The sequence below is a fragment of the Ammodytes marinus genome (assembly GCF_949987685.1).
Source record: "Ammodytes marinus genome assembly, chromosome: 5".
NCBI lineage: Eukaryota > Metazoa > Chordata > Actinopteri > Uranoscopiformes > Ammodytidae > Ammodytes > Ammodytes marinus.
In genome coordinates this window covers 25,564,451-25,636,539 of record NC_137234.1, presented here as the reverse complement: position 1 = coordinate 25,636,539, position 72,089 = coordinate 25,564,451, and the positions used below count along the sequence as shown (strand labels likewise).

Sequence of the window (72,089 nt, the reverse complement as noted above, 5' to 3'; positions counted from 1 at the left end):
TTTGATGGGCAGCTGCTTGACCCTTCTGACAAACACATGTCAACACTGTGCTCTCTGTCCTCGTCTCTTCTCTCGCTCCTCTCCTTTCTTCCAGTCCATGTCTCAGAAGCTGAGTGTCTGACTGATGCCGACAGCTAACAATTAATTACAGGTAATCATCTAAATGGACAGTAATTACTTACAAGGAAGGAGAGGCTGCAGTTTGTCTTTGCAATGTTTTGAGTGGGAGCCTAGCCATTGACTTGCTTTTGTAAGTCTTTAACCCAGCATTAGGGCACATACCTACACATGCACACACATACAAGAACGCACGCCGCTAACACACACTCTCTCATACACACGCACACACACACACACACACACACACACACACACACACTTTATTATCATCAGTCTTTGTCATCATTAAATATTGGAGACACCATGGTCGCTTTTACACATGGATCCTCAGTCAATCTGCTCCTGGAGAATGTAAGTGGGAGTGTGTCTTTGTTCCCACAGCCTGATGGTACCACTTTTCTAGGAAGTAATAGAGATTATTATGTCTGTGTGTGTATTTGTGTGTGTGTGTGTGTGTGTGTGTGTGTGTGTGTGTGTGTGTGTGTGTGTCACTCCTATTCCAACTTCTCCCTGTCCCCTTACCCTAACCACCCAGCTGCGATTCCTGAACCTAATCGCCGTTAACAGGAACATCAGGCTGCGGGACCAATGGGCTGTGGGAACATAGGGATGACCCAATGAAAGGCATGTTGATTGGAATTATGTGTACAGTTCTTACCATCCAGATTATTCTTTAATTGCTTTCATGAATAAACAGGTGCATCTACTGTAATACAATTTGAATATCATGGAAACGTTTTTTTTTTCTTAATTTGATTCAAAAAGTGAATGTTTCGGGAGAGCTTATGGTGTAGTGGTTAGAGCACCCCCTCCCCCCGCCCCCATAGAGGCTCAGTCCTCAGAAGCAGCAGAACACGGGTTCCAATCTGGGCCTGATTAAAATAATCTTTCATATATTCTAAAGTCATTAGCTACTAGGGATGTAGCGATGCATCGTGAGGCATCCAAAATGTTGGTAAAGATCAGGCGACACTAGGTAGGATTTTTTGTTCCTGGGTGAGTGTGCCCATGACGAAGATTTTAAGAAAAACTAGTGCAGACCACCAGCTCTGACCACCAGCTCTGCGTTTTTTCAATCTATCCTACTTATCTTTTAGGGACATCTTTAGTTCATTCCCCCGATTCTTTGTGATCAATTTGGTGTTGATTACGTACAATCTGAGAAAGATGCTGTGAAAAACCTGTTTTGAAGTTCATGCAAATTGGCAAAATATATTTCTAGGCGGACTTGTATGGTTCCAGAGGCTTTTTTGTAGAGCACCCTCACATATACCTGTGTTAGAAATTTGTAGACAATCGGATTTACAGGGTGATGGGCGTTGCCTCTCAAACTTTTTTCATTTGGGGCTTGATAACAGCGCCACCATTAAAACAGCATGAAGACGCACCCCGCTCGCAAATACACACACTTTAACAGCAATTCAGCAACATACTAAACACATTAAACAACAGCATTGTGTGCTCAGCGGCAAAAATAAAGGCAGACATCAGCCTACCTGAAAGTGAAAGTGCGCAGGGTCTGGCGGAGGAAAACACCTTGTCTGGCAATCTCAACGCTGATTGGCTGTGGAGGCGTGTCGCCGCGGGAAAAGATCAATATTTTCATCTTCTGCGTTCGCCGCGCTGCAAATGACGCGCCTATGATGACGCGCCTTCGATGACGCGCGTCTACGCAATGTGGTGAGCCCCGAGGTTGTCTTTTCATAGCTTTCCCTGGCTCCCTGCCCAGACCTCTGATGAATAAATTTCCATTGTCCACAGAAACAGATATTAGTTATAACATATGAGTTACCTGGGCATTACAAAGACAAAAAAAAAAAAATCTACAACAGTAAATGAAAGCCTGTGAACTTGATAGCATGTGAAACACATGGACGCAATTGCCTACACACCATCCCCCTCTCAGTCACTACAGACACATTTAATAGCTTCTAAGAAATCACATTTGGTAAATTGCATTGTGGCATTAACCTTTACACTAGTAATTAAATGAGTACGTATAGTAGAAGGCCTGCCTTAATTAAGTCAGCAATTTACTATTGCACAGACACACACAAGCACACACACGCACGCACACACCTACCAACAGAGTTGCTGGGGAGGATCAGCTTATCAAGTTCTTAAAAACATATTATTTTCATTTCTTGATAATGAAATCGGCTTGTTGTTTGATATTCTGAATGTTTTCTCTACCATTGAGTTGATCAAGTCTATGATGAGCTGGGTAAGAGCGGACACATTAACATTTGCTAATTTTCAGGTTCATATTTGTATTGAACCAACAGATAGCTGAGTTTGCGATCCAACATATTAACTCTATTAGCCTCTGCAGTCCCCAAACAAATGTTAGCCACTTTAGTGTGACTACAAATGCACATAAGCAGAATAACCACTAAACCAAAAACATAGTAGCTGCAATGAAATGATCAACATTACCATCAAGACTACAGGTTTTCCATAGGGTTTGCCTTAGGTAAATGTCATTCATGGCCGCGATACATCATGTTAAATGAGTATTTCTGTATAAACTCCTAAAAAAGGAATTTGTAGAGCATAGTATACCCCATCCAACCCCCAACCACCCCTGTGTGGTTCTCTACTTTCTGTTATTTATATTATAAATATGCCACGTGTCTCATATCGCACACTTCTGTGAGTGCATTTACTTCCGCGTACTGTATGTACTCACTTCAGTGCACTAATTTCCCCAGGGTACAGGGGAATGACAGGAAATGACAATCGTAATTGACAATCGTAAGTGACAGCTATTCTTCTTCTGTTTATTTTTCACTAGCCATTGGGCTGGTTTTGTCACACAGACCTGGCAACCCGGGAAATAATCATTCATATTACTTTTAAATAATTAAATGTAGTTGGTCCTGGATAGAACATCACACATCTATCTGCATGACATGTGCTCGAAAATAAAAAAGCTGTTGGCCGATTGAGAGCGTTGGTGTGTTGTCACACTCTAGCTCTCTGTGTTGTCCTGTCTCCCCTGTCAGGGTCAGTGGGCCTCCATCTGTGTTACTGTGTGTGCTTTCTGTGGGGAATGGAGCGCATGGCTCACTGGATGTGAACCAGCTCAGCACCTTACAGTCTGTAGTCGGCAGTGACAACACACTGGCCCTCATCTACTTATAAGTACGTGGAAACGTTCTGACTTGCCTCAAAAAAAATATTGAGTAGGCAATATCACCGTCTGATTTATGAATGATTTGTGTGTTTTGATCATCACAGAGACCTGGCTACATTAGCTGATGTACAACTTCACTACAACTAGTGGGACACACTATCCACCGCTAAGACAGAAACAAGGACTCAGGTAAGAGTAGAGGAGGGGGACTTTGTGTTTATGTTCACAATGGTTGGTGCACAAACAGTAAGATCACAGACACTCACTGCTCTCCTGATATAGAAGCAATGCCAGTTGTTTACAGACCCTTCTATCTGCCCAGAGAGCTGACAGTGGTGATCATTACTGCTGTTTATATTCCACCAGATGCTAATGTTAGCATAGCTCTTAACCTACCAAACTACCTGATGCTGTCAATAAACAGTACCTAGCTCATCCGAAAGGGGTACACATCATCGCTGGGGACTTGAATCAAGCATGCCCCAAAGACAGTCCTTCCCAGATTTGTATGTACAGTGCTCCAGCAGAGGGATTGAGACACTGAACCATGTCTATTCCAACCTGAAGCATGCTTACAGAGCAGTCCTTCTCCCACATCTGGGCCTGTCTGACCATCTTTCGCTGCTCGTGCTGGTGACCTTTTACCGCTCCACCATTGAGAGTGTGCTGGCATTCTCCATCACTGTGTGGTATGCTTACTGCACAGTGGCCCTCTGGTAGGAGGCACAGGAGCATGAAGTTCAGAACTAACAGAATGAAAAACAGCTTCTTTCCTTGGGCAATCAGGAGGACACTCTACACTCATGAGACATTGCATTACAGACACACACATACCTCAATGCCTACTTCCTTTTACATTCATTGATCTATTTATGACATCACCCGTCCTAGTCTTGTCCCAAATGTTTTCCTTGTAATGTCTTGTTTTAATTTCACTTGTTTTTTATGTATAATGCATCTACAGTTGGCACTCCCACATTTGTTGTAAAGGTGACTGTACAATGACAACAAAGGCTATCTTCATCAGCAATAACTTGAGTGGGGAGACATTGTTTAAGCACTAAATGAAAAGTAATGGATACAAAATGTATCAGGTTTCATATTGGGGGGAAAAGGGGAGAGGCATATGGATTTAGATGGATACATTTCTAATTGTTTCATTTAAATTGACACTTATTTTATGTACAAGCCTTAACTTTGATATCACCCACCCTATAATTAAACATATATGTAAATAAAAGGCCTATTTATTTCTTCCTATATTTATGATTTATGAATGTGTTGGATTATAAGCATAAGTTTCCAGTTTAGTGACTGAGCTTGAACTACTGTATGTTGAGTTTGCTTTATGGAACTGAATTACCTGGCTGAAAATAAGACCCCTATTGGGACCACATTAGTTCTAAAACCCTGGCAAAAGCCTGGGAACTTAGAAAATACATTTTGCACCTTTTTTAGACCCAAACTCCAGTCTGCTTTAAGCTTCTTTGGCTGAGAAAGCTACAGAAACGACAACCGCATCAGTCCCTTCATCATTCCATTCTCTGGCCCATCTTTAAAGCAGATCTTCAATATTGCGCACTAATTAAATATATTACATTTTCTGTAAATGTATCACCCTATCTTTCCTCAGAAAATGAGTCTGTTTCTAAAAGACCTTTCCATTAACCTAATTCCATTTAGTTCAAAAATTTAAAATCGAATTGAGAAACATTTGTTATAGCTCTGCCTTTGCATATGTGTGTGTGAGTGAGTGTGCGTGCGTGTATGTCCAGTGAATTAAAAAAAGCTTTAATTGCATTGTTCTTTGATCAATGCATGTTTATTAGTGGGTGAAAGTCACATTAACCTTTCCATCGGCCCTGACATTTCATCTTCTCCTAAATGGAGAATTAAAGACCATTGGAAAGTCATTAGTTAAATGTACTGCTTCTGTTGGCTGGTCAGCCATTAGAAAGGATGCAGGACCACAGAACACTGTTCACAATCTTCCTCTCCACGGTGAAGTGTAGACGGGCTGAAATGTTGAGAGTGCTGTGGAGTGATTTGGGTTTGAAAGAACGGTAGCAGAATATGAATAGGAAAGTTATTGTTCAAAGTGATGGACGGAACGATAAGGCAGACTTCACTGTGTTTACACCTACACAGAGCAGGTTAGCGGTGTGCAAACATTTGAATATCATTAGCCTAATAGCATAATTGCCTAAGTCATATTTTAAGGGTCATAGGGTAAAGTAGATGTAGAGTAGAGTAAATGTAGAATAGAGTAGATGTAGAGTAAAGTAGAGTAGAGTAAATATGATTTAGGCAATTATACTATGAGGCTAACGAAATGGAAAAGAAAACAGTGTCAGGAGAGAAAACATGCAATCAGAAAGGCCAGACAATAAAATATGATAAAGGTTTAAATTACAATGATAAAATGATTATTCTTGTTTACATGTCATTCAGCATATTCTGAATATTCTGTCTATAAAATCCTGTGGTAGAAGTGTCATGGCGTCTGACGTCAGCGCATATTTTTCCGGTAACAATTCCCGTCCCGGCCAAGGAAATTGAACATTCCCTGTGTTCTAATCCCCATACTTCCCTTTTATTTAGTATGCCAGAAAAAGATTTAGGATGTCCTAATACATGCATTTTTAGTATGCCAAAATACCCAAATGCCCTACTAACTCCAATAGCATTTTGGAGTATTCCTCTTTATTCATGACTTTTCTCGACATAATGAAAAAAAAATTCTTTATCTGATTTTCTTTTCTCTCCTGTGGCCTCGCAGGGATTATTTATGTCATTGTCGTTGCCTGCTTGCATTGTGCTGTAAGCCAATAATTGCACAGTTTCTTTAAAGGAGCCTTGTAACGAGCGTGCGAGAGGCAGCATTTAGTGTGAACAAGGCGTAAGTGATTAGATTAGAAAAGGAGAGGAGGCCAGCGCAGTCTGGCTCTACAATCCAGGTTTTACAAATACTGTATGTTGGACATGTTGACTCTTTTAAATAAATCTGAACATTATCCTTCTCATTTTTCATAATAAATTGTATTTTGCACCAGTTTTTAATGTGTAAAACATTAAAACTATTGAATTGTTTGTACATTTAAAATAATAAATTGTTTTTCTAAACATTTTCAAAACTCTTACGTTTCTCTCACTCATTCACTGAAACACCACACACACACACAGATAGGTAAAATAGGCTTGGTTAAGGTTAGTAAAATAATGTAGTCTTGGTAAATGTTATGAACTACACTGCCCGGCCCAACAAAAAAGTCACCACCTGGATTTATATGCAAATAGGCAAGAGCCCTCCATCGGTCAAACACTGCAGTGATTAATATGTTTCAGTTGGTAACAAGTTATTTAACCCTAACTGATGCAGTGAATAGCTTCTTATTTCTTAAACCATGTCAGAAGACATATGCTGTGGTTTTGGAAAATATGTAACTCTGTTTCAGAGGGGGGAAATTATTGGCCTGCATAAAACAAAGAAAACTACTTAGGAGAAGATAAAACAACTAAAATCAGGTTAAGATCTGTCCAACGCATTATTAAAACCTGGATAGATAGTGGTGAACCCTCATCTTTGAGGAAGAAATGTGGTTGGAAATAAATCTTTAATCATCATGATGGGAGATCACTTAAAACCTTTGGTGGAATCAAAATGTAAAAAAACTACATAGAAAACACAGCTATGTTTAATAGTGAAAGTATGAGCATTTCGACACGAACAATGCGAAGAGAATATAAGGGATATTGACTATGCAGATGTGTAGCCTTAAGAAAACAACTTATTAGTGGGGCTTTTCAGGAAAAAAATACTTGAATTTGCTACTTGAGCATACAGACTGAACTCTGGAGCATTTGGAAAATGTTGTGACCAGATTGACTGACCCTGTTCCAGAGTTGTGGGTGCATCAGGGTAAGAAGAGAGGTGGATGAAGTGATGCTCCCATCATGCCTAGTGCCTACTGTACAAGCCTGTGTGGCAGTAGTAGGATCTGGGGTTGCTTCAGTTGGGCAGTTCTAGGTTCTAAGCAACCTCATGTGCCAAATAAAGCTTATCAAAATGTGTTAATCGAAGTTAATGATGGTTTAATAAGATATTTGAGTGTGTGACTTTTCTTTTTGGCCTGGCAGTATGAGTATAAAACTCTGTTTGCAGTTTGAGGTGACGCTTGTACTGGGGATCAGGGGGTGTTACTATGCTGACGCTCTGGCACCCTCTAGTGTCCCTCCTTCTACACACATCTTTCAGCAGTCATCCTGTCCTGAGGCCTGTTGCACAAAACCAAGATAAGGTATTAACCTAGGATATTTCGGTTATCCTGGCTTGCCTTAGCCATGATCCGGTTGCACAAAAGCGGAGGGACATAAGTTACCATGGAGATTTATAAACGTATTTATCCTTGCGTGTTCTTTAATAAAAAAATAAATAAAAAAAATTGACAAAGTGGTGTACAAGATTATGTTTGATTATATAAGCAGTGTGAGGGTTAGGGTTAGAGAAAAAAAAAGAAGAACATAATGATAATAATAGTACCAGTTACTATAGGTGTATTCAATATTGACTACATAAATGTCAATGGGATAGTTCAGTTGTTTCACAAGTGGGGTTGTATGAGGTACTTAGGTATAGTTAATATGTTACCTTATTGAGATGGCTGTCATCGCAGTCCCTATAAGAAGTTTGGGGGAGAAGTCGTGGTATCAGAAGTTAGCATTGTACTGTTGCAAAAGCTTAAGTTGGCGTAGTAGAACAATGACCGAACTACGCCTGAAAGAAAAAACTTAAACGGCTGCCTGGGGACATACTCATAAACACATACACGTGCATGTACACAATAATAATAATAATAATGCATTTTAATAATGGCCATCTTATAGGCCACTCAGGGACACCTTACATGTACAACTAATAAACAATAATAATGATAACAGAGAAGCAAGCATAAATACAAAGCAATAAAAGCAAAAACAGACTAATGAATAATGATTAAATACAGAAATGACACAGAGTATGTCAGTTTAAAGAAGGTGGGCTTTAAGACAGGATGTGAATGTGGGGAGAAAATGTGTGTCTTTATAATCAGTTTAAATACATTTTTGTCTGATTATTTGGAACACTGATCCTTCAATTTAACTGTCTACATTTTATTTTTTAATTTAACCTTTATTTTACCAGGCAAAATTGCTTGAGGTCAAATTAACTCTTTTCCGAGCAAGGCCTGGGCAAAATGGCAGTAGTTAGAATGAACGAAATATAAGACAAACATAAAAAGAAAGCACAGGCATGAGAAAACAGAGACACATACATACATACATATTCCAGTGGGTGAAGAAGAAGAAGAACCACTTTGAGACAATGATAAAATACTATTCAGTGAAACAAAACTTGACAAACTCCAAAATTTGCCATTAGAAAAAATGTGAGTCGAGTTTTAATATCATTCATAGTGATGAGTTCCTGCAATTTGAGTGTTTTTTTTTAATAGTGTTCCAGGCAGAGGGAGCAGAGTACATGAAAGCCCTCTTCCCAAACTCAGTACAAGTTCTGGGGACTGAGATGGATAGAAAGTCCAGAGAGCGTAAACTGTATGATGAATTTGATTTAAAAGGTATGTGCAGAGATATGAAGAGAGTAGTCCAGTAATTGCTTTGTAAATGAAGGTGTACCAGTGAAGAAGCCTGCGAGCTGACAAGGACAGCCAGCCTACTTTAGAGTACAGGGTGCAATGATGGGTGAGTGATTTACAGACGGTAATGCATCTTAAAGCACAATGATAGCATCCAGCATATGCAGTGAAGTAGAGCAGGCATTCATGTACAGTATAATACATATAAGACTAGCTTTTCTGACATGAGAGTTAAAGGTCCTTATTTCATACAACTAAACCCACAGTTACCCAGTGCACTAGGCATTGATACCTTTGGGAATTGCTTGACAAAATTTGGCACAACGATTATATATGCTTGAACTATTTAGTCCCTCGATGTGTGCCAATTAGCAGTATGGAGGGCTTGGTACCATGTGAGGTGAATTTACACTTTTGTCTTTGCATGTATCATAAATTAACCGTTGCAGTGTTGGAAATACTCATAGTCATGGGTGTGTTTATAATACATACATTTTGATGATTACATAGTTATTCCAACCTTTTATTTATTTAGTTAATTGTAAAAGAAAAAAGAAATACAATGGCCTATAATGAATTTGGGCCCCTGCCCCTATAATATCCTCTACATGTCCTTGGGCATGAAGATTACTACAACTATAAGCAAACATACAGGCTGCAGTTTGTCCTGGAATCACTATCACAAATATACAGACCAAGTTAACGTGTTAAAGTGTCATACACATTTGCTTACAGAAACAGGCCAGTAACACTAATTCTAGTATTCTAGTATATTTGGAAATATTTTTCAAATCTTATATAAAAAACATGTTATTTATGAAATCAGTTCTTACTTACTGTTTAAATAGTTTCAGGAGAAAAACTGCAGCAATACTGCTCCACCAATGTATTTTTTTTATCTTAAAGCTTAATAGTTCTTAAAGGCACACTATGCAACATTTTAATGACACAATACATTATTGAGTCCCACAAAGCGCACCCGAGTAGGCACCTCCGACAATTTGGGGAAAATCGCTGGAGGGAGGACTCTTTCCAGTTAGACATACAGTGCATATCGGTGTGTTAGCCACAGAGCTAACCAAAGCTAACCCCAGTCAAGGAAGTGGAGAGAGAGCTGAAAGCTGCTGCTCTGTGCTAGCACCTGCAGCGCTGTCGTGTTGTTATTGGTTGAGGGTTCAACACTCGCCACGTGCACTGTTCAATTGATTGAGGCCTAGAAAAATCCAGACGGAGCAAAGGAAACCAAAACAAAGCAAATGCAGCCAGGGGACAGGGGGTCGGGGGGACTGTGCAGGTAAACACACGACCACACATTCTAGTGAGGCAGAAATGATAATTACCTTGGATTACTTTTGTGTGACTGTTTACATTTTTAATGAAACCTTTGAGGTTTCAAAGTTAGCAATGCAACCGAGCATGGCAGTCCATGATGAAATGGAAAGAGAATATGTAGTTAAGCCTGATTCTAATGGTTAGAGCAATATCAACAATAAATATAATTATAAGGTATGGCAGGAGTGTAGCTAAAGTCATGTGTCAAAACATAGACAAATGAGAGGCATACCTGATGGAACTAAAGGATTCTCAGTTTTTCCAGCTCTTGAAAATAAATAAGTATGATAGACAGACAGACATATCATTTAGATAGATAGATAGATAGATAGATAGATAGATAGATAGATAGATAGATAGATAGATAGATAGATAGATAGATAGATAGATAGATAGATAGATAGATAGATAGATAGATAGATAGATAGATAGACTGAGTAAATATACATTTGTTTTTTTCAAAGTAAAAGTCGTTAAAATTGAGCTTCTATGCCACCACACCGGTGATAGCCGATGCCAAGGCCAGTTTTAGTTTGACCTCAAGTATGTGAGCACACAATTTAAGATTTTTTTAGCACAAACTTACATTTGAACTCGGGAATGAACTGATTAGATTCTGGAGGTCGTAGATTGCTACACCCTAAATATCGTGATGTCACATGACCTTTCACCATTTGTAAATTGTCTGCCTTCGCGGAGGTATATAACCACCAGGCACTGGTCAAAGTGCATATATTGAAGATTGTATTTTACATTGTGTGTACAGAGTGTAATCTTATACATTTAGGGATTTGTGCACACTTAATATGGACATATGGATAGAGATACAGTTTCCCAACTCCCCACACACATAGCGACATAGTCCAATACATTTAACTTTACTTTGCTCACACCTTATCAGCCAGCTGCTCCCTCTTAATTGTTGGAATGTTCTAAACAAAGGGCAAAAACATAGACTTTAAGTTGGCCAGAGAAGGCAGGCTGCTAACACACTTGGGGCCTATCCGAAAACTTTATTTTGCATAGGAAATTTCCTTTCCTATCGAGATGAACCGGAAGTACTCGGCGGATAGGTGATCCGAATTCTCCAAATGCTTAGGAAAGGCATAGGAAAGGAGCCTCGATTCATCCTTTAACCCTCCTTTAGCATAGGTTACTCCTGACCAACCTATGCTAAAGGAAAGGAGATAGTGGTATCCCATAATCCTTTACGGCGGTAAGATTTAAAGCAACAGGCCACCGCCGGAGTTTACCGACTCTACACGAATATGAACGAGAGGTAAAACAGAAGAGAGGAGAGGAGAAGAGAGGAAGATTTAACTCGGCTGAAACAAAATACCCCCCCCCCCCACACACACACACACACAGGCTAAAGATAATAAAGAACTCATAAAAGACCAACATCATAATAGTTATTTTCGTAGCACATAATTTACACCATAAGAAAATAAAATACCAACTTCACATTTAATGAAGTTACTGGGGGCAGTTCATTTCAACATCAACACAAGTGTAGCCTCTTTTTATTCCACATGTGAATTGGGATATATGGGAGTGATTCTCACTCTGTTGGCGACAACCTGATTAAAATCAATATGAAAAGAACGCATGGATCAAACGAGCGCTTGTTGTGGTCAATTTTCGGAGACTCACGTCAGCAATACTCGCCGTCGCGCAATGACGTCGGTTAGGAAAAGTGGAGTCGAATTCATTTGAAACAGCGATGTCCTTTCCTATGTTCGATAGGAAGCACCTTTCATCTCTCCTTAACCCCGATGACGTTTAGGGGTTAAGGCATAGGAAAGGAGGCTTATAGGTTAGGAGATTGGACTTTTCGGATAGGCCCCGGGTAATTTAGACTGAACTAAGAATTAATTGTTACTAGCATTAGAGGCTTTAGAGCTGTTGGTGTGCAGTCCCGAGCGTGGTTGAGCCATTGTGCTGTTGTTGTTGTTGCGTCTGTTACACTTCTCCTTGCCCCCTGTAGGGACCCTGCTCTCAAGGATTTGGGTCTTGCCTTGCTCTTCTTTCATGAAGAGGTCCACCAATAGAATCTTCTCTTTGTAGATCTGGACACTGATATCTTTAGGGATGTCTGGAATGAGCCAGTCCACAATGTCACTCATCAGCATCACAATATTCTGGTAAAGGTAAATGGAAAGAAATCATGTGATTTTTTTTTAAACAATTAAAAGAAATAGCCACGTTGAATGAACAAGAAGCATAATTTGGAATCAAGAGCTTCCATACCTATTCATATGAATACAGGTATAAAAATGTGTTTTTAATGTTGAGACTGACACCGGCTTCTCAACCCTCTGCCCTTCAACACATGCACCTTGTCTATGTGGGGGAGGCATATAGCTATGTGTGTAATACCACAGTGCAGCTGCATTCAGACCATTTAGTAGGCACAAAAGTGCACCAAATTGAGTTGTTTCATATTGTTGCTTTTAATACATTGGTAGTTGAGACCTATTGTTAACACGTAAGGAACTCTGCGATATGCGTATAATACAACAAGTAATTTTAGATTTGTTTTTCCTTATAGATGTTTTTTCAAAATTGTTTTGACCAATTCCTTAATCAGCCTTGATATGTTGGCCCTGCTCCTTTAATAATATTGAACATTGAAAAATATGTATTTTTTCTAGGGCTGTCAAATGAACGCATTCATTTCGATTAATTAATCACAGAAAAATGAACGCGATTAAAAAAATTAACGCAGATTAATCGCACTTCTATAGTGCCCTTTGACCCGGTGCAAAAGGGGTGAGACGATAGCGCAGCTGCACCTGTAGTTTGCGGACACGGCCCGCACGGGATTAAAGAGTACAGAAAGAAGCATAGAGAGGGCTCTATGGACGTTTTATGGGAAGCTTTGGGCAAATAAGCATGAAGGTAGGAAGTTATCTTGTGTTATTCTCCGCAGTGTCTGTGCATTATTGATTTAGTGGGTGCCTAATTAACAGTGTAGGTTCAAAACTCTCAGTACCTCTCAATCTTCCGTCTCACTTTTGTTTGCTAGCTGCCTCGTCTCCCGCATAAATGGACCCCCCCCCTGTCACTCTTCCTAGCATATGCAGCCTGCCTTTTTCCTCTTTTGTGTGTGTGTGTGTGTGTGTGTGTGTGTGTGTGTGTATATCAATATTTTTGGCTATGAGTAGGACGATGGTGAATGAGTCGGCATAGGCTATGCGCACCTGTGGCAGTGCAGCGCTGTCTGTTGTGGGAGATAGACAGTCTTCATTTAGCCTGCTTGTTTTGTTCCTAATTTTATTTAATGTAGAAACCTTGCTGAGGGGAGGAGACAAAAGTTACGAGAGAGAGAGAGAGAGAGAGAGAGAGAGAGAGAGAGAGAGAGAGAGAGAGAGAGAGAGAGAGAGAGAGAGAGAGAGAGAGAGAGAGAGAGAGAGACTGTAGGCCAGTGGTTCTCAATTATTTTCTGTCATGCCCCCCCTAAGGGACAGACATTTTTTCGTGACCCCCCTAAATTGAAATGCTACTGAGAACCTGCTAATATTTATTTATTTATCTGTACAAAACCACTGTATGAGTTTCTGGCACGAGCATTCTGCATACAATCACCTTATTATCAAATTAGATAACAAAAATTAGCTGAGATAACTTCTGCAGCAAAAACATTCAAAGTTCAGTTTATTAGCTCAATTTGTAACATTTAAAAAAGACTGCTCAGTCTGTGTGAATCTCAGAGCAAATGATTAACTGAGGTTCATTCTAAAAATGTTTTTAACTGTAAACATAGTTATGGTGGTGTTTTTGTATTATTATAGGCCAATAGGCCTTCTGTGATGCGATAACCTATAATTCATTAATGTTATCATTAGTCTACTTGCTTGATTTCTTTTTAAATAGCCTACAGAGACACTTGGAGACACGTGGACATTTATTTACTGCAAATCGCGGCCTTTCGCGCGGATATGACCATACACAAGCACACATCGCGGTTGCTAGCACTTAAAAAAAAAAAAAAAAAAATTTTTTTTGGTCAGTTGGAAATCAAGGTAGCCCGCGCCATTTTTTTAATCGCTTGACAGCCCTATTTTTTTCTTTATTCAGTTTATTTTAGAAGGGGATGCATGATCATGGGTAAAAAAATTCCAGAATTAGCCAAAAGGCTACTTTTCATCTGTAGTCCCCCTGCCTCGATGTTAAAATGGCTTTTAAGAAATACAAATAAACAAGAAGATACAGAGAAAAGAACAACAACACAATCAAGACGGACTTTGACAGCACACAACAGGACACATCACAGAACAAAACAGAACAGATAACGAGGTAAAACAACAGGAAAAGACAAAACTGTTGAGAGCAATGAAAGCAGTAGTGAAATTAAAAAAATAATACATAAAGACACAATCGGTACAGGTTCTTCTATAGATGTAGGCAGCAAGTGGTGGTGGAGCTAGATTGTGCTTGACTTTAAAAACAAAGCAACAAAACAAATATTTGTTTTACCTTTTGGCAGCCTCTGTAGACATGTCATTTCTGGTGGAGCGAAAAATTCGCGACATTGAATTTGGTAGTATTGCAGGTTTTTTTCACATGTGCTTTTAAAAGAAGAGGTTTGAATCAATTAACACCCCAAGATATTTAAAGTCACTCACAACTTGTAATTTTTCTCCTGCTACAATTATGTGAGGGTTATTGATGGGTTTATTAGTTTTACTAGTTTTACTTCACTTAGTTTTTGACACAGATCTGAAATGTTTTGTTTTGTCAGCCAGGACGAATTAAGTCTGCGAGGATATTTCTCCCATATCCAGGGTGTTTTTGGTGTTTTGTATGAGAACCAAAATGCGTCAAGCACTGCTCAGCTGGTTTTAGGAAGTTGCCAAAAACCCATATACCTGGAGAACCACAAGCACACCTTTACCTGCCGCCATGTTGTGACAGCTCTGATACATTTATGCTAACACTATTGTGTAGTTATAATAAATTCATATGACCAGTATGAGTAATGTGTGTGCTTTTTTTCTGCATTCTCACCTTACCTGGAAAACAATGACAAAGGCCAGTCGGACAGCTAGCACTGCCCAGAATTCCTTGGAGATCTCATATGGAGTGGTTGACCAAGGAGGTTCTCTGTAGTCCTTATACCTGTACAGACAGACATTTTTTTTGGTTTTGTTTTGTATACCGATTATGAGTAACAATTATGAGATTGATTTCCCACCTGCACATCTCAACGGGGTAGCCAAGGTGCAATGGATCCATGGTTTCTTTGCCTTCCTGGAAGTGACTGACATTAAAATAGGACAGCGTATGGTTGACAAATCCATGCATGGAGCCATCAGGGCTGTACATGTACTGGTAGACCATCCGAGGGATGAAGTCTGAAGTGAAGGAGATGACAAATGCCTATAGGAACAGTGGTAGGGGAGGGGTTTAGAGATTAGGGACATAAATGAGAGTTAGACTATGTGAGTTGATCATTTATTTAGCATGTGTAAATAGGCAACACATTGGAATTAAAATATCCGCTAGACTGTTGTAGTTGAGTTGAATGAGTCTCATCAATCTAGCAAGAGGCCAGTCTTACTGGCTGGGATTCCAAGGCATTTGAACTTCATATTCAATTTTGTTCTCACCTTGCTGAAACAAATGGCCATTATGGAAAACATTGGAGGTACAGTATGTAGAACATGGTTTACAATTTACACATGGATGTTAATGTTAATAACATCCAATTAAATCTGAAACAGAATCTACCTATCACTGCATTGTTAAAAATCCAAAGTGATGGAGGGCAGAGCCCAACAAATAAGATGGAATACATACAGACTGTAATTATACAGTATATAGCATAAGAAGCATACAACTATCCATTCAAGTTTTACTTACATTAATGATGACGGCCACTTTTGCTACCCCTCTTAGTATGTTGTACCATATACCTGTAAACATAACAACATGCTGATTTTAGAGACAAGACTGATTTTTCTACATAGAAGGATCATTTACACATTCAGCAACAGCTTTATATATTCCTGTATTCCTTATCTATTAGGTAGTTTCATGAAATGTATGCCTTTTAATTATGGAGTTACATTATGTTGAATACAACGCACCAATGTCTTTGGCTCTTGCTGCCACCGGTCTTCGCAACTCAGTCACAAATTTCTTAGCATCAAGTCGTATTTCGATGATGTTGTTGAGCAGAGCAAAGAGCGGAGCAAGGGGGAAGGATGCCACGAACAGTGTCACAAAACCAAACTGGATGACTAGACACAAAAAAGACAGAAAACATGTGAGAAAGTCATCACTATGTATTGTCAGCCTTATATCTAAGATGAAATAGACTACTACCTAGACTACTAGACATATGAACATGAATTTGAGAATGTTGTTCAACATTAGTTTTGTAGGAAAATCTGATGTCTCCTCCTAATTAGCTAGAATGCTGTACTTTCAACTAGATTTCTATAGAGGGCAAGGATTGGAGTATGAAAATCAAATGCATTTTTTCGAATTTAGAAGCTAGCTTTAAAAAATAAAGTGGTCAAAAGCAGCTTGTTACCTGAAAAAGGCTAGGCAGATGGCATACAAAATGTTAGGGAAAGATTATTATATCCATTCTAATTCGACTTTGAACCTTGAACAATGAAATTATGTCATGTAAATCATTATAATCAGATGTATTATCATTCAGCCTCATGATTTAGACTAATGGACAATGGGTGGTCCTTGAATCAGTCTAAGGTGCTAGCCAGGTATGAGTGATGTATCAATATAGGGTTAGAAAACACATAATATCATGTTTGGTCTATTTGTCCGGTGCTGAGCAAACGAGGAAGTGAGTGTGTGTAAGGAGATTGTGTGGTACTGACTCATTTCCATGTATTCAGGTGTTAAACCAGCGAATGGTTCCAGGAAATGGTCGGTTTCATATCTCTGCAGCTTCTTCTGTCTCTCCTCTTCTTGAAAAGCCCCTTGCTTTGACCGAATGTAGCGAATCAGCTTTTTCAGCTTGCTGACACGCGCGCACACACACACAAATATGAAATGTGAACACACAAGTATTTGTATTTATTCCTTTGTACTCTAGTGGTATGTAGCCATCCTTACATACTAATGCAAGACAGACTCTAGAATGTTTGATTAATTTTGTTTTGATTTTATTTAGCTGATTCCCACTTTGAGGTGTATACTTCAGTGAATAAATTCTTGGAGGGCTGGATCCTCTTCTTTGAAGATGTCCTTGCAGCTTCAAACAAGGGAAGTCTGGTTTCTATTAGGCTCTTCCAGTAATTGTCACAGTTATTACTATTATTTAATTTTTATTTTCATAATTGTATTCATAAAAAGCATTTGTTTAGTATTAGACACTTTGTTCCAAAGTTAAAAGGAAACAGTGATTCAAGAAAGTGTATGTCCATGTTGTCTACTTTCTTACTGTATGACAATTTGGTATGTCATTTTGAAAGAATGATTGTAATGTAATGCATGAATGATGCATACTTACGGTACTCCAATCTCAAAGAGGTTGTTTTGGATGAGCTGCTTTCCCAACATGGTGATACTCAGCTGAATGCACAGCTCCATCAGGCAGCCTCCATCCGCACACTGGAAGACAGTTCAAAACTACAGTCCACCATTTTACTAGAAGGCCTAAAGCAAAATGGCAGCACATACACATACAGTATCTACGTATAGAGTTAAAGAGTGGTTGATCAGTATCAATAGCATTTTGCTAAGGACTCTCTCATTCAAACACAGTTTCTATCTTCTAGTGTGCTACAAAAAAATAGCACTTTCTGTATACCTTTTGGTACATGGAATAAGTGGTATTTAAGTACAAAGCTCGTAATTTTATCTTATCTTATCCATGTTGAGTTTTGTAATGTAACTCACAGTTGTGTGAGTCACTGCCCTTGTGTGGATTGCAAACAAGTGAAATACATTATATTATGTGGGAGACATGAGAGTAGTACATGTGTTCACATTTAAGACAGAAAAAACAGGACATAAAAAAAGACCAGACAGAAAGGAGTAGGAAGTCATAGTACACTGATATTAAGGGATACCATTCTGTGTGAGAGTTGACCTTTCAAGTGCTCAATCTTCAGAACAAAGTTCCTACTGCTCTTAATATCACTTCTACTATCACTAGAGACGATAGGCGTAAGCGCTGTCTCCAGTTTGTACCTGGGACATGGACTGAAACCTTAAGATGAATTCCTCCGTCTACTCCAAAAACCCTTTTATAACATGACAACATTTAAAAATGTATCATTGGTAAGAAATTTTTTTGTGAACAGTTTTAGGTGTATGCTTTCAGAAACACTATATAACAATACAAACTTTGTTATATTCAAAGCTTTGGATTTCAGCTGCCAAAACTCTTACAAAAGTTCAGAATGAACAGTAAATGCAAACCTAAGTGGAATACAGGAGTGTAAAGAACAACACACCGACTCCCTCTAAAGTGTGTGGTTACAAATGGTTTTACTTTTAAAATGTTAAACCTTACCTCTTCCATTCTGTAGGATTCAAACACATACAGGTAGCTGCCAGGCCTGCCCACCAGTCTAGAAAGATCATTGAAAGAATGGGTTCAGGGCAGATAGTGTTTTCTTGTCCTTATAATTTTTAACATGCATTGTAATTCAAGAAGATGGGTTGAATACATCAAAATGACAAGAAGTGACACAGAAACACTAACCTTCCTCTGAAAAAAGCAATGTAGATGATGGGGGTGAAAGCGTTGACAAACTTGAGAATGAAAGTCTTGAAGATGAGTCGTTCCTCAAAACTCTTGTCTGTTTTAGGAACCTCTAAAAATAAAAATAAAAAAAGATAAAACATTTTTAACAGAACAATTTTCTTAGATTTGTTTGGATAAAAAACAGGCAATACAGTTACTTATAAACACAGGACCTCCACAATCCAGCCACATGCTTTAATGATAGGATCAATTCATGTACCATTGCCTCTCTCTCAAAGCAACTTCAGCTTAGGGGAGATATCTGTAAGTTATTAGGCTTTGATAGAGCTAGTGCAGACAACAGATCTGGCTCATTTCAACATATATAGATTTAAAGTCAGGGAAAAGGAACATAAAATAAATAAAACTAATATTAAATAACATTAATAAGTCAGTTACCCTGGTTTTGTATTAGATTGCCACTTATCTGGTGTAGGTCAGGCTCAAAAGGTTATCACCAAAATAAATCAAAGAATCAGTTTTTTGGCCAGAATCTCAAAGTTTCTGGATCAAAAAACAATGTTCATTTTAGCAGGAGCTTTCATTTTGGCAGGAGCTTTAATTCAGCCCTATTATGATTATGCGTGTGGCATATGGTACAATTGGGTCACAATGCATTTGAAACATAGGCTTCAGACCTCGCAAAATGAGTTAGTGAGGCTTATTCTTGACCTCCCCATGTGAACTCATCTTGAATCTTCCCAGTGGCATTCCACTAGGGGTAGCTCAACATGTTTTGTACCCCCCAGAGTTAAGACGTACATGGGAAAGGATTCTTTTTTTATGCTGGAACTACACTTTGGAATAGGTTACCCGGTACATTTAAGTTAGTCAGAAACATAGGCAGTTTTAAAAAGGTTCTGAAACAATGGCTTAGACCACAAACTTAGGCTTGTCTTAATGGTGATCATTGTTATGTGTGACTTTTATCTAATTGTGTACATTTTGTGAATGTTTGATGTGTGATTTGCTGCTGCTTGCCCTCCTCTCCTGCCCCACAGGGACCACAATGAAATGTGTGTCATCCCTGACTATTTATGTATTTTAATGTATGACAGTGCTGTTCATATTATATATCGAAATGGTCAAATAAAATCAATCAATCAATCAATCAATGAGTCTCTCACTGTGGCTGCGCCAGCCAGGATGTTGTGGATACGGTGGTTGGCATTGCCCATTATGGCGTGTGTCCCCTGTATGCCCCTCCACCACAGTTCTCAGTGGGTCCACTCTCCTGCCCAGCACTGAGCCGGCCTTTTTCACTAGCTTGTCCAGGCGTCTTCTGTTTCGGTCTGTCATGCTGCCTCCCCAACAAACAGCAGCATAGAACAGGGCACTGCACTCATGTAAAACATTTAAAGCAAATCACTGCACCCATCAAACGATCTGAGGAAGAAGATGCAGCTGTTGTAAAAGACAGGGGGGGCTGTCCAGGTGTAGTGAGCTGTTCAGCTTCAGGTGACAGGTTACAGTTGCGTGGTGGAGAAGAATCAGGTGGAGTAGAAGCCCCAGGTCTGGTGGGGGCTGCAGCTGCAGGTTTGGGGACGTAGCCTTGTAGAGGAGACGAAACAGCAGCAGCCAAAGTATTGTCTGAAGCGGTAGAGGTGTGAGTGGGTGTGACTGTCCCAGCTGGGGAAGGAGAGACCCCGGCCACTTTGTCAAACCTGTGTTAAAACTGTTCTTTAAAGCCAGTGATGTTCCTCGTCCCCCTCCACACCTCTTTGATGTCATTATGCTGCAGCTTTCTTTGCACTTTGTTCTTATAGTACACCTGGGCCTTTAGTGTCCTCTTCAGCTCATGTGGTACACATCTGTGCTTTTCCTAATCTCCATCCCTGAACGCCTGCTTTTTATTTGATGTTACTGGTGATCCAAGGTTTATTATTAGGAAAGCAGTGTACAGTCTTTACAGGTATCACTGTGTCCCAACATAAGTTAATGTTTTCCGTGAAGGTGTCCAGCCTCCCATCGATGTCCGTATCCATGCTGCTTCCCTGCGACTCCATCACATCAGCACGTCCCACTCTGTACATTTAAAACAGTCCCTCAGAGCCTTGCTGGCCTCTGGTGACCATTTCCTGAAATACAGGACTTTCTCTACAACTATTTGCCAAGTGTGGACTATCCCACACTTGGCAAATCTGCCAAGTGTGGGATAGTCCACATACTGCCCAAAACCAGTCAGATGTGAGGTGAGTGTGACATGATTAAAATCCCATGTGATTTATAAATGCCTTCGGGGTTGCTTGGTTTGTAGTCTCGCGACCATTTCGCGGATTACGGGGGGCAGTGGCGAAGTGGGTAGGGTGGTCATCCACTGGATTTCAGGGTCAGAGGTTCGATCCCCGGACATTGCTCCTGATGGTTCAGAGAGCGCCTTGCATGGCAGCTACTGCCATCGGTGTATGAGTGTGTTTGTGAATGTGGTAAGACATGTTAAGTGCTTTGAGGCTGAGAAAATAGGCTAAAAAGCGCCATATAAGTCAATTCCATTTACCATTAATTTATTTATGACGTCACACGAAGCCGCAGTACCCGCCCTTGCTGATATGTAAACAGCAATAGTGACTTTGTGTGAAAACTTTCTCGGCACATTAGTATGGTCTAAGAACGACAGCCCCAACAGCTCAATGTTCTGACAGCAGATCTTCTCATTCAATGTGACATGTCGGAAGTTACACCATATGTTCTTCGCAAACAGCACCAGTCCCCAACCTTTGTTTTTGCCGCTTGCCTTAGCGTCCCTGTCAGCTCGCACAGCAGTCAACACATGATTCCGGCGTGTTGCCGTTCAGCCAGGTCTCCGTGAAACACATTGAACTGCACTCATGATACAGACGCTAGGTTCCTCACAAGTGCCTCCAGCTCGTCACACTTATAGCCGCTTGCGTGGGTCTTCGCTGTACTTGTTGTGAAAGTCTACACGGCACTGGCCATCATGTTTGGGTTCATGATATCCTCCGGAGACGCACAAAGCTGGGTGAGTTTACTTATGCTACACGGTGCTAACTTGGTTTAACCAGCTAAAGCACAGCCGCACATCATATTCACGGAATTAACTAGGAAGCCCAATCTCCTCGCTCACTCTCCCCAAGCCTTCTCCTTCTTGTCGAACCCCAAGCTGGTGTCATACAGCACCAGCTGCCCGCAAATATATTTTTCTCCTCCTTGTTTCTCAGTCTATGTCTGTCCTCTGCGTAGATGTCAGTGACGTCGGGTCAATCTCCAAGCTGATTGGCTATCACGGCTAAGCGCCTCATGCTTCATCGCGTGAAAAGTTAGATATTTTCAACTCCACGTGACGAAGTGATAGAGCATTGGACGCATTCGAAGCGATTTCATCATGCAAACGCTTCCATCGCGTGTCGCTTCATCGCACCAATGGCTTCCTATGTAAATATGCTGATTTTCATTGCGAGCATCGCATTTGGTGTGAACGCACCTTTACATCTCTACATACATTAGAACGTGTGTGTGTGTGTGTGTGTAAAATTACAGAATGAAACAAATAATAATTTCCTCTTCTTGCACTAACTTACCTAAAACAGTGAGCCACCTTGCCACAGCTCCATACACCTCGTCCAGAATGAGGATGACCACCAGGTTAATGATGGCTGCAGTGGTTTTTACTGTCAGTTGTACATGGTTCCGTGTGGTTGGATTGGAGCTCATATGAAGAGCAGCTTTGGTGGAGATCCGGTAAAGGATCACACCAAACACAATGGCAAAGGTAACACCAATCTGACAATGAATATGTAGACATTGAGGAAAAAGAAATAATCAAAATAATCATTCCACAACAATCCAAAATGGCTAATTAGGTCTAATGTGATCAATGTACTTGAATGTTCTTGTATACAGACTAGTATTAACTTCATGTACCTTGACATGTTTCGACTGCTAAACGACGTCTCACTAAAACAACAAGTGACGGGTCCGTGTATCATCCAATCATTTGATTATTCCATGCAATCACCAAACCAAAAATTCAAGTCAATATTTTGTTTATCTGTTTATTGTATGCACCAAAAATGTTAAATTGGTGTTTTTTCTCTCTCATTTTCATCCCAAAATTTACTACTAGTAATGTAGACTATAATCAGAAGGAACTGCTTGTTTATCGGTTTATTGTTTATTATTTTATTCCTTATTTTTTTTAAATTACAAAAACATAAATAAAAGGTCACTTTGAGCATTATGTCAAATATTGTCCTTTTGTAAGTGCTATGTATGCAAATATGTACGTCTGAGATAACACACTAAGATGAATCAGAGTCCTCATCAACGTTCTCCTCTATGTCACTTTCACTGTCAAATAGCACTGACCAAACCTCCCTGGAAGAAAACATTTTCTTAGAAGTTTGAATTTGAGAGATATGGCCGTAAAGGCTGCTGTGCAAGCTTTTCTATGTTCCTCCCTTGAATGGTCTATGTCCTTGCGGGAACTAAATGTCCCGGCCCCCCAAGTTAAGTTCCCGCAATACTACTGCTTCAGTAAGATAGGTCTATATACTATTTGAAACAACGTTACATTTGTTTTTGAGAATTGCCAACAGGTGTGGTTTCCGTGGGGGTTGCAAGGTAACTGTGTGTGTGTGTGTGTGTGTGTGTGTGGTTGGTGAACTACATATTTCAGAGACAATACTTTTAGATATTATAGTGACCTTAATGTCATCCTAAACAACCAAAATGAATGTGGGTAAACATTTATTATTTAATTATACTTGTTATGTGTTTTATACAGCTAAAAAAATATAATCATGTCAATTTTATGTGTTTCCAGTTGTCCCCAGTAAGTTAGGAAAAGTCATTAAATATGAAGCAAAAAAATATATATCAACCAATTAATTAGGTGTCAAACATCGAATATGGTCAAATTGACCCCAAGGATAATAGGAGGGTTAAGTGAAGTTTGTCCCTTTTTGATAAAGAAAAACACCTTGAATTTCAATTAAAATGTTTGTATTTTAAAGCAAAATTAATCAAATTACCGCTCAATTTTTCTTTTTTTGTAACCTTTTCTGAAAGAAAAATCGAAGACCAAAAGACACACTGACCCTGTCCCTGACACTTCTGAGGAAGACTGCAGGGAGTAAAGCAGTCAAAACAATATTAAGGTACTAAAAGTAATTACTAGTGACTAGTAATTACTTTTGTTCTTATACAGACTAGTCTAGTCTGTATAAGAACATTCAAGTTAATCCTTCCAAAACAGTATCGTAAATCTATGACATTCAGTTCAGAAAATCAGGTTCGTCTTACCATTAAAAGCATCATGACAACGTTAGTCATGTAGGCAGGGAGCCTGTCTTGACATGTCAGCTTTTCCATCTAAAAATATAACAATAAAATACACATTTACTACAACTGAAACATGCACGTTTAGTTAAAGCAGTCTATATTCAGAGTAAGATCAAATACATATACAAACAGCAGCAGAGCACATTAATCGAGTAGGTAGATAGAGGCTGCGAGCCATTGACCATCTAGTACTGTAGAACTTGTTCTCTTTATTGAGCCATACAAGGAGGTATTTTGCAAGCTCTTTAGGTTATGTAAAATAGCAGTCACTGTACCCGTAAGTAGGGGAGAACGGGGTAAGTAGGCACACTTTTTACTCTAGTGAGAATTGCTCATCACCTAAACATCTTTCAATAGTCATTCCTATATTAAATTGAAGCTTAAGGTGTTGGCTTGAAATGTGTACCCCTCACTTTTTCTATCTTATTGTAATAAAGAAGAAATGAATCATCAAAGACACCCTTACATATTGTGACAACCAACCCCATCAAGGGGTCGGTTGTCAAACACTATGGGGTTGTTTGTCACAATGTTATCTTAATGGGAATAATCTTAAAAAGAAGGCAAGAAAGTAGAACTAAATTTGAAAGTTTAATTGCATTGTCAAGTTGACGAATAGGCATACATAACTTAATGTAGCCTTGGCAGCTGGTCTAGTTTGGGATGCACTGGGTTGTTTTGATTTTGTTGCCCTTTTTTCTTTTGCATGCTAGCTGCCTTTTCCTGCTCTATTCTTTCCTTCTCTGGGGTGTCAGTGAGGATACAGCTTGACAATTTATTTCGTTATTGGGTTTCTTTTCTGGCTGCAACCTTGAGATAACATGTGACAACCAACCCCCCAAAAAATGTGACAACCAACCCCAACTTTAATTTCTTGCTAGCATCAAGGCCAACAACCATCTGACAACTAATTAGCTTGCTAACCACAATATAAACTATAGTTTACCCTTCACACTTTGTATGGGTAACAAGTGTTTTGTTATAAACCCATTGTGTAAAAGCCTAGAAGAAAAATACTGAGGAGCTAAAAATTTTCAATTTGACATGAAAAACACAAACAGTCGTCTCACCTCAAATTCAGCAGTCTAACTCCAAGGAAGACTATGTAGGTGACCTCTGATCCCAATTCTGGATATTTACATATCAAAATTTCACAGACAGCGCCTTCTGGTTCCGAGATATAACGATTGTGACAACCAACCCGTGTGACAAATTACCCCGTTCTCCCCTACTGCATCATGAAGCGAAGTTTTTCTACTTTTAAGAGGGTGAAGACTTCAGGTCCACTATTACTGACGAAAGACTAAGGGTGTATTCACACATGGAAAGTCCGTTAGTTCACTTGCTTTGGTCCAGACCAAATAGAATTTAGATAATTTTTTTGTTGGTGTGGTCCACGTTCATATTGCCCCTTTTGCAAGTGAACCAGCATTACGAAGCAAAACCACACGTGATCTGAGATCATTCATTCATTGGACAGACATTCTGAGGTGGAGAGAAGCAGGAAGAACAAAGTAAAAACTGCGAATTTATCATTGATATAATATGTGGTTAAAAATAATAAAAAGGCCTACATAGCCTATAAATAAAGAAGAGAAACATCAAATTATTGTTGTTTCATATGGTTATATTATGTAGCCCTATGTCAATGCCACATTATGTGGCTTGTAGCCTACGATGTGAAACATAATTTTTACTGTATTTTTGCTGCTGGACGTGCGGCTCACGAGAAGAATAGGCTCAAGCTGAAACACAGCTGATTAAGCTGTGTATCAGCTGGGTGTCAGTTCGGCGCAGTTCAGCTCCAAACTGACACAGGGACAGTATTGACGGTCCCGTTGGGAAGAAAAATAAAAACACACACTTCATGCAAAGCGCAGCGTGAACCTATTGGCACTGTAGGCTACGGGAGACGCTCCTCTCCATCTGATCGCTGAACATATCAGCATGTGTACGCGTCATTATCAAATGTAATATTTTCGATCGGGGCTCCCGGTCAAACCACAACAAATATTCCTAACAATGGATTTATTAAAAAAGAAAAGGCGCAGTGCTTCCTGCAATTGGGTCGGATCGAGTCCGGCCAAATTCACACCACAAACGAACTGCAGCAGAGTGCGTTTTGAAGCACATCGAGACTACCTCTTCAGATGGGTCTCGGAGCGCTTGTTTGGTCCGCCCCCGAGTGCGAATGCTGTATTCACACATGTCTGAAAGATGCGCACCGAAGGCAGAAGTGCACCTGAGTTCGTTTCAACCGAACTAAACACGGCATGTGAGAATACACCCTAAGAGGTCCAGATATGAATCTGTTTGTTGATGATTTTGCTAAAAGCCATAAAAATAGGAGAGCAATGTTGCTGTGATCTTTGCTATTGAGATTTGTGTGTAGTATAATACCGACATTATTGCTGTTGGTGATGGAAGACTGTTAAAATGTGTGATACTGAGTTGTTTGATGTCAGTGAAGGAAACCCAAAGTGTTGTAATATTGACAGTTGCCTTAACTAATGAAACATTTAATATGTATAATATTGACAATTGCTGTACTGAAAGAAACACTTAATACTATGCTACTGAAATGAATACTGTAACGGGAAAAAGTCAGTTATTGTATATTGTGTTTTTGTATGCCGTTACTTAGTACTAAACTAAAGATTTTGCGTCCCGGGTTCAATGTGCCCCTCCAACAAAACAACTGGCCCCAGCCGGGACCGGGACCCCCCCATGAAAATTGGTCTGATGCAAATATGTAGAGCCCACCATGTCATTTACCTTGTGCTGTGATTTCTGATCTTTGCTCACAGACTTCTGCATGACCCTGAATTCATATTCAGCCCTGGGATGGTCCTGTGATGGTGACATGAACAGAGATAACATACATACACAATGAAACACATAGAACAGCAGTTCAAGTGGAATTAATTCAAACGTTATTTTAATTAACATTTTATAAAAAATAGGACACTTTGTTTTAACATGGCCATTTTGACAATGGCATGGTTGGTTCAGAACTATTTCTACAGTACAACCAACATACTTATTAGTTTGTTAGTCTATTTCAGATAACAGTACCTAAACAGTGAATGTGGTGTAAAATTATTCAGTGAGAATTGTTCGAGAATAGACCCCACAGCCTTTATACTGGAGGAGATCTTGGCAGTGTTTCAGCCTGCCCAAGCAAATAACTGCAACGTAAAACATTAATGTTAATCCCTGTTTGCCTTATCTACCTGGTTGCCCCAAGAAAGTGCACCTTTAGTAAAGAGTTGTTTTGAGGGCTACTTGAAAGTCTAGTTTATATATATATTTATATATATATATATATATATATACATTATATATATACATTATATAGATATAGAAATATTACAGAGAAAGACAAACATATCCCCCAACACGCACACACACACACACACACACACACACACACACACACACACACACACACACACACACACACACACACACACACACACACACACACACACACACACACACACACACACACACACACACACACACACACACACACACACACACACACACACACACTTTCTCTCTGTCTCTCTCTGGCAGGTTCAGGAAGGCAGAACTAGTAGACACAACATTTAATGAGCAAAAAAATAAAGATCAACCATACTCACCACCTTTAGCATTGGGAGTGTTTTAATTTAATAGACATTTTAAAAGTACTATTGTGTAAATCAATAAGGTGAACAGGCACAGCTAGAGTAAAAGTGAAGTGAATAAACAGCATTGATGTCAAAGATCAGGAAATAATCACAGCACATAAAGAGAAGAAATATATTGTAAAGTCGATAGCAGTTAAAGTAGCTGTAGTTAATGGAACCCGGGAGGTGACATTTTTTGGTTATCAATAATGTCTTGAAACTTGTCTTATTCATAACCTGAAAATGGTATTATTGCAAGTACACTGTGTGCACAATTATTAGGCAAGTTGTATTTTTGAGGATTAATTTTATTATTGAACAACTACAGTGCTCTCGGTCAATCCAAAATGTCAATGGCCCCCTTCCTCACCTGACTTAAACCCTATTGAGAACCTGTGGACCCTGCTTAAACGGGATATTTACAGTGAAGGAAATCAGTACACCTCTCGGAACAGTGTCTGGGAGGCTGTGGTTGCTGCTGCACAAAAAGTTGATCGTCAACAGATCAAGAAACTGACAGACTCCATGAATGGAAGGCTTGTTATTGAAAAGATGGGTGGCTATATTGGTCACTGTTTTTTTTTTGACATGTCAGAAATTTTTATTTGTAAATTTTGAGTTGTTTTATTATTCTCACTTTAACAGATGAAAATAAACAAGTGAGATGGGAAAATTTTAGTTTTTTTATTTAGTTGCATAATAATTCTGCATACTAATAGTTGCCTAATAATAGCAAAACATATATATATTCTCGTAAGAAAGACAAAACCTCACTTTTACTTTCGTAAAACATTCAGGTTTAGGTTCCTTAACATTTTGGATTGATCTAGAGCACTGTAGTTGTTCAATAATAAAATTAATCCTCAAAAATACAACTTGCCTAATAATTGTGCACACAGTGTAAATTATTCTTAATATCAGTCATGTTATATTGGGTCAATATAAACCATTGCTGACTGATCATTTTATCTTCATTTGAGTGTGCTGATTCCACCCTATTCAAACCTGGAGGCTGTAGTTTGTGTGCTGTTGTATTGGACCAAAATATAATTGAGATGACCCTCTTTGCCTTGTTATGTCCATCTTTGTACAAGTATATTGTTTTCTTGCATCCATCCCAGGCTCCATTCAGTGTGACTCTCAGAGAGAAAAGCAACAGTGATAAAGCTAGCAAAGTAATATTGATTTAAAGCAAACATTAAAACTCTACTTCCCAAGTATCATCTCTCTCACCTGCAGTATGGTGTTAAAAAAATAATTACTTACAAGGTTTTTTTTAAGTTTTCGCATAATTTATACATGTTGCCTCTGAGCTGTTTTACATTGAGATATTGTAAGTGAAAAACAATAGCAAACAGAAAATAAAAAGAATATATATAATATATATATATATATATATATATATAAGAATATATATAATATATATATATATATATATATTTATATATATATATATATATATATAAAAATATATATATATATGTCAATTTTCCTTTATTTTCTTTCGTTATCTTTGATTATGAAGCAACACAAAAAGTGCTGATATGGCAAGTAATATTTAAAATAGGGCTGTCAAACGATTAACATTTTTAATCAGATTAATCACAGGATTCTGTGGATTAATCATGATTAATCACGATTAATTTTACCATTCGAAATATGCCCGAAAAATTTGAATTTTCTCTGTATATTGTTGTATGAACGGAAAGATAAAGGACAGAAGGTGGATATGTAGGCCTACAATTAGAAATCCAAATGATAGTTTTAATACTGAAAATACATTTTAATCAAACTAAAATATATACCTACCACACCATAATTCAATTGGTCTGTCTCTATACTATGTCTTTGGGCAAATATAGGCTATATAATGGCATGTGTGTGTGTTTGTGTGTGTGTGTGTGTACGCCCGACCACGTCGTAGGGACTGTTCATTTGTACCATGAAACCGACGTTATGTTGATGTCTACACACACACTCACACACACCTCTGAAAACTGCAGACGTTTGTGTCCTCGCGGGCTCTGAACAGAGCGGACAATGTTTCTCCTCCTGTTGCTCCCGACATCAACTGTCACCCGCGGCAGTTGATTTTATATACTATCTTTGCCCCTGACACAGACGTGACCGTTAGCAGTTTAAAACACCGCATGGGCTAGCGTGCTGTTATGTTTGGCTGTGCGCAGCTACTGATCCTGGGTCAGCCACAACTTAGAGTGACTGTAGTACAGAGCCGGTGGGATGCACGGGGCGGATCATTCTGCACATGCGTTAATTGCGATAAAAAAATGAACGCGTTAATTCAAGAAATTAATCACCCTGCGTTAACGCGATAATTTTGACAGCCCTAATTTAAAACCATTTTAAAGTCCATTTATGGCTAACTGTGTGATTAGACATTTTGGTCCATACTGTAGATGTGAGTATTTTACAGTAAAGTAGATATTTAAAACAGAAGCAAACAGAAGCATAGCGTCATAATTATGACAAAGACAATTTGTGTGCTTATTTCTGTCTTATGCAGAGAGTTGAATTTGAACTGCATGCGTGTGCGCCACAAGTCTTGCATGATGCGTTAGAATCAGAGGTGGGCAGCAGCAGAAATGCTGCAAAGAGTAAAGAGGGATTTTATTGAGTAATGGGAATTTATCCAAACCTTGAGAGCTTCCTGTGAAAAATAATCCAGAGATAGATAGATATAGGGAGGGATGGGGGTGGACAGGGGGTGGAGGGTTGGGTGTGTGTGTGTTGGGGTTGGGGGGCAGGAGGGGGATAGCAAAAACAGTCAATTAACCTGAAGTCACACACTGCTGCGTTTCTCTTACTGTTTTCGGCCACACATGTAACATCTCAGCAGCTGCTGCTGCAGTGCTGCTTCTAAAAGCCCTGTCTTTATGCATAGAGTTCTCATAGATAATTCCCATTAATATGAAGTCGTTTATGTCATTTTATGATGCATATGATTAATATTGGGTTTAGACAGTAATTCGTGTGCCTCATTGCCTTTTTTTATTTAATTTTATTTTCACCACATTATCGCTTGTGGGAAGTTTTATTTTGAAAAGGACACAACAGAAAATGGTGAAGCTATAGCGAAAGCTGCTGGTATGTAGTCAATATGACTGTCAACAGAGTATTTCTCTATCAGTTAAAACAGAGATACCCGAGAGAGACGCGTGTCTCTCAGAAAAAATTGGCTCCGCCTTCTGAGGCGAAGTGGAGCGTCGCTGCAGAAGCACCTCTGACGGGCGTCGGCAGCACGTCCGAGGTTGGATGTGTGGTCGCTGTAGTGTGTGAACACGGTCGGCGAAAAAAAAGTCAGACTCAGACGCGCAGTAGAGGTAGGATGTGTGTTCCAGTGGTAAGTCTAATATAGTCTGGGAACCACTCACCTCCTCATCTTCAAAGCCAGTTAGGTCCCATTCATAGTTCAGTCTCATCTGCCTCCTCTTCCAATGCTCCATGAACATGGCAGCTGTAACCCAGGGAGAATACAAATAGACAAATACAAAGACACACAATAAAACACGGAAGTATATTGTCGACTTCATGCTTCAACTATAAATCTAACGGTGCACAACACCATTTAGCAGCAGTTTGAAGCAATGTTTGTTTTCCCCATGATGGCGGTGAGGCTTTCCTCAGTGTATATGGATCAATCATAAAACGCTGCCTTAGATCCTCTATTTATTTATCTATCCATACATTTACAGTCTTATGTTCCGGTTTGCTTACCATTTATACAAGGGAATAAGGTATATTGTGGTGTGAGTTGAAAGAAGGATGCAAAGATGGTTAGCCTAGATGGTTTGTATATCCACCACAGTTAGAACGTGCACTAATAGAATGGTAACGCTTTATATTAAGGTCCTTCTAATAAGCATTAGTTAATAGGTAATAAGACCCTTAATTAATAGATGCTTATTTACATTAATTTGTGTTAAAGACTATATAAGTGTTAATAATAACATAATAAACATTTTAATTGTGAGATTATAAGACTTGTATATACCCTTCTAAAGCGGGAACAATACTTATTAAGGTTAATAAATCCTTTTAATATACACTTAACAGTTAATGACATGTTGTCAAGGTTGATAAAATGTGAATGAGAAAACTACATTTACTGTAAATACAATGTTTTAGCGTTAAGGCGGAAAAACACTTAAGGGCCTGTTTCCAAAGGACATGCTTTTTGCACTGCCAGCGCCCGTCTGCAATGCATTATCTATGGCAAGAAGCACTCCAGCGCTTCAAGATAAAAACAGTTGAACTTTTGAAGAAAAGTGCTGCTCGTCAACGTCTTTTTTTGCAACGACCAGCGGTTGGTGCGCCGCAGATTGCAGCACAGAGCGCTCCGCCTTGAAAAAAGCGCCCAGTTTGTAACGGTTAATTGTGGTTTAATTAAACCCTTGCCCTAACCCTACTTGCAAAGCACCACCAACAACAGCCTCCAAAATGACCACAAAATATAGCTAGGTAGACCTCATAAAGTGGACAGTGACATGTGGGCGGAGCAGATTTATGTAAACTCACCCCACAGAGCCATGAATATAGAGAAGAATACGGTGGCAGGATTGTCAAAGAGGTGACTGGCCCGGGCAGTTCCACAGGCAGTACTTAGTCTCCAGTAGCTGCACACTCTGTCACACAGAGGACACATGGTGATGTTGTTCTTAGGGTGGCAGATCTCCATGCTGCAACACAACACAGACACACAGCTGGTGACATAGTCCGAGCCAGGGCCCTAAAGCATTAGCTCATCTTTAGCAGGTGACAGAGCCACCTTAGGCCTTCTACTTCTCAACCAATGATTAAGTACCAAGTACCACATCAAGTCTGCTCTCTACAATCAGGTCAGTTGTTGGCAATGCAAAATGAAAATGCGGAAGAAAATGTGCGTGAATGCTGGAGGCTGAAGCTGGATAGCTGAAGGAGTATGCATTTTTGAAAAAGTTTGAAAATGTGAATTGAAAAATGAACACCAAAACAGTGATATAAAGTTGAAACTGAAAAACACTGCCATTGAAGAAAAAAAAAGTCAACGTAAAAAAAAAAAACTGTCTCTGAAAAAACTGACATGAAATACGAAAATAAGTATGATTGCTACAAAAGCAAATCAGCAAAACGTTAATTGGGGTTTTCCAGTTCAGTAAATATTGGAATATATAAACAGTATATGTATAACACAATCATTCTGAAAAAAGACAAACAGATGGACCGAGGTGTCTTTCTAGGTGGTTATGTGAGACATTAACATTTCTAGTGTATTTGGTGTGTTCTGCATTGAGGGCGAACGTGTGCCGGCATGTGTCATAATATCCTGTGGATGATGAGAAGCAGATAGAGGCCCTAGTTCCTCAACACATTCATCAACCCTTTTCCTTTTTCTCCCTCTCTGTATTTGATGTACTTCTTTTTCTTTTAATAACATTCTTTATCTACTTTGATTTTCTCCGCTCTTACACCGTTAAACAGTGTACACTAGCGACGCATTTTTCCATTATCGAGTCCTTATAAAGATACAATTTATATTACAAATGTTGATCCACAATGCTTTGGCCGTGGTTAGTATAAACATTTAAACAAACTTTGCTGGAGGTCGCTTATGCCTCGTTTCCAGTCTCATCTGCCTCCTCTTCCAGACTTTGCTGTGTGTGTGTGTGTGTGTGTGTGTGTGTGTGTGTGTGTGTGTGTGTGTGTGTGTGTGTGTGTGTGTGTGCGAGGGCCAGTGTTGAGAGAGAGTGTGGGTTTACCTCGGTATGTTGTCATCCACTGTTGCACATCCATACAGAAAGACAATGACCCCCACTAAAGAGGCAGGAATCAGCATCTGTGTGTAAAGTCCTAGCCAGGCAAAGTACAAACCAATCTTCTCACCAAAGTACTTCCTAAAATAAAACAAAATATATACAAATAATTTGCATTATTTCGGAGAAAACCGTTTTTTTAATCAGGAACCTAAAATGTATTGATTACCCCAAGCCCGAGGTTGTGAATTTCCAAAGTAAAAAGGAAGGGATTCAGACCAAAGACAGCTCTGCTTGGTTGTGTGTTGGTCATATTGGAAATGGTTTTTCTAATTAATTTTTGCAACTCTCAGGGTATCTGCACACCTTTTTGAAATCAGATGGAATACTTTTTGAGACCTTTTTAATACCTCAACAAGGGAAATTGAATACCTTTTCAACAGCAGATCAAATCCACATCCACACACAAGAAGCTATCATAACATTAATATTGATTGATTTTTATTTTTTCAATGTTGAGATATATCTGTATCAAACAAAGAAACAAAACAGGTTTAATGCAATTGCACTATAAAACAACATCTTACATTACGAATACAGACAGGGCTGACAAAACCTCCCAAGGCTTAAACTGAACCCAAACAAGTCATATCAAGAGTCCAAATTAGCCTAAGACCTTGTGAAGAACAAGGCCAAAAAAAACAGTTATGACAACAGTGACAACAATAACCATAATCTTAAACCAACACAATACTTCCTGTTATTTCAGAGTTAAATATGATGCTGCCGGGGGAAGTCACAGTCAGCTTTAAAACCATATGCAAGTGTAAGAGAAATGTTTGCATCAGGCTGTCAAGAGATAAGCCATTACAAACAGTGATATTGGATAAAAAGCAACAGTGACCATAATCAAGTTGAGTATTGCACACAGCTGTTGCGGTTAATTAATGACATGCTGATTTGACCCTGAGTGGTGTTTTGGTTTAACATGGCTATCTGACATTGTAACATCATTTATAGATCAGAAAAGATGCATAATAGGTCCTCTTTAATGTGCTTTTAGACTCCAGTAGAGCCCTTATCTTTTGTTGCAAAAACGCAGGATTCGAGATGAGAGGCCTCACGTTCCCACGCAGTCAGTTAAGGCATCATGTATGTTCACTGTTGTTTTAATCCATTATTGCCGTTTACTTTTTTAAAGTTTTTTTCACTGAGATCCTGAAAAGTAAAATGTACTGTACTCTAGTGAACCGTGTTACTGTTGATTACGAGGCATTGCCCCATGGGCATTAAAGGAGTGAGGACAGCGTATGCACATTGGGGTCAGGAGACATTTCAAGAAGCAAAAGAAAGAACTTGTCCCTCTGGATGAATCTATCCACAATCACTCTTGCCCAAATGGACTTATCAGTCTTATTCACCAAGAAACACAAGCCTATGACTCTTTTATATCAGTCTTTTAGCTTTGGATTCTACATGTGTGAACAGCTCTTTGGCATTAACTTGAAGTTCACAAATGCATCAACACTCCAGCAAATAAATAACGGCATATAATTATGGCTTTATACAAATTAAGTCACTGGCTGAAGAATGGTGATATCAGGGTTGTTACCATACCAAGGACATAAGCAGTAAATGATATACGTACCTAAAGAAAAATATCCTTACCGCACAAGTCCAATGGGTTGGTACTTGTAGAAGACACTGTAGTTTGCCCACTCCTCATACAAAAGCTGAGGAAGACAATCAACAGTATTTTTGTTGGATTATTTGTTCAGTTTCATCAGTTTCCTAGCTGTGGAGGTTGTGTATTAGCTAGACCACGTTAATTGGGTTAACCCTTTGGTGTAAAACTTTGGCAATCACAACAGCTCTCACATGACTATCAACATAGGTTGATTGTGTTTTAAAAAACTGACTTTATCTAATAACTGCATTCACTTTCAAATGCATTTATCTTGTCATGCCATCACAGAAAGAGATGTAGAAATCATTGGAATCTAAGTGGTGACTGTGTTTATGATTCTAATGTGTCAATGTGGGCTTTACAAGCAAGTATGTCAAACTATGAAACATTCAAAACGTGAACGCCAGTCTGTAGATATTTTTATACTGGCTTCCATATATTTAGAAATAACTTTCTCACCTTTCTGTCATTGGACTCTGCACCCTCCTCATTAATATCTCCCTGAACAAAGAAAAATAGCAACACTTACGTTAGTTACACACAACTTGGAGACTGTAAACCAGGGGTTCTCAAACTTTTGATAACTGAGGGCCAATTTAGGAACCCAACATTGGACCGAGGGCCGCCGAAGGATTTTTTTTTTTTTAAACTTAAATAATTTCAATGGCCAGCGTCTTTGCGTCTTTACAGTCTACATGTATTGGTCTGCATCCAATAATGTGTAATGCATCCAATAATGTGTAATGTCCCCAGAACAATTTGAGGTTCGAACACTTCATTTTGTGCATTCTGGTTACTTTTTATGCAGTAATTTGTGTCTTCTGTATTTATTTATGGTGGACATGTTAATGAAAAGACAACTAGCTCCCATTGACACAGATCTAATGAAATATAAATCAGTAAGGCACTGAGGCATTCTGCATTGCATTCAAATATTTATTCTACTTTATTGTTCAAAACTTTCTGCACATTGAAAACGTATCACCTTTTGGAGTGTTTTTTGTAGGACTCACTACTCATGATGCAGCAGCAGTGTTAACTATTATGACACTATACATTGGAAATAAACAGGGTGGGCTATCAATAGTCAACTAGGCAGATAGTTCCAAAGAGACAGTGCGGAACGCGTCATAATTGGAGGCCACGCCCATCGTGGGGGAAAACAATACACAGCGCTCCATCCACTTTATATTGAATGACACCCGTATTCGGCAAACAAACTTAATAAAAATGTAATACGACATGCCTTTCACAAATACACGTTACTTTCTTTAAAGCCGAAAATTGAAAAAAAAAATAACAATTATAATATTTTTATTTTATTTTTATTTTCTTTATAATTCATAATTCAATGCGGGCAGCCCGCGGGCCGCACTTTGAAAACCACTGCTGTAAACCAATGTCATCATTTGAGAAGACTTATTTGAAGAAAATGTTGGAGCTACAATATATTTCTAATACTGGCAGCTTTTCACCTAATTGTTTAGTGGTTACAATATATTACAACAGCAATAACACATGAACAAATATGAACATGAGGAATTAATACCAACTACACTAATATAATCCTATGTAAAGCGCTTTGAGTGCGAGAAAAGCGCTATATGAATTGAATATATTATTATTATTATTATTATTATTAATAATAATAATAATAATCTAGGGTCAGTACTACTCACGTCATGAAGAGGGTAAGCTGCTGTATAGACACCACTACCAAGGAGACTGGTGATACCTGCAGAGAGGAAACAAACAGACTCAGGTAATACATTTCCGATTTCTTTTGCGCAGCACATTCTTGGTTTTGTTTTGGGAAGGTTTCTGTGCACACCTTTTATAAATGAGGCCCAAAGAGTTAAAGACATGAATGTGATGCATGCCGGTAAACCACATCACCGACAGACATGAAAACTGCCTCAATAATAATTTCCCTACAGAATGAAGGGAAGTTGGTTTTTAAATAATTATTAATAATTAAATCATTTAAAGTCAAAGATAAGTATTTCATCACTAATGCATAATTTGTCTACTGGAGTGCACTCAAATTACAGTGGTAAATAAAGTAATCCCCATGAGTTGCATGAAAGCATCACAAGAGAGAGAGAGAGAGCAGTCAGAATCAGTCGGCTTGTTTGAGAACGACACAGCACTTTTTTAATGGCAAGTGCATTGTGTGATGGTTACTCTGCCTGACTTGTTCGACCGCTTGAGACACGGAAATCTCCCTGGACAAAGATGCTAGACGCCTCTAAAAAATAGTGGATGGTAAACCCCTTGGTGTTTCTGAGCGCTCATTGAGTGTTTTTTTAAATCTGATTTATTGATGAAACTCTCCAATTGATTCACAAAGGTTTTACTTTACGACTCACAATTTCCCATAATCATTTCTTTATTATACCACAATTCGAGTAATGCTGGGCTTACACTAAAGGGCTTTTAAAAGACTTTGAAAAGACTGAAGACTGACACCCTCTCACATCTAAAGACAATCAACTCACACCTGAAGACAATTTGTCATTAGTTCTCTGAGTTTTCAGTCACAGACTGAGATTTTGAAAAGACTGGGGGTCTCATATTGCAAGACTACAACTAGATTTCTTTTTAAATTAATGGGCCAGTTTCACAGACAGAGCCTAGATTAAGCCAGGAGTAGGCCTTAATGTGGACTAGTTAAACTGGGATGTTTAAGTCACTTTCATGGATATGGTTTAAATTGGGCTTAGTTAGTCTGAGACTATGAAGTCCTGGAGTAAGGTAAGTAAGCCTGATTGTGAACACCTGCCCATGAGCACATGCTGCTGGTCCAACGGTGATCATAAAAACCCGGAGTGGAGCAGAAACACCATTGCTTGTGAGAAAAAACAATGGCAGAGGCTAAAAAAATCCCGTCAATAAACTTTAATGAATTTAAAAAAAAAATCGTTTGAAACCATCCGGTTATTCAATCTAAAAGCCATACTGCTGGGACTGAGCAAATAAATAGTTGGGCCGGACTTTGAAATAAATTCAATACTAATGAAAATGTTATACTAAGACAACAATACACCAACTTCAGGTTATCTTCATTATTATCGGTATTTCACATCTTTCTCATTTATAATTTTGACATTATATTTAATGATATCTGCACTGATAGACACTATAGAAAAACCCGAATCTTTAAAGCGGACCTATGATGCTTTTTGACTTTTATGACCTATAAACGTTGTTATGATGATTCATAGTCATGCTTAACCATACTAAATTATCAAATAATGACTTACATGCATTTCGACGTATTCCCTGCTGACCGTCTGGGGTGTCTGTGCAGAGCACTAAACACTATTCTAGCCAGTCGAGAAGTCACGTGTTCAAAGCGGTCTACCCTTTGAAAATTCATGACGTCGCATGAAACTTCGTGACATCACCACGCGGATGTTTCCATGTATGATAATGCTGTCACTTCCCTGTTCGCGTCTGCCTCGCGCCCTTATAGGTCCATGCTCGCGCTTCCCGCCACTGAAAGTGTTCCGGAAGGAAGGTAACCAATCACAACGGAGTGGGGTTTGCAGGAGGGGGGGAGGGGAGCGGAGATGGCCGAAGCACAGGCGGAGGGAGCGGAGATGGCTGAAGCACACACACTCAAGTGTTGACAGGACGTGCTGGATCGCCAAAATAAGAGAAAGAGCTTCCCGAAAATCTACATTGTTTTTTGTGATGTGATTCGTGTCAGGTTGCTCTATAGCAGTGTAAAACAAGAAATTAAGACCAGAAAAGTAGTATAATAGGTCCTCTTTAAAGAAGAGCTTGCCACAACCTTTCAACAAAAGGACAAAAAAGATGACGTTGCATGAAAGTTAGCCTGAGAATTCCATGAACAGAAAATGCAATATCTGAAGGAAGTATGACATGAAAATGAAAATTCTACAGGTGGAATTGGACATGAAGTTGGAAGAGAGAGCTATGATTCAAACAAGATACAGTACTGAGACAATAGTGATTACTAATCAGTGAAGATATAAGTAGAAAATAAAAGGTGTTCATGTTGTGTTATTTTTTTTCTTCATGTGTGTCAGTATTTTAAATCAAAACAACCACATTTGAAAACAGAATTGTTTTAGACACTAATTTTATTATGCTGAATACATCTTCAATTTAAAATGCATCCATCTAATAAGCTTAAGCAAAGTTGTTATTTCCAGTGCATTTTCCATATTGAAAGCGGTCTCGAAATGTAAGTTCATCAAATACATGTTTTGGATAAGACCTATCCAAGTACTCTTCTGGCTGGCTTCTGCATTGGGAGTTGGTCTTCATTTAGATATTCTAAATAGTCCATGCCAGAGCCGGCCCGAGGCATAAGAAAACTAAGCGGTCGCTTAGGGCCCCTGACCGCCAGGGGGGCCCCCTCCAAAAAGTTTGTGTGTTTGATATTAACATCATATTATGCAAATGTGAGTTATCATACAAAAAAGGAATAAAATGTTTTGGTCTAGATAATTAATAGCCTAAAAATGTAATCAGTTCATCTGGGAGGTAATCCAAAATTATCTGATCATGTCACGTTCACATCCATGCACACTGTGTATTGGATTTATTTAAAAACAATTGGAAATGGGGCTGCCCTCAGTTGCCCATGCACTGTGTTTAGTCTATAGCCTATTTCAGCCTCGTCTGTGGAAAAAAAGATACAGTAGTTGGACGAGTTCTTCTGCTTCGTTCCTCTCACTGCATTTAAATGCATTCATTATATTACAGAGAAATATGTCCCATAAAAGAAAAAGAGCTCCAAGCACAACCCAGAGGACCCTCCATAATATTTTATTTTATATTAATATTTTTATGGAAAATCCATGTGTCCTTCTTCAATAGCTTCTGACCCAGTGTCTCCAAATTATTTGTTCACACAAAATTTCTCAGATTTAGCCTCTTAACTTTCCTCTCAAAGTGCACCAGATTCATGCATTTCACATTAAAAAGGTTAAAAAAATCTCCCGGGGGGGCATACCCTCGGACCCCCCTAGGAGGGTCTGAATCGAGGCCGTCTAATATTTTCGCACAGCTGCACAGTGGAGGCACTAGCGGAAAACACTGTGTGTGTGAATGATATTTAACAAAGATCTATAGTTTCAGCAGCTCTAACATTGGAGAGGGGCCCCCTAATCATATATCGCTTAGGGCCCCCTGAAGGCTTGGGCCGGCTCTGGTCCATGCTCTCTCACAAACACCACTAAACTGAAGTTAAACCTGCCTCTTTGGAGAATTAATTTAAGATAAAATTTAGACCTAGAGTAGCTCTAGTCGTCCGTCTTGCAATTAGCTTTGTTTAATCCAGAATCAATCTTTAATCTAGGACTATTTTAAACTGAGTCTGTGCAAGTAGCTTTGAATTAATCCAGCTCAAACAGGCATTTTAGTCTCGGACTAGGCTTAAACCTTGTCTGTGAAACTGGCCCAATATCATTTCCAATCCTGCTACGGGGGATTAAAAGTGATTTCAGTTAAATAAAACAGGTTTTTTTTCGCAGGTAAAATGTACTGGGTGTATAAACAACTATATGCCCTTATCACGTAGGCTTTGTGTCATGTATGATCACGTTTAAAACTGCAAACACAAGTGTGATTATATTTAATTTAAAAAAAGTTAATTCAATATTCCGAGCGGGGGACATCCTGTAGTTATTTGACCGAATGTATATGCTGATATCGTCCCCAAATAACTCACTCCTAACCCTGTATTTGACGGTAACGTGTTAAGGTTGCGCGTGACAACCTGGTTGACAAAGTGCCTCACAGCTGGACACAGGTCGCGACTAATGCCGCTCCTCCTGCGTCGTGTTTGGTGCTGGAGAGAGTGTGACAGTGTTCACGTCATTTCGCTTGAGCCAACCCCTTAAAGGCCAGGACACACCGGCCCGATAATCGGCCATCGGACATGGTCGGAGAGTCTGGAGGGGGCGGGGACACTAATCTGTTTGGTGTGATCGGTGACGTCGGCCGTCGTAGATGTCATCGGGCTTCTTTTCTTCAATCGGCGTCGGGCAGTCTTCCAGTCGGAGCAATTTGATTGGTGGAGGGCTAGCGAATCAGTGAAGTCCGGAAGTGAGGCGGGTAGCACAAACAGCTAACAACAGCTAGCCATTGTTTTAATGTGTTTGTTTGTTTCGTTCAGCGAGTACTCACATGCATCAACCCTTGTTGACTGCTCGACACCATGCTCGACACTCTCTGCTAAAAATGGTGCTCTTTATGGTCCATAAATATAAATACGTATTTCTATCTATGTTTATGGTCTAGAGAGCTGTCCCATCATTTCCGGCTTTCGTATTTTTTTGGGCCACAATACAGATTAGCGCCGCCTGCTGTTATGGAGACATTACGTCCCGCGCAAGCGCAGAGCATACGGAAAGTCAGTAGTCGGCTCGGTGTGTTCTTGGCACTTTTTTGGCCGCGATGGGCAGACTGGAGCTGCCTGAATCAGCAGACTCCATTTTCGGGCGAGGGTCGGTAGTCGGACCGATGTGTCCTGGCCTTAAGACTAATGATAATATCAAACCTGTTTGATAATGTCGGAACGTCAAGACGGGGAGAAGACTGGCTGAAATCGGGTCGGAAGACCACCATACACCAAACAACTGAGATTACGGGCACGCGCCACAACTCCAGCAAGACTCTCGTGATTTCAGTCCGACATTGAAAGATTGTCTGCGACTGTCAAATCATGTGAAAAGTTGTGTAGTGTAAGCCCAGCATTAGTCACACATGTGCAAGTCACAAGCAATTCTCAAGTCACTGTGGTGATTGTCAAGCAAGTCAAGACCATGCTATAATTCAAGCACGTCTCAAGTCAAGTCATACAAAAATTCCGATGATCTAACCCAGTTTCTGAATTGAGATAAGTTATACATTCTGTTGTCATGAAAAGTTGTTTTAATTTTCAAAAAAACTATTCAAATGCAACGAAAACTGCTGTGGCATGTTTGTCTATTTTTTTTTTAACATTTTGTGGCAATCAAAACCTTTCCTTTTTAACTGCTACTGTGCACAAGCAAATGTATTGCATTTAAGGGTAATACAACTGAAGTGTTAAACACATGAGAACAGAGAAAAAGATACACAGAAGTACACTAACATTCTACCCTACTAATTCAAAACGCATGAAGCTCCTATAGCTCATGTAACTCAGCCCCCCTCCCCAAAACACACACACACACACACACACACACACACACACAGATAGTCCGTCATATACTGTACAGTCGGCACCTCTTAAAGAGAGAGAAAAAAAAATACATATTTAATATCTCTTGAAAAATGAAACAAAGTGTGAGGGCACTCAATCTTTCGGAGTCTTTCGACTCTGTGAGACTGGTGAGTGAATCAACTCACTGTAATCAGGTGTGTGTGGCACTGATTGGCATTGATTGAGGCCAGGTGTGGGGAGTCTTCTTAAGGCCAGGACACACCAGTCCGACATGTTCCGACTACGCAAAAAATGGAGTCGGCCGTTTCAGGAAGCTCCAGTCTTCCCGTCGGGGCCAAAGAACACACCGAGACGACTGTTTATTTTCCGTACGCTCGCGGGACGTAATGTCTCCACAACAGCAGGCGGCGCTAATCTGTATTGTGGCCCGAAAAAATACGAAAGCCGGAAATGATTGGACATCTCTCTAGAGCATAAACATAGATAGAAATACGTATTTATATTTATGGACCATAAGAGCACAATTTTTAGCAGAGAGTGTCGAGCATGGTGTCGAGCAGTCAACAAGGGTTGATGCATGTGAGTACTCTCAAAACGAAACGAACAAACACATTAAAACAATGGCTAGCTGTTGTTAGCTGTTTGTGCTACCCGCCTCACTTCCGGGCTTCACTGATTCGCTAGCCCTCCACCAATCAAATTGCTCCAAATGAAAGACGGTCGGCCGCCGATTGAACACGTTCAATCGGCGGCCGACAGGCTCAAAACAAGCCCGACGACCTCTACGTCGGCCGACGTCACGGCACACACCAAACAGATTCGTCTTTTTTTTTGACGACGGCGATTATCGGGCTGGTGTGTCCTGGCCTTTATGCCCTGAGTCCCCAGTGCTCTGTGCTGCGCATTATCTCACCTTCAGAGGTAGTGGTTTTCCCCGTGATAAAACCCAACTCAGAACTTTGTGTGTATTTGATGTCTATTGCCTTTCGTTTCTGGGTCTCCTGGACAATTTTGGTTTTGAGTCAGCTGCTTGGCAGCAGTGGTTTAGTGCTTTATTTAATTAAGGAAGCCTGCAGTGGCTCTATACAGTTTTGTTGTTGTTTTTTCTCCCCTTTCCATCTATCGCTATTGCGATTGCGATCCCAGAGGGATAACCACTAAATCGGGAAAAACAGCATACATTATCACAGACTGCCTATAGTTCTTTAATCCATGGTGTTTTTCCATCTGCTTTTTGAGCATGCTGTGGTCCAACCTCTTCTAAAGAAACCCAACCTAGACCCCTCTGATCTTAATAATTTTAGACCTATTTCTAAACTTCCATTTTTATCAAAGTTTTAGAAAAAGTTGTGTCCTCCCAACTTTTATCATTTATGTCGCAAAATACATTTGAAAAATTTCAGTCTGGTTTTAGAGCATTGCACAGCACAGAAACTGCCCTCCTCACGGTAACCAATGACCTGCAAAATCTTTTATTGGTATCAGGGACACTGCACTTAGTTGGTTCAATTCTTATCTTTTTAATAGAACCTGTGCGATCACCATCGGCAACCACTCTTCCTCTAGAGACCCAAGTAGCCTATGGTGTACCGCAGGGTTCGATTTTAGGTCCTATTTTATTTTCAATATACTGTATATGCTCCCACTCGGCCAAATCATCCAGCGGCACAATGTTTCCTTTCATTGCTATGCTGACGACACACAGATATACCTACCGCTGAGACCCAACGATCCGAGAAGCCTGGCTGCTGTTTTAGACTGCCTCAAAGATGTGAACCGCTGGATGGCCCATAACTTCCTCCAACTTAACAACTCCAAATCTGAAATAATACTGTTCAACCCGCCAAGCACCATCACCAGCCCCATCAGCCTCGGTCCATTATCCGATAATATTAAGCCCACTGCCAGAAACTTAGGTGTCATTTTGTACAGTCATGTTTTCTCCACATCAGAACCATCTCCAAAATTAAACATTTTCTATCACAACCCGACCTTGAAAAAGTCATCCATGCACTAATATTCTCCCGTCTAGATTACATCAACCACAAATCACTCTCCCGCCTCCAGTTGGTTCAGAACTCAGCAGCTAGGCTTCTCGCTGGTTTTAACAGACGGCATCACATCACTCCTGTTTTACCTTCTTTGCACTGGCTCTCTGTCCGTTTTAGAATCGATTTTAAGATTTTATTGATAACTTTTAAGGCTCGTCGGGGTCTTGCCCCCGAGTACGTCACAGACATGCTGACCCCGTACGAGCCTGCCCGCAGCCTTAGATCCGCTGGCTGAATCGGTAACCTCTTTTAAATCACTTCTTAAAACACATTACGAGATTACATACAAAGTCAATGTACTAGTGTGTGGCCGCTCGTCCACAGGCATGCAAACTCATAAGCCACGAAAAAGGTGAGAATGATGCGATGATGAATACAAGTCCACTCGCACGAGTGCTAATGAGCAGATGCTGTCTGTTTGAGACACAGAGGAGCGCTGCACAACACTACTTAGAGGGCTCTACAGTAACCCTCTCCAAATTCGGGTAAATGTAGTCTTAGGCAAGTAAGTTATTGAGTCCACCCTCCACTTTGGCTGGTAAAAGATGTGTGCACGGGACCTGTGCTTGTGCGGCGATTCTAGCGTCTAATACACTTCACCAACGGTAATAGCCGGAAGGAGACGGCACGCAGTTAAGTTAGCGCGTGTGCAAACAGAACATTTCCTGTGCGCCTTTACATTAAAAGCATGTTACTAGCCAAACGTGAGTTGACTTTTTTGAAGCCGGTAAGAACAGGAAGTTCGCGCTTCACAGCCCTGCAGTGCGTTAGCTTGAAAATCAACTGCTTCAGCTGCAGAGAGCAGTCAACAACAGTCTATTTAAACAAAGTTTGAAATAACTGATAAGCCACTGAAGAACTACTCCCAACACATTCACAACTACCTATTTAACTTATCCTAAATTGTACCAATATGTATACTTATTTATTTAATAGGCTATATGTTTTAAAGTTAGGTTTTAATTAACAGAAGGACATTTACCAAAACATTTTATTGTTATGAATATAATAATGATGTATATACAAAAAATATATAGATATTCATTTTATGGGGAGAAATAATTCTGAATCAGCAAAAAATTGCAATTGGCAGGTTAGATTATTTTGTCTAAATTACAATCAGTGCACCCCTATTCATTTTTCTACAATTATTACTGCACACACTAGGATATGACATTAATTGAGAATTTCAAATGAGACCAAGATGACAGGCTAAAAGGTAATTAGAGCGAAATGCATGGGTTAAGGTTATGCAAGTTTTCGATCATACTTTTTGTGCTACTGAATTTATTTTTGTGCTACTGATTTTTTTTGCTTGCTAGCACCAGTGCTACCACCTAAAAAAATAAGCGTACAGCCCTGCCGGTAGGGGGGTTTGGGGGCATCCGTGCCCAGAAGATTTTTTTTGTGGTTTGAACATTTAAGAGAAGCAATTTGGTGCATTCTGGTGACGAGAATTAAGGACAAAGAAAACTTTAGCAGATGAATAGTCAAATGAGCAAAACAAGTTAGTCAGCCAACCTTCTCGACTTTTCCAATACAAAGTGTGTAGGTAGCCTATTTACAAAGAAATTTGTTTAAACAGCTTAGAAAAACTGTAAAAAAAAATGCTGGCAAAACTAGCTTTAAATATGACTGAAAATAACATGGAGCCTCAAATCAATCATACCAAATTCCCTTACAATTTTAACGTTTTCTGGAACAGACCGTCTTTCTTTGCCAGCGATGGTTTGCATTTAAACAAACAAGGGAAACATCTTCTGGCCAGCAATATGCTCTTAACAATAAAATCGGTTCCTAGCGTCACTCCTCTTGCAAACTCTGTCCAGCATGATTGACTATCTCCACACCTGGTCAGTCAAGAGGTAGTTAGCTCACGTGACACAGCCTCCATGACCACTAGTCCCCATGCTTCTAGCGCCCCCTCCAGGCCTGGAACATCCATTAGGCCTACTATAAAAACTCACCCAATCCCTGTATGTCAGTCTGTCAGATCATCATTAATCCCTCCTCATAGATTTTACAGGTCACGCCACAGACCACTTGGGATTACAAGTAACTTGAAAAATGTACCTATTATGTGTAATAGGTCAATTGTGTTGGACCACCCCGCTGTTGATAACCTGGACATGAGCATATCAAAGCTAAACTCACCAAACATCCTCAAAACAAGAAAGGGTTTGGGTTTTCTTCACTTAAACATAAGAAGTTTGCTTCAGCACAATAAACTAGACCATGTTAACATCTTAGTATCTCAGGCTGACCCAGATGTCTTGGTTCTGACTGAATCATGGTTGAAGAGCAGTACACATGACTCTATGGTGGCAATAAATGATTATAGTTTATTCAGAATAGACAGGACCACACGGGGTGGGGGAGTGGCTGTCTATGTTAAATCACATTATTCTGTATCATTACTACATGCTGTCTCTGTTCGAAGCTGCTTTGAATTTATTGCTTTGGAATTGTCTTTATCATCCAATGATTGTTTTGTTGTAATTGGTGTGTACAGGCCCCCTTCAGCAGTAAATAGCTCCTTGAGTGAGCTAGCACATTTAATCTCTCCATATGTAAATAGAGAGGTCATTATGATGGGTGATTTTAACATTGACTGGCTTTCTGGTGCCTCTGAACCTTTTAAAGAAATATGTAGCAACCTAAATCTTACACAAATAATAACTGAGCCCACAAGACCAAATCTAAAAAACCCAGCAAAATCAACTTTGATCGATTTAATATTATCAAATCAAAGCAATAAAATAGTTTCTGCTGGTGTCTTTGAGCTTGGAATCAGTGATCACTGCCCGGTGGCCTGTATCAGAAGTATTCATCTTAAAAAATCTCAACCCAAAATCATCATTAAGCGTAATTTTAAAGGTTTTAACGAGCAAGCATTTTTAAATGAACTCTATCAAAGTGACATTCATCTCACAAGTGAAATATCTGATGTGGAATTGGCCTTAGAATTTTTCACCAATACTTTCTCCTCCATTTTGAACAAGCATGCACCCCTTAAAAAGCACAGAGTAAAAAATAGATCAAACCCCTGGTTCACAAATGAATTGTCCGATATATTTGCAGAGAGAAATAAAGCATGGTCCCTAGCTAGACGCTCTGGTGAAAACTCCAAGTGGACTGCTTTCAGACAAATCAGAAATAGGTGCATATCCATGGTTAGGAAAGCTAAATCAGACTACTACCTCGAACTAATTTCAAACTGCTACTCCAACCCTGCACTATTTTGGAAGGCTGTGAATTATAACAAAAACAATTCTAGCACTGTTCCCAGTCAGTTAAAAATAAATGATCATATTTTAAATGATCAGAAAGAAATTGGTTTAGCTTTCAATAAACACTTTATAGCTGCTGGTAAACTCTTTCACAATGGAGTATCTACGCCTTCTACGCCTACCACCACGAGAAATAAAAATAGCATACCACCTGTCTCTAAAACTCCCCTTTTCAGCCTTGTTCAAGTCCCAACAAGTATTGTTGTAGATGCGCTTCTTGCCATCAACCCCAGGAAGTACATGGGAGAGGACAATTTGGACCCATTTTCAATAAATCTCTCTGCACTTATCATATCAAAACAAATAACCCATATTTTTAATCTTTCCATCTCTTCTGGTATTGTTCCTAAAGTCTGGAAAAAAGCTCACGTCATTCCATTACATAAAGGGGGTGACAAAAGTGATCTTAACAATTACAGGCCAATTTCCAAACTCCCATGCCTGGCAAAAATTCTAGAATCAGTCATTAATACTCAGTTGAAATCCTTTTTATCCAGTGCTTCCATTTTGAGTCCATTTCAATCTGGTTTTAGGGCAGGCCACAGTACTATATCTGCTGTCACTTTGGTCTTAGACAACATTGTTACAGCTATCGATAAAAAAATGCACTGTGCAGCACTTTTTGTTGATCTGTCAAAAGCTTTTGATACTTTAGATCACCATTTGCTTTTAGAGAGGCTGCATGAAATTGGTTTTGATTATTCTACATGTAGCTGGTTTAGGGACTATCTCTCTGACAGACAGCAGTCAGTTAAGCTGGGAAGCTACCAAACTGAGTTTTTAACAGTTACAAATGGTGTTCCGCAGGGCTCAATTTTAGGTCCAGTCCTATTCACAATTTACATCAATAACATTGTTTCATCACTACAAAACTGCCATGCCCATTTGTATGCTGACGACACTGTACTGTATTGCATTTCTGATTCAGTGCAACAATCTGTTCAGAACCTACAGAGCTCTTTTAACACCCTGCAGAACTGTCTAGTGGATCTCAGGCTTGTCCTTAATATAGAAAAAACAAAATATATGTGCTTTTCCAGAGCAAGAATTACACATTTTAATGATCTTATTATTCACACAAATAATGGATCTCATATTGAAAGAGTCACTGAATATAAATATCTTGGCATCTGGATAGATGAAAAACTCTCTTTTACATTTCACATAAAAAATCTTGTCTGTCGTCTCCGACAAAAGATTGGCTATTTTTATAGGAATAAAGCCACCTTCCCGTTGTTCAGTAGGAAAAGGATTATTGAGGCAGTTTTTATGTCTGTCCTTGATTACGGTGATGTGGTTTATCGGCATGCATCTCGTTCATGCCTTAAACTCCTAGACTCTGTATTTCACTCTGCTTTGAGATTCATTACAGGAGATGCTTATGATACACACCATTGTGTTTTATATGAAAAGGTTGGGTGGTCCTCCCTTAAGGAGAGACGTGATGCACATTGGCATATTTTTATATATAAAGCTCTGACTGGAAAGCTACCACTATATTTGACAGAAATGCTGCTTATTTCAGATGGGCTTTATCAAACCCGCTCAACTGACATGCTCATGTTATATGTCCCCTATGCCCGGTCTGAGCTTGGTAAAACCGCTTTTAGCCATAGTGCCCCTGACTCCTGGAACAGCCTACAACATACAATTAAAATAAATACACTCATAACTGTTAACCAATTTAAAATTATTATTTTGAATCAGCCCCTCTACACTTGTAACTGTTTTAATTAGGCTATTATGTCTCTCATTCAATTGATCTGAATGTTTTAAATTGTTGTTGTCTGTGTGTGTGTGTGTGTGTGTGTGTAAACTTGTTATGTATTCTCATTGTATATTGTGTATATGTACAAACTCGACGTCATTGTAAAAGAGGGTCACCCCTCAATTGATCTTTCGAGGTTAAATAAAGGAAAATGAAATGAAAAATGAACAATAAACTAACTATTTATATTGTGGCAAACAGGATTTGCCTTATCTTTGCTACACAACCATCAACTAAACACGTAAGAATACATTCTGTCACCATAGTTAATCTCGTGTTCATGCACTCACACACACACCTCAGTCGTGCGTAGGAACATAATGGTGCAAAATGGGACGATAGTGGAGGAAACAAGTGAGTGTGTTGTTTCGGCGCTGATCTGCTATAATCACTGCATTCACCTCAGGTGTGTACGCCAGAACACCATACACCATTCAAAAACCGTGAAAACAGCAATAGCCAAAAGCACATTATTAACTTGAGGAGGTGACACGTTAATCTGCAGTGACAATCCGCAAACTGCGGCCGTTAATCAGCGCACACATAAATCAATGCAAATGGCTGTATAACAACGGTTGGCAAACTCTGTGAATTTATTTAAAAAGTGATTCACATAAACCAAGAAGGCACATTAACATGGTTAAATAATAGTAGGCCTACTGCGGCTACTTGAACGCTCCGATGACTCGGAGAGAAAAAAATGTAAATTTCCCTGCACCTGCAGACGCTCTGACTGATTGATGTCACCGCCCCTCAATGACAAATACTTTCTGATTGGCCAAATGACCGTCAAAGCTCATGACAGGAGTTAACATCCGTCAATCATAGTTAGTCACTATGGTCACTCCACTTTCTTAATAGGTCCATGCTCCACACCACACACACAGTGCTGGCCATCAGACCCCCCCCCCCCCCCCCCCAAAAAAAATGTTTTCTCAACGGATCTCCACGAATTACATAGATGGCCAATTTAGTTTCCAAAACGGCGAATTTCACCGGAAGGTGACTAGTTTGCATGCCTGGCGTACACCTGAGAACCGGCGTCCAGCGGCGGTCGTTTCCACGGCGCGTGGCTGCGCCTCATCGAAGCGCGTGAATCGAAGGCGTGACCATTTGCTGCGCGGCCAAAATATGTGGCGAACGCAGGAGATGAAAATATTGCCCGGTCGTCTGCAAGACGAGGTGGGCGTGTGTAGTGAGGACATTGTGCTTCCAATACATTCAGCAAATATGTGTATTTTGCATCTGTTTAGCTGTTGGTTGTTCTTTAGCCAAGGTAGCACCGGTTAGCATTGTGAAACTCACCCAGCTGTGTGCTGTTACGGAGGATAATATGAACCCAAACTTGACGGCAGTGTCCGTGTGGAATTCCAATATAGTACAGCGAAGCACCAGTGTTGTCCTCCGCCAGACCCGGCACACTTTCACTTTCAGGTAGGCTGATGTCTGCCTTTATTTTTGCCGCTGAGCACACACTGCTGTTGTTAATGTGTTTAGTATGTTGCTGAATTGCTGTTAATGTGTATGTATTTGCGATCGGGTGCGTCTTCATGCTGTTTTAGTGCTATTTGTGACATGACTGCCGCTGGTTACACAGTGTAGGCATACCTACATCTGTATTTTTTGGCACAGCTGGACCATGTTGTTGTTGTTGTTGTTGTTGCACCGTAAGTGTGACGGGTCTGATCTCAGAAACGGCGTCAGGAATATATGGCTCAATATGATCAAGCGGCGAGCAACTTGTGTTCACGCGGCCAACCGCCGCAGGGGGCCAGTGCGGTGTGTTCGCAGCTTAACTCTTTTTTAAAGTGCACATGCACACAAACGGTTAGCGGATAATTTTGATGATTTTGACAACATCACTGACCTCACCTTTAACACAAAATACAAGCAGATACCTGAGATCTGAATTAAGACTAGCAAACCCTGTATTGGCTATCTTATAATACGTACTTGAAAACCTTTTCTTTAAGTCAAGGGAGGTCCGCTAGTACAATCTAGATTTATTTAGTTTGGTGCCAAAGTGTTAAAACATTAATGGAGATATTCCATTCTGCAATAAAAACTACTGCCCAGATCTTGCATGCGGTTGAAAATAATAAATATATAACATCAAAAATCAAATAAAAACATTTGTCTTTGCTAAGTTTGTGGCTTGTAGCCTATGATGTCAAACATAGGATTTCACTGTATTTTTGCTGCTGGTCACATGGCTTGTGTGAAGAATATGCTCAAGATGATGCCGAACTGGAGTATTAACGGTCTAACCGGTTAACATGGGATTGGGGGGCCAAATAAAATCACTAATGTCACATTAAGCATATAGTGTGAAGCTGTCTGCACTGTGCGGGACCCCCTCTCCTTCTGATGGCTGAACTCATCAGCATATTCACACACTCTCTTTATCAGCTGTAATATATCGTCTCCAGGTTAAACTACGACTCAGATCGCAGATCGAAGTTTCGGGGAACGGCCCGGCCACTCGCTATGAGCATCAAATATTGCCGTGGTTAGTATAAACATAAACAAAGGTTATCTGGATTCTGGACATGGTATAGTCCACCTTTAATCTTGTTGTGTTTTGTATAGCATGGGGGAAAGAAATAGTTCCAAACTTACCCATGCTGTACTTGGCCTTGCATTTTGTTCTTTTTAGTATTTCAAAAACCTAAAAGGGGAATGAAAAACAGAAGGACTGAATTTAGTTATTAAGTGATCTACACTATAATAAAACAATGGCAATGCACTAATCTTCATTTGCAATAATAACCATCACCAAATCCCTCAATGTTTCTGTTCAAACTGAGCCAAAATGGTTCTGAAAGTTGAAAGTGCATGACCAATGGACAGGGACTAAAGGCTTATAAGCCCCCTGTACCATTGTGCAAGATGGTGTCTCTGCTATGAAATGGACAGAAACATTTTACTTCAACATGGACAACAAACACCTGCTTCCTTCTTAGCTTTTGGTGATATTAAAAACATTTTACAAAACCTCTTAGTAGTTGTTTGCATATCTTTGGTCTTTCTAACAAACAACTGGTATGGTTTACTTAATGACATATCGGTCAGAAAAATATGTTAGCTAAAGACCACAGTCATGTATGAATTGGTATTTTTTGCTGGTGGTTACATCATAGACAAATTGTATTGGACTTACTATTGAACTCCTGGTTTTGCTGTCAAAGAAGTAATCTTTGTCTGAGAGGTCAAACCTGTTATTAACACACACACACACACACACACACACACACACACACACACACACACACACACATACACACATGTAACTGTCTGTAAACCACAGTCAACAGTAAGGCCCCTTGTCCACCTAACACCTTTTTCCGGCGTTACTTGTGTTGTTGTTCTTTTCCCTCTATCTTCTTGTTGATTTGTATTTCTTAAAATCTTTTTTATCATCCAGGATGCGGGAATACAGATGAAAAGTAGCCTTTTGATTAATTCTGGAATTTTCAACCCATGTATGATCATGCGTTTTATTAATTTACACAGTCCCTTTCTTAAATAAACTGAATTGAATTGTTAATATGGGAACCTGAGTAAAAAGAGGAACGCCTCGCTCCACCAGGCTCACGCCACGCCTATAGTGTGAACAAGGCAACAGATAACATAGCTTTATAACAGGTATCATCTCTTCTGTTGTGTGGCCTGTAATGTTAGGAAACAGGGGTCCAACTTCTTTTCATTTTCTTTCCCATCAAATTAAAGGTGGTGTACTTACAGGTGTTGTTTTTCCCTGGAGAAAGTGTGTGACAAGGGTTTAAAGTTCCTGGGCTGATGTTCGTCAACATGAGGGTGGAGAGGATCTAGAACTTTACTGACAAGAGAGCTGATCTTCTCTGCGACACAGCCTGACTGCTTGACTTCATACACCTAGAAAATCCCCACAGAGCACACACACACAATTCATTCAAGGTTACTATATATGACTTTATATATGCTGCACTTTTATAACACAAAAACACATTGTTAGGAATAATTCACTAAGTAAGTTAATTTTCAACAAAGGACCAACAGGAAAAACCATGTGATATTCTATTAAGTAATTAATAATATACACATCTGAACAAAATCTAAATACCCGGGGGAAATTGCAAAGTATTTGCAAAGTAGAGTTTCAAAATGCCATCAAGAAAAAATTAATTAAACTGAATTTCAACTCTATAACAGGCTGTCCATCAAAAGACCATAGCCTTAAAAACTCAAAATCAGCGCCAAAATGTGGCTTTCATGTCAATTTCTGTCAGACATTCACACTGTCATGACCTCCTGATGGTGAAGGCAAAAAGTCTTTGAACATGGCAGGATTGTTGAGCTGCACAAGCAAGGCCTCTCGCAATACACTATCGCTGCAGAGGTTGGACGCAGTAAGACAGTCATTTTACATTTCTTAAAGGTCCCATATTATGCTAAATGCACTTTTTAAATGTGTTCCAACATATCCATGCGTCCACGGTGTGCCTAGAGACTGCCAAAATATTAAAGAAAATAACAATCTCTCCTGTTCTCACTCTCCCCTTTTCTGAAACCCCCACCCCTCCCCCCCAAAACACTCCAGTCAGAATTCTCCCCTTTTCTGACCTCACAAACCGTAAAGCCAGAAGCTTCCACTGTGCAGCCCACACCCCTATTTCTTATTGGTCCACGGCCCTGACAGACAGAGGGCGAGGCGTATCTGGCTTCACTTCCGGACAGGGGGCGGGGAGAGCTCAAAGATTGTATATTTACGAGGGGACCTGCAACTCTTTTTTAAAAAATAGGCCATTGTGAGATTAGCTGAACATCAGCATAGTACAATAAATTATCTGAAAGTTTTTTTCAGCAAACAATTAAAGAAAAACGTATTAGGGACCACTAAGACCATATAATATGGTGTATAATAGAACCGAAAAGTGTATAATATGGGAGCTTTAAAATGGTTATGGGACAAAAAAGTAAGGTGGTAGACCCAAAAAAATGTCACCTGCGCTGAGCCGCAGGATCCGACGTGCAGTCCATGAAGACACAGGCCGATCCTCGACCCAAATTAAAGCCCTAACTGATGCTGAGTGCAGCCCCATAACCATAAGACGGCATCTGCGAGAGGCTTTGATAAGAAAGTGTTATTCTCTGTTGAGAAAAAATTAAACCTGGACGGTCCTGATGGCTTCCAACGCTACTGGCATGACAAGGAGCTCCTACTGGAGAGGTTTTCTACGCAGCACAGTGGAGGAGGCTCCATCATGATCTGGGGTGCTTTTTCCTTCAATGGAACAATGGTGCTTCAGGTTGTGCAGGGGCGTCAAACGGCTGCTGGCTATGTGGAAATGTTGCGGCGGGCATCCCTCTTGACTGAGGGCCCTTGTCTGTACGGTGGTGGCTGGGTCTTTCAACAGGACAACGCTGCAGTTCACAACGCTCGCTTGACCAAGGCCTTCTTCCAGGAGAATAATGTTGCTCTTTTGGACCATCCTGTGTGTTCTCCTGATCTAAACTCCATTGAGAACATTTGGGGATGGATGGCAAGGAAAGTCTATAACGGACGCCAGTTCGAGAAGATGGATGACCTACATGAAGCCATCTTCACCACATGGAGCAACGTTCCCACCAGCCTCCTGGAAAAACTTGCATCAAGCCTAAAACAATCTTTGAGGTGATCAACAAGAATGGTGGGCCTACCCACTACTGAGTCCTTTTTTTGAAACTTTTTGTTTGTTTTGAGTTTTTAAGGCTATGGTCTTAAACTTTTGATCAGCTGATGAACAGCCTTTTTGAGTTTAAATTCAGTTTTCAATAGATTTCTCAATTAGTTTTTTGTCTCTTCCTCTTGATGTCATTTTGAAGCTCTACTTACAACTTGGTTACTACCAACCATGCGAAATGCAAATACTTTGCAATCTTGCCCCAGTCTTAAGATTTTGTTCAGGATTGTATGTTATTAGTAATGGCTTACACCATTGGTGTAAGCCATTTAATAGTTTTATTCAATGAAGTACGGTTCTCTTTTTTTGACTTGCATAATGTGTGAACTTTTTCACCTCTATTTGCACTTCTAGCTAACTTTTGGGGAGAACTGCTGGTGCTCCAGCCATTCTACTTTTGGGTTATTATTATGGTCACCATGGCACTAAGTAAACAAGTGATTTCCCGAATGGACCTGCTTGAAAAAAAAGGTTCCACCCACAATCGTCATGGGAAGAAGAACAAGATAGATGCGCCCAGATCGCCCTCACTGACCCGAGCCGCACTGCTCAGTGGAAACGAGGCATTACATCTGGCTTAGTCTGGCGGAAGGGGTTTCGCCAGCGTCTATGAGCGCTGGCGTCGGCTACCTACGCAACCCCTCCCCTTCCTGTTGCTGGCTTTCCCGTATTGAGCTCCCCCTCAAACTAGGAAACAATTCGCTCACAGTCAATATGTGTGCGTCTGTGCTCCGCTCTCCCTCTCTCTCACACACACAGGGTGTGAGAAGTCACATTACTGTAGACAGAAATAAAGTGTGGCGATACTTCGGGATAATAATAGCGTCGGCGGGCAGCGGTCGGGACGCAGCCTACCTTAGCCTAGCTGTCCGACTTCATTGTACAACTTCCCCCGGGCAGAAATACCCTCATTAACTCTGGAAAATGAAGCGTGGGGGTTTGGATTGAGCAGCGGACCTTATAACCAGCTAGATTAAGATCCGCCGTTCCTTTTCTTTGGTGATTTACAGGACAACGGGCCGCTGTTGATAATGTTACCAGAGATAACACTGCGTGACTCGCTAATTCCCGTTAAATTATCCCGTGAGCTCCTCGGGGAATTCCAGTTTCGTGCAATAACCCCCAGTTCTCTAAAAGTCAGCTTGTGAAATTGTGTTGGCAGACAAACAGTCTGAGATAGAAATACACAGCAAGTCTTACCTTCTTGGTGGGCATCTTTAGCTTCATTAACTCCGCCTCTCGACAGAGAACATTCCATGGAGCATGAATCTTCACAAAGCCCACCCCTTGAATCTTGGCCTAAGGGACATACAACCTGTACTTTCAATTCAGATGTATATGACTCATATGATTTTACACACATTAAAGGCATATCATGCAACATTTTAATTACAAAATTAATTATTAGTCCCACAAAAATAATCCCACTCACTTCTGCCCCACTAGACTATGTGTTGATGTGTTTATCTGCACAGTCCCCCTCTCTCTGGCTGTATTTTACATAATAGCATTTGTTGGTATTGTTTTGTAAACAGAAGACTCGGGTCCACTTCGCCGGGCCCCGCAACACCCAATCCATGTAACTTCAAGAGAGGGGAGCGAGTCCTGCAGGGAGGACTCTTTCCAGTTAAGACATCCATTACATATGCCCTTTCAGTGTTTTAGCCACTGAGCTAACCAAAGCTAACCCCAGTCAATGAAGTTGACAGCTGCTCTGTGCTCTGCTCTGGGAGAGCTGGACGAGCGTCTAACGATTGGCCTGCAGCGCCGTGAGAAGCCTTGTGCTGTTATTAGTTGAAGGTTTAACGCTGTCCATGTGCACTGCTCAATTGATTGAGGCCTAGAAACATCCCGACGGAGCAAAGGAAACCAAAACAAAGCAAATACAGCTACCACACATTCAAATGAGGCAGAAGTGATAATTGAGTTGGATTACTTTTGTGTGACTGCATTGACAAGTGCTGACTGTATTATCTTTACAAACATATTCTTAAGAGGAAAACAGACACAATATATATATATATATATATATATTTCATGTTCATAGTGTTTCTGGAAATAATAAATTGATATAGATGTAAACTCACATCCTCATCTTTCTCCAGCTCCAAGCCCATGTCTCTGAGTCTCTCCTCAAACTCGTCTCTCCTGAAGGTCTTGTGGTCCTCCTGGCTGCTGAAGGTCTCTGGAGAACAGCCTGTCTCCACATCGCTCACTGGTGAAGATGGCAGGAATGATGGTTCTCTTTGCCTCTGTGCTCTGTAATGTCTGAGATGTTCTTCACAGCTCTGTTGGCCCCGGCGCAGGCTGCGGCCCACAGACGTTTCATTGAGCAGGGTCACTGGTTGTCGACTGGAGCGGCCGCCTGTGGGCTTCTTCACAGGGAAGGTGAGGACGTAGTCAACGCGCCGCTGACCATCCTGGAAGTACAGGCCGTGCTGGCACTGAGTGTTCTCCTCTGGGGTTAGAGCCTTCAGCAGCTGAAATGGGAACAGACAAGGAGGAGTGAGTATTAAGGACACAGGAAAGCCTTCAGGGCAACACAACTTGGACTAAGGATTAAACCATGACAGTCCTGATTTTACATGTATACACAGTGACATCTGGTGGTTAGCATGAAGTATGACAGCAATTAAAAAGCAGGGAACCAAGGCCGCCAGGGGCCTATTGCACAAAACCAAGATAAAGGTGCAAACACACTGCACTCGCCGCGTGTCAAGATGACATACATAGTCAATGTACTAGCGTGTGGACGCGCGTGGACCCGCAAATCGGCATCAAGTGGCGGCGGCGTCGAAGGCGTGGCGAACATATGTGGCAAACACTGAAGATGAAAATATTTAACTTTTCGGCATCCATGCGCGATAGTCATTCAGCGTTGAGATTGGTCTGCAAGACGAGGTAGGCGTGGGGAGAGTGAGGACATTGGGTTTCCAATACATTCTGCAAATATGTGTATGTTGCATCTGTTTAAGCCAAGGTAGCGCTGGTTAGCATAGTGAAACTCACCCAGCTGTGTGCTGTTACGGAGGGTAATATGAACCCAAACTTGACGGCAGTCTCCGTGTGGAATTCCAATATAGTACAGCCAAGCACCGGTGTTGTCCTCCGCTAGACCCGGCACACTTTCACTTTCAGGTAGGCTGCCTTTATTTTTGCCACTGAGCACACAATGTTGTTGTTAATGTGTTTAGTATGTTGCTGAATTTCTGTTTAAGTGTGTATTTGCGAGCGGGGTGCGTCTTCATTCTGTTCTAATGCTATTTGTGCCATGACTGCCGCTGGTTACACAGTGTAGGCCTACCTACATCTGTATTTTGGCACAGCTGGACCATGTTGTTGTTGTTGTTGTTGCACCGTAAGTGTGACGGGTTTGATCTCAGAAACGGCGTCAGCGTCAGGAATATGACCCAATATGATCAAGCGTCGACCCACTGGCGTTTACGCGGCCAACTAACGCCGGCGGTGTTCGCACTTTAAGGGATTAAGCCGGGATATTTCGGTTCTCCTAGCCTACTTTAGCCATGATTCGGTTGCAAAAAAGTAGAGGCACATAAGTTACCATTTAGACTTATCCTGTTGCCTTTGTGCAATCAGCTGTCAAATCAAGGTGTTTAATGGTTATTCCATGATCTGTGCATTGCTTAGTTTTTATTTGCCTGTTTTAAGTTACACATAAAGGACTACATTGTCATTAAGTTAAGTAGTCCTGCTTTTCTTATTTTTTATTTCACCAGAAATTATATATATATATATATATATATATATATACATATGTATATATATATATATATATATATACATATGTATATATATATATATATACATATGTATATATATATATATACATATGTATATATATATATATATACATATGTATATATTAGAGGTGGGCATAGATTAATTTTTTTAATCTAGATTAATCTAGATTAATTTTGAAATTAATCTAGATTAATCTAGATTAAAATGGCTCATTTGAATTCATTCATAATATGTGTGTGCTCCTAAATAATGACTCAAAGTAAGTCTTTGAGAACGTGTTTCTCAAGCCAGGTGGCGCATCAGACCAGGGGCTCATCTCCTGTTTCCAACATGCATCACAAACTGCTTGAGGAAGCTGTTCTACTATGATAATTGGTGATGAAAATAAATAATGTTCAACAAGATGTACTTGTGTTTACAAACTGTTTATTCAGTTAAACATGAACTTTGAACTGTAGGCCATAAGAGGTAACGATGAATTGTTTAGGGCTGCAACTAACGATTATTTCAATAATCGATTAATCGGTTGATTATTTTTTCGATTAATCGATGAATCGGATAAAAAAAATAAACATTTGTAAATGCTGCATCTTTATTCAAAAACTGAACATTACTTCAAATTCACAGTGCACACTGAAGTGTCAAAACACCAGGTTATTGCTCCAACGTCCCGGAACTATTCAAAGTAATATTAAATGATAAAAAATTAATAATAAACTTAACTGGGATAACACAAAAAAAAACATACAATGTATGATATACATTTATACAGTATAAGGGATGTCCATGGTAAACCAGTCAACCGATAATATTTTTAACCGGTAAATACTAACGGTTAAAACAATTAAATCATCTTAATTTCTCTCAGATGACAGGAGAGTTAATTTGTATTGATATTGATACCATTTTCAAGACTCCTTAACGATCCAAGTCTTTATTGATATCACAATTGATAATTTTCTATTATTTTGTTGAAATAGAACTTGTATTATTGCTTTAATTGCTGATATGATCATAGCTCAAGATAGGACATTAAACAGGTCATAATTCCATTCCATCTTTACTATCTATTTTATCTTGCTGGGAAAACAAGTTTCGCCAAAATCTCAAATTTCTTTTTTTTTGTGTTGCATTTGAACACATCAATCATATTACTGAGCCGGCCTGAACACATCACAGTTGACATGTTTGCTACTTTTTTTAAGCTAACTAGCTTTATATCCTTCCGATTTTAACATGGATTTAAAATCTGGATCACTATTTTTAACTGACGGGACTTTCTACACCGTTCGGTTGTATGATTACTGCCGCTGCATTGAATGACTGTTGATGCGCCGATGCCGATTCTCCGAGCACGTCTGCACACCGTCTGCAGCAGCAGCTGACAGAGTTTTTTTGGACTAGACGGATACTGAGTTGATGGAGTTTTTTTTAACCCAAAGAAAGCAAAGGTACAACACTTTTATATAGGCCTGCAGTCCAGTGTTAGATATGACCAAAATACAAGCTGTGGCCGCTCACACTATAGCTTTCCCGCACGTGAAGCGAGCCTTCACGTGCGGAAGGGGGTTCACCCCGACGGCGAACAGCATCTCCCCTGAGCCGAACAGGAGGTGGAATTAAGAGATTAACGGCGATATTTTTTTTATCGCCCGATAAGAGCCTGGCGTTAACGCAGCCGTTAACGCCGTTATCGGCCCACCACTAGTATATATATACATATGTATATATATATACATATACATATATATATACATATGTATATACATATATATATATATATATATATATATATATATATATATATATATATATATACATATATATATATATATATATATATACATATATATATATATATATACATATACATATATATATATATATATATATATACATATATATATATATATATACATTATAATATAAATTAGAATTATTTATGTGATATTCTGTTCCTATTGAAGTCAGAGGTTTAGTGGAGCGGCTAAGTGCTTATTTTTGGTCAGAATCTTTCAGTTGATGAGCGTGAAAATTGGCATTCTCCATGGGTCACTTGACAAGAAAATTGTCCGAGACATTTGAAATTGTGAATTTGAACATTTCTCACAGAAATGTACAGGGTATTTTAATTAAATATTTTTTTTTTTTTTTTTTTGTCTCGGACCATTTTCTTTTAAAGTGACCCATGGAGACTACACATGCCAATGTTCATGCTTACCGTAAAAATGTATGAAAATGGACTTAAATATGCCATCCTCACATTTAACGAGCATACTAAGAACCACAATGATCTCCAGGGTAAGAATAGAGAGAGCACAAGAGGGTTTGTCTACCAACTGCCAGGCGACCCTCTCTGCCAGGGGCTTATTGCATAAAAGTGGAATAAAGACATCCAGGATGATTGATAAAGCCAGCCTTGACAAAGTCTAGCCTGGGCACTTTGGATTAGTCAGTTGCATAAAGCTGGGAACACACCGCACTGGCCGCGCGGCGAGATTACATACAAAGTCAATGTACTAGCGCGTGGCCGCGCGTCCACCCAATAATCGGCGTCCAGCGGCCGGCGGCGGGGGCTTGCGCGGCGCGTGGCCGCGCCTCATGAGAGGCGCATGAATCGGGAGCGCGGCCATTAGCGGCGCATAGAAATTGTGTCATCGAAGGAGCGTGAATCGAAGGCTTGTGCGGCGAGCACGGCGCCGCAGAAAAAGATGAAATTTTTCATCTTTTTCTGCAGCGCCGCCGGGCACCGCGCCTCCACAGCCAATCAGCGTTGAGATTGCCCGGTGGCGGTGGTCTGCAAGACGAGGTGGGCGTGTGGAGTGAGGACATCGGGCTTCCAATACATTCTGCAAATATGTGTAGGCTATTTTGCATCTGTTTAGCTGTTGGTTGTACTTTAGCCAAGGTAGCGCCGGTTAGCATAGTGAAACTCACCAAGCTGTGTGCTGTTCCTGAGGATAATATACCCAAACTTGACGGCGGTGTCCGTGTGGAATTCCAATATAGTGCAGCAAAGAACCGGTGTTGTCCTCCGTCAGCCGGCACACTTTCACTTTCAGGTAGGCTGATGTTTCCCTTTATTTTAGCCGCTGAGCACACACTGCTGTTGTTAATGTGTTTAGTATGTTGCTGAATTGCTGTTAATGTGTGTGTATTTGAGATCGGGGTGCGTGTTCAGGCTGTTTTAATGATATTTGTGACAAGACTGCCGCTGGTTACACAGTGAACCTACGTCTGTATTTTTTGGCACAGCTGGACCATGTTATTGTTGTTGTTGCACCGTAAGTGTGACGGGTCTGATCTCGGCGTCGGCGTCAGGAATATATGGCCCAATATGATCAAGCGGCGAGCCTCCTGCTGTCACGCGGCCAACCGCTGCCTACGATGAGGCGGCGGTTGGCCGCGGCGGCGACTGCGGTGAACATGGCCCAATATGACCAAGCGGCGAACCTCCTGCATTCACGCGGCCAACCGCCGCAGGCGGCCAGTGCGGTGTGTTCCCAGCTTAAACGCCAATCCAGGATGTAAAGGGGCTGCTTTGTCAAGCCAGGTGTAAGTAATTCTGTTAAGTGCCAGCCCACAGCTTTCAGAAGTAGACCCAAAGATCGAACACAGATTTACTGATGGAAAAATGGAAAAGACGGCCCATTTTTCCACAATGCCTTGCTAGTTTAAACCGTAAGTGAGGGGACAGTTCATTTCATACAGGAGATGTATTCTCTGCCAATTGTTCTTGATGTCCCTGCATTGTTTTATGATAAAATAGTTGACAGTGAGCAGTCTGCAGGTGCATCTAAAAAAATGTATATCATGGAAAGTCCATTCAAAAAGTGAAACTTTCATAGATTCATTACAAGAAGTGAAATATGTCAGGCCTTTTTTTGGATGATTGATTGATCATGGAATAAAAAATCCAGTATCTCAAAATATTAGAATGTTACATACAACCAATCAGAAAAAGGATTTATAGTACAGAAATGTCGACCTTCTGAAAAGTATGTTTATTCTAGATTAATTTCACTTCATGTGTAATGAATTTCTAGAATATATTTAAATTTCACTTTTTGAATTCAATTACAGAAAAAAGGAATTTTTCATTGATATTGAATTTTGTTTCAGATGCACCTCGATATAGTTATAAGTACAAAGTGAATTTATTTGACCCACACTTGCAACGTCATCTGCCATCGATAATCAATTGTATAAATATAGCCTGCAATATGAACAGACTATCACATAAATTATTATAATTTATATCATTGCATCTTAATCTAATTATAATTAAGTTAATTATAAATGGTTCAGGTTAAATAAATAAAAAAGAAGAACTATTTAACTAAATGACAATGCAGTCTTTTATGTGGTACCTTAAAACAGGCTAATGAAAATAAAGCAATACACGGAAGATCATGGAATAACTGTTAAACACCTTGATTTCAGATCGGAGTGACAGCTGACTGAGCCAATCAGACAACAGAATAAGTTTATCCTTTACGTTTAGCCTGGTCGGGACCAGGCTAAATGTAAAGGATAAATCTCCAGGGTAATTTATGTCCCTCCGCTTTTATGCAACCAGATCATGGCTAACGCAAGCCAGGATAACCGAAATATCCTAGGTTAATCCCTTATCCTAGTTTTATGCAATAGGCCCCCGGTCTTGGCTCTCATCAAATACATCTCTGACCTACCTCCAGAGGCAGAGGCCTTTTAACTCCCCCTGAGGAAAAAAAGGGGTTGTCTGCGTTGCTGATGAAATAGAATAAATGATGAGCATATTTGTTTGGCTATTATGAAAGCTATTAATAACGCATTTGCTGTGTTACAGGTACACTCGAGAGCCAATGGGTGTAAATCACCTCGCTACAATGTTGCCAAGAATAAGCAAGCAGGCCAAGACACACAGCACGTTTACATGGAGAATCATAATCGGTTAAATAAACCAACAGGACTTGTAAAATGGATGTAAACACCAAGTTTTCATATTGTAAGTTTTGTACCTGTTAAAAATAAATATTTGTTAATAAGAGTTTTACTGTTTTTTTTTTACTTTGTGTATAATAAATGATAAACCCACAACTACAAATTATAATTATGTTCAAATGTTTTTTGAGGTGACTTTCACTGTACAATAGGCTATGTGCACTGAAAATACTTTGAAATGGAAAATATAATTTTATATGGTCATATTCAGGAACATTTTAAGAAGAAAATATTTATATGAAAAGTTTAAAACTTAGTGCCTTTTCAAGCACTAGTATTAGTCAAAAGGTGAGTATACCCACAGACTTGATCATAGGGCCCAACTGAGTGTTTCCAAGTGAATTCTATACGAGACATAAATAGTAAGTGAATTATGAGCTGTGTCATGACCTAAGCTTAGTAGGTATTTCTTCTTATGAAGTCTATTCATAAATTCTGGCTGCAGATGTAAGGGAAGGCATCTGAGGATCAAATTACACACAGAGAATGCGTTGATATTTAAAGGGGTACTACACCTTTTTTACCCTCAAAGATCAGTTCACGTGCATTGGATAGGGTTATGTTCCGCTTGTTCCATGTTGGATCTGCTCTTACCTTAACACATCTCTTAATGAGCCTTTCAGATTATAAAATAAAGTCAAACATTCATGTAGCATATTCTCATTTGAAGTTGGTGGTAACAGCTGCTATCACCAGGTAAAATAAAAAAACATTATGCATGGTTGTTTATGTTAATAAAGGCTGGATAATTTGGCACTATTTATCCAGAAACTGGGACATGCACAATTGGCCTTGTAAGAGCCGATAATGTAAAGACATCATTTAATTCTGTTTAAAAAAAAAGTATGTTATAACTGCTCGATAATTTAAATAAATAAATTAAAATAAATGCAAAGTGTGTGTCAACGTGTGAGCTGAAACAACCCACCATTTTGTGAAATACTACAACAAAATGCAACCCCAATTCCGAAAAAGTTGGGACGTTGTGTAAAATGTGACTAAAACAGAATGTTATCATTTCTTAATCCTTTTCGACGTATATTCAATATAAAACAGTACAAACATCATATGCTCAAACTGATAAACTTTATTGTTTTTTGTTAACATACACACATTTTAAACGTGCCTGCAACACGTTTCAAGAAAGTTGGGACAGGGGCCTGTTTACCGCTGTGTGACATCACCGTTTCTTTTAACAACACTGAGTAAGCGTTTGGGAACTATGGACATTAATTGTTGACATTTTGAAAGCAAAATTATTTAATATTCTTGCTTGAAATAAAACTTCAGATGCTCAACATTCCAGGGGTCTCCCAATGTGATATTTTGGGCTTCATAATGCACTACATTGTTTCAATGGGAGACAGGTATGGACAGCAGACAGTCTAGTACTTGCACTCTGTTCCTACGAAGCCAAGCCAGGGTCACTGGAACATATTTTTAACAGGGGGTGCTGAGGGTAGGGCAGATGGTAGTCATTACTCTCTCAAAAAAACACTTTCAAAGACAACATTATGTCAATGCTAAGCATCAAGCCTGGGCCACACATCCTCTGCAGTGGGTCAGTGTGGCTAAACTCATGGACTTTGGGACATGGGTGCTGAGTGCAGACCGATGTTGGGAGGGTCCAAGGGATTCTCCCCAGGAAGTAACAACCTCTAAATGAATGCAATCCTGTGCATTCTGGCACCTTATCCACATACTGAAAAGACTAAACCCTGTCTGTTGATTATTTTTAACTTTTGTTTGTAACCATAGCATCCAGTTTGAAGGAATCATGTTGCATTTTTGTTGTTAGTGGCATTGTGGTTTGAGCTCAAAGGTTGTATTGGGGTCCAGAGGGATCTTCACCCGGAAGACATTTTAAGAAATAACCTCTATTTTGATGCCTTCTTTTGCATTCTGGCACCTTCACCATATTTTAAAAGTATGTCTTAAAGGCCTACTTCACCGGTTTGAATATGAAGGTGTATTGAATTCTGAGATCCTATGTAGTATAAATGTGCGAAAAAAAATTGAAATCGGTTCATCCTAGCCTGAGAAAAGGCAGAAAGAGTGTTTTTTTTAACCCTATATTTCTCTTTCTCGTGACATCACAGAAAGAGAAATATAGGGTTAAAAAAAACTTACTTTGTAAATATTACTGTGATGTATTTTACTGTGACATCACAGTAATATTTACAAAGTACTTTTTTTTTAACCCTATATTTTTAAAGATCTCCTATTATACTACTTTCCTGGTCTTAATTTCTCATTAATGACTCCTATAGAGCAATCTGACACGAATGACACTATGTAGATTTTCGGGAAACTCTTCCTCTCACCTGGGCGCTCTCAGCATTCTCTGTCAACACCAGGCTTCGTCCTTCTCAGCCCCCTCCTGCCAACCCCACTCCGTTGTGATTGGTTACGTTCCGGAAGACTTTCAGCGGGCGCGCGGGCAGATTTGAGCAGGCAGGTGGGGGCATGGCAGGAACGTGTCTGAGCACGTTGCAGCATTACCATACATGGAAAATCCTGATTGATCTACGTAGAGAAATCCCGGAAATTTGAACAAGTGAATCGCGACCGGTGTTCCTAGTGTTTAGCGCTCTGCACAGCACAGCCACCCGACGGTCAGCAGGGAATATGTCTTAATGCATGTAAGTCATTATTTGACACTTTAGTATGGTTAAACATGACTATAAATCATTATAACAACATTTATAGGTCATAAAAGTTGAAAAAGCATAATAGGTGCTCTTTAATGTATTATCAATGATATTATCACCTGTTACCAGTTAACATGTTTATGTTCCAAAATGTGTTGCTGGCATCTAATTCAGAATAGGCATATATTTACGAAAAACAATGAAATAGATCAAATATATTGCCTTTGTATTGTTTTCAACTTGATGGTATGTGAAAATGGATTAACAAATGATCAAATTCTGTTTTATATACGTGTTACATAACCCAACTTTTATCGGAATTGGGGTTGCATCATTCACACATTAATATAACAAAAAAAAATTCATGACAACAATTCTTAACTATTCAACAACAACAATGGAAAGGACACTGGTTGTATGTTATCAATTATTAAACACTGTAAAATATACTGCAACTTAAATTCCTGATTTGAAAAAAATGGAAAGGTATACTTAAAGCTCCCATATTATACACTTTTCGGTACTATTATACACCATATTATATGGTCTTAGTGGTCCCTAATACGTTTTTCTTTAATTGTTTGCTGAAAAAAACTTTCAGATAATTTATTGTACTATGCTGATGTTCAGATAATCTCACAATGGCCTATTTTTTCAAAAGAGCTGCAGCTCCCCTCGTAAATATACAATCTTTGAGCTGCCCCCGCCCCCTGTCCGGAAGCGAAGCCAAATACGCCTCGCCCTCTGTCTGTCAGGGCCGTGGACCAATAAGAAATAAGGGTGTGGGCTGCACAGTGGAAGCTTCTGGCTTTCCAGTTAGTGAGGTCAGAAAAGGGGAAAATTCTGACTGGAGTATATTGGGGGGTGGGGGTTTCAGAAAGGGGGAGAGTGAGAACAGGAGAGATTGTTATTTTTTAAAATATTTTGGCAGTCTCTAGGCACACCGTGGACCCATGGATATGTTAGAACACATTTAAAAAGTGCATTTAGCATAATATGTGACCTTTAAAATAGTATATATTCAAAATAGTCTCCTTGCTACCTTAAATATAATGGATTCATTAAAAGAGGGCACAGACACTGTCTCACCTTTCCCCAAAGCATTTGTCTCACTTTACCCCGCTGCCACAATATGAGAAAAAACTACCTCTCTTAGCAATTCAGTATAATCTTCAGTTAGCATCATCACATGGTTTCATATGTTGGTAGTTCATCAACATGTATGATAGAAGTGTTTCTACCTGAATCAATTTGCTTTGGCACAACAGTTGATTAAGTTGACAGCAAGAAAATGTACTTTTACATGCAAAAAAAAAGAATTTGTGAAAAAAAACATGCTTACAACAGCACATGAGGTCCTATCCTTCATTGCCAAGGGGAAATAGGGGCTTGAAAACATAATGCTCACATGACCAAAAATGTGTTCCCTTGCCTATATACAGGGGGTGTCTCACATTATACCTCATTCTCCAATATTGTGAAAATGTGAATATCACCCTGATTATAGGTGTTGGTTAACTTATTATCGCCAAATGATCTAATAATCGGCTTTTGAAAAAACGCTGGTATCACAATCCACAATACTCCCCACTTTTCCTTTTCTGAGTGGTGGACATGCAGTAATAGATCATCAGTTCTGATGCAAACCATACGTCTCCACACTCAAACCACGACTTGTACTCTCTAACTTTCATCGGCATCAAGTAGAGTCAAGCTTAATTTTGGTCGTCTCATTTGTAGCAACTGCTTTGAATCGTAGTAAAAAATCCATAATTATTGACTCACCCATAATTTTATAAAATTATTACACTATTCGAGACAAAAATTATCCTCGTTTTCATATTGTAATGACTGGTGCAGTAATGTAATAAGTTGTAACATTATGGGGAACGTTATTACGTCTTAGGATTTTGTTACATCATCTACCACCTATTAGGATTTGTTTTATAACATTGTGTATTGTTGTTACATTATGGGCTCTTTTTACAGGCCTATCATCTGCTACAGTAAATCCAATCGATGTGTATATTACAGGGTTGGAAGTAGGCCAATATCGCAACATGAATACACAGCTGTCAGTACTGAGGTCATAAGAACAGGATACTGATCATGCAGGCACTCGCAAGAGACATTCACACAGCTTCAGCATGAGAGAGCATTCCCCTGCAAATACTAGGCACCACAGTCAGGTATTTCACAACTGAAATGATATCTGTGTATTTAAGTATGCCAAAAATAGTGACTTATTTCATGCCATCATCTAGTGTCAAATAAGTCAACAGATAATTTTTTGTATTACGGAAAAACAATCTATTTTTGAAACATAATGACAATCAATCTCACCACAAGCTTCATTTTCTGAACGATTAGAGGGATTCTCATCAATCTTCAGTAAAGGTTTTAATGGGACATCGCAGTGAGACATGTCATTTTTTGAAATTTTTTCATGGCAATTTACAAGTGGTCTTAACCGCGCAGAAGTTAATATGTGTGAAACATTTACGAGAGGTTTTAGTTTGTCCAACCACTCAAGTTATGATCAAACTGTGTGTAACAATGTTTCATGAATGAGGCCCCATATCCCGGTCTTTCTATCTTACTACGCTTTTATGAGCTCTCTGCTGCCCAAACTACCACAAAAGAGTCGCACATTAGCTGCAGTAGGTCTTCTGTCAATAAGCAGAATTAACTTTTTGTGATAGAGTAGGGTGACATGTAATCAAAACCGTCCAAGGAATATAGTTCCAGTTATATGACTTCATGTTTACAACGCTTTGTTTTTGAGTAAAAAGGAAGAGGGGATCCTAAATGTACAAGGTATAAAAAGCTACAATCAATCAATTATTGTGTCATATTATTTTTACCTTAAAAACAGATATTGTTGATAATGTTAACGCTTTGGTCATGTTAAACAAGAACAACTGGTCTAAAAAGTGAAAAAAACTAAATAGAATCTGTATTTGCCACACAGCAGGGTTGGTGGTATTTGTATTCTGTGCAAGATGGTAAAGGACTCTTCAGGTCACAATAATACATTTAACAACACATAAACACAGTAATAAAGTGTTTATTTACCACATCACATATCTCACCAACAGAACAGAAATAAAACTAAACAAACAAAGACCATAGACAAGACACTATATACAGTAGGATTAAACCTGGTAGTCACATAAAATAGTACTTATTGTTATTTGTTAACCGATAGGTGTTGCTGAGGGGATTGAGGCAAGTGACCACAGCAGTTGAAGTCTTGACAATAAATGAATACTTGTTCACGTTGCTTTGTATTCCTGCTGGTTGTTTTTGTTGTATTGCAGGGCTTGCAATCTCAATCTGACATGTTGTTTATAGTTTTTGGGCCAATATACAGTAGCTCAAGTATCATGCATCATGATAAACCTACAGTATTTCCCCCAAATGTGGCCCAAATCCAGAGTTTTTTTTATAGACTGACAAAAGGTCAGCGAGGTTTGGAAGGTCACATCGATATGTGATCATTTTCTCTCTCCTGGAGAAACTCACCTTAAACTTGCCATGGAAGATGACATCTTGTAGAAAACGTGGAACCTGTCGCTCAGACCAGGACTTTGGAGAGAGGTCTGCTCCCACTTCTGCTTCGTCCGTCATTTCCCAGTCCCAGCAAGTCAAAAGCAGAGATAGATGGCGAAGAGTTGTCAGAATAGTCCAATTTTTCCTCTCCCTCTCACTACTTTTGTGTCTCCTGTTAAGATACTTTTCATTATATTAGAGTGCCTCTCCAGCCTTCCCTCCTCTTTGCTTTTGCGCACCCCCCTTTAAAGCTCTTTGTGGAGATCTCTTCCTGTGTCAGTGTGGAGTGGCTGAAGTGAGCCTGCAGCTTTTGTCACTTGAGAAGATGTCTCCGAGCCAAGATCTAAACTTAGACGATCAAACTGTGATGAAGACAAAGTGCCCTCCCTCACACTCTGTCACTACTCAACTGTAATCACTACAGGATCATCTCTTCCCAAGGTCAAATGTGACACAAATGTGAAAAGAAATGACGCTCAGGGCTCAAACTAAATACATTCCCATTCAACATTTTCAGCCAGTAGAGGTTTGGATGTATGCACACTTACTTGTTTGTGTGCTTCATTATATCATGATAAATCATACACATGCCTATATTATTAACTACTTGGTACTTGAGTACTACAGAACTGGCGACATTTTCCTCAATTGTTGTTTTAGGAGTATCCAATTATTGCTGACAATGAAGTGAATTGCTTAAGCTGGGAACACACCGCACTGGCCCCTTGCGGCGGTTGGCCGCGTGAATGCAGGAGGCTCGCCGCTTGGTCATATTGGGCCATATTCACCGCAGCTGCCGCCCGCCACATCGAAGGCGGCGATTGACCGCGTGAACGCAAGAGGCTCGCCGCTTGATCATATTGGGCCATATATTCCTGACGCCGACGCCAAGATCAGACCCGTCACACTTACGGTGCAACAACAACACTAACATGGTCCAGCTGTGCCAAAAAATACAGATGTAGGTTCACTGTGTAACCAGCGGCAGTCATGTCACAAATAACATTAAAACAGCATGAAGACGCACCCTGATCGCAAATACACACACATTAACAGCAATTCAGCAACATACTAAACACATTAACACCAGCAGTGTGTGCTCAGCGGCAAAAATAAAGGCAAACATCAGCCTACCTGAAAGTGAAAGTGCGCCGGGTATGGCGGACGACAACACTGGTGCTTCGCTGTACTATATTGGAATTCCACACGGACACTGCCGTCAAGTTTGGGTTCATATTATCCTCCGGAACAGCACACAGCTGGGTGAGTTTCACTATGCTAACCTGCGCTACCTTGGCTAAAGTACAACCGACAGCTAAACAGATTACCTTTATTTATTTATTGATAACTTAATTGCAAGAACACAACACCACTGCTCCAAGAACCACAGCTATCAAAGTGCTTTGAGAAACTGTTTGATTGGATTTCCTATTAAATAGCAATGCCACAGGGAGAGAACATGAGCTGTCCAAATGCTTCCCGCGCAAAAAAGGCAAAGGAGACATAGGCTCAGAATTACATCCACAGCTCACTTTGCTTGAAAAACAGTATAGAGAGGCTCCATCTTCACCTGTACTTTAGGATATTGTTAAACTGAACATGAATATAACAAGCCTGGAAATCCAGACCCACATCTAGAACGATGTAGGGTCTGGCCATGAGCAATAGACCTTCCCAACTCAAGGGGCGGCACCAATGCATGCATTTCAAATAACACTGTGCGCAATTGGACAGCTCGTGCCGTCGGAAGTAGCGTCCTTGTTGCGGATGCAGTTCGTTTTCTAGT

The 72,089-nt window shown here is 39.8% G+C and overlaps 1 protein-coding gene across 1 annotated transcript; it reads right to left on the bottom strand.

Moving 5' to 3' along the window:
• Positions 1 to 12,072: 12,072 nt before the first annotated feature.
• Positions 12,073 to 70,381, bottom strand: ano1b (anoctamin 1, calcium activated chloride channel b; the record flags this gene model as incomplete). Its single annotated transcript, XM_080028621.1, has 24 exons — positions 12,073 to 12,362; positions 15,237 to 15,342; positions 15,419 to 15,603; positions 16,087 to 16,139; positions 16,314 to 16,466; positions 17,073 to 17,215; positions 17,708 to 17,808; positions 18,716 to 18,773; positions 18,908 to 19,019; positions 22,489 to 22,690; positions 24,212 to 24,280; positions 27,026 to 27,100; positions 31,317 to 31,399; positions 32,461 to 32,621; positions 33,681 to 33,815; positions 35,343 to 35,407; positions 35,821 to 35,862; positions 37,041 to 37,096; positions 52,273 to 52,321; positions 52,814 to 52,868; positions 53,396 to 53,547; positions 56,556 to 56,654; positions 57,443 to 57,835; positions 70,277 to 70,381. The coding sequence occupies 24 exons, from the start codon at positions 70,379 to 70,381 to the stop codon at positions 12,093 to 12,095; spliced, it is 2,922 nt and encodes a 973-aa protein (XP_079884747.1). The 3' UTR covers positions 12,073 to 12,092.
• Between the last annotated feature and the right edge of the window lie 1,708 nt (positions 70,382 to 72,089).